At 37.2% G+C, this 72,089-nt stretch overlaps 1 protein-coding gene across 2 annotated transcripts; it reads right to left on the minus strand.

Moving 5' to 3' along the window:
* Window positions 1-28,101: 28,101 nt before the first annotated feature.
* Window positions 28,102-29,773, minus strand: LOC130960689 (AT-hook motif nuclear-localized protein 24-like). 2 transcript variants are annotated; one of them, XM_057886144.1, is made up of 2 exons: window positions 29,567-29,773; window positions 28,102-29,435 (listed from the first exon to the last, which is right to left on the minus strand). In XM_057886144.1, the coding sequence occupies exon 2, from the start codon at window positions 29,267-29,269 to the stop codon at window positions 28,415-28,417; it is 855 nt and encodes a 284-aa protein (XP_057742127.1). In that variant the 5' UTR covers window positions 29,270-29,435; window positions 29,567-29,773; the 3' UTR covers window positions 28,102-28,414. The 2 variants fall into 2 exon arrangements, with proteins under 2 accessions (XP_057742127.1, XP_057742120.1); XM_057886137.1 differs by having other exon boundaries at window positions 28,102-29,438.
* Between the last annotated feature and the right edge of the window lie 42,316 nt (window positions 29,774-72,089).

A 72,089-nucleotide genomic window follows, 5' to 3' on the forward strand; every position in this document is an offset into this window, starting at 1 on the left:
TGAAAACTTGAAAAAAAATTTGAGTTAAAAACAAAATCTTCCTTCTTGTGCCATCCTGGCGTTAAACGCCCAGAATGGTATCCATTCTGGCATTTAACGCCCAAAACACTACCCTTTTGGGCGTTAAACGCCCAGCCAGGCACCCTGGCTGGCGTTTAAATGCCAGTTTTCCTTCTTCACTGGGCGTTTTGAACGCCCAACCTTTTCTGTGTAATTCCTCTGCTGTATGTTCTGAATCTTCAATTCTCTGTATTATTGACTTGAAAAGACACAAATTAAAAATTTTTTTGGATTTTTAATAATGAGGAATAATCAAAATGCAACTAAGATCAAATAAACAATGCATGCAAGACACCAAACTTAGAAGTTTGTATACTATTGACACTAACAAATGAGAATGCATATGAGAAACAACAAAACACACAAGACAAGAGAATTTAAAGATCAGAACAAGGAAATCATCAAGAACAACTTGAAGATCAATGAAGACACATGAATGAATTCGAAAAATGCAAGAAGAATAGAAACATGCAATTGACACCAAACTTAAAATGAGACACTAGACTCAACAAGAAACATACAATATATTTGGTTTTTATGATTTTGTAATTTTTTTTGGTTTTTTTGAAAATTAAGTGGAAAAGAAAATAAAGATATCAAAATTCTTAATGAGAATTCCAGGAATCATGCAATGTTAGTCTAAAGCTTTAGTCTAAAGGAATTAGACATGGCTAGCCAAGCTTCAGCAGGACATTGCATTCAAGAGCTAAATTGATGAGAATCAATCAGCTTTGGTGATGATAAGAACATCACCTTGAAACACTAGAATTCATTCTTAAGAACTCTGAAGAAAAATACCTAATCTAAGCAACAAGATGAACCGTCAGTTGTCCAAACTCATAACAATCCCCAGCAACGGCGCCAAAAACTTGGTGCACAAAATTGTGATCTCTACTTTTCACAACTCAAACAGTCCTCGGTAATGGCTCCAAAAACTTGGTGCTCAATACCATGGTCTAATCATAATTTCACAACTTCGCACAACTAACCAACAAGTGCACTGGGTCGTCCAAGTAATAAACCTTACGCGAGTAAGGGTCGATCCCACGGAGATTGTTGGTATGAAGTAAGCTATGGTCATCTTGTAAATCTCAGTCAGGCATATTCAAATGGTTATGGATGATATATGAATAAAACATAAAGATAAAGATAGAGATACTTATGTAATTCATTGGTGGGAATTTCAGATAAGCGTATGGAGATGCTTTGTCCCTTCCGTCTCTCTGCTTTCCTAATGTCTTCATCCAATCCTTCTTACTCCTTTCCATGGCAAGCTGTATGTTGGGCATCACCGTTGTCAATGGCTACAGTCCCGTCCTCTCAGTGAAAATGTTCAACGCGCTCTGTCACAGCACGGCTAATCATCTGTCAGTTCTCAATCAAGTTGGAATAGAATCCAGTGATTCTTTTGCGTCTGTCACTAACGCCCAGCCTTCAGGAGTTTGAAGCTCGTCACAGTTATTCAATCATTGAATCCTACTCAGAATACCACAGACAAGGTTTAGACCTTCCGGATTCTCTTGAATGCCGCCATCAATTCTAGCTTATACCACGAAGATTCTGATTAAGGAATCAAAGAGATAAACATTCAAGCCTTGTTTGCTTGTAGAACGGGAGTGGTTGTCAGGCACGCGTTCATAAGTGAGAATGATGATGAGCGTCACATATTCATCACATTCATCATGTTCTTGGGTGCGAATGAATATCTTAGAACAAGAATAAGCTGAATTGAATAGAAGAACAATAGTAATTGCATTAATACTCGAGGTACAGCAGAGCTCCACACCTTAATCTATGGTGTGTAGAAACTCCACCGTTGAAAATACATAAGAACAAGGTCTAGGCATGGCCGTGAGGCCAGCCTCCCAATGATCTAAGATAGCATAAGACTACTCAAAGATAGCTACCCAGATCAAAATACAATAGTAAAAGGTCCTATTTGTAGAGAACTAGTAGCCTAGGGTTTACAAAGATGAGTAAATGACATAAAAATCCACTTCCGAGCCCACTTGGTGTGTGCTTGGGCTGAGCATTGAAGCTTTCATGTGTAGAGACTTTTCTTGGAGTTAAACGCCAGCTTTTGTACCAGTTTGGGCGTTTAACTCCCATTCTTGTGCTAGTTCCGGCGTTTAACACCGGGCAGTTTTGAGCTGAGTTGGAACGCCGGTTTGGGCCATCAAATCTCAGGCAAAGTATAAACTATTATACATTTCTAGAAAGCCCAGGATGTCTACTTTCCAACGCAGTTGAGAGCGTGCCAATTGGGCTTCTGTAGCTCCAGAAAATCCACTTCGAGTGCAGGGAGGTCAGAATCCAATAGCATCTGTAGTCCTTTTCAGCCTCTGAATCAGATTTTTTGCTCAGGTCCCTCAATTTCAGCCAGAAAATACCTGAAATCACAGAAAAACACACAAACTCATAGTAAAGTCCAGAAAAGTGAATTTTATCTAAAAACTAATAAAAATATAATAAAAACTAACTAAAACATACTAAAAACATACTAAAAACAATGCCAAAAAGCGTATAAATTATCCGCTCATCACTTTTACAAGAATTTGATTTAGAAATAAAGGATAGTAGTGGTAATCAGAATCTAGTGGCAGACCACTTGATTCGCCTTGAGCACATTGAGGATGATTCTACCCCTATAGATGATAATTTTCCATTTGATAACCTGCAAGCAGTATCTGAGGTAGCACCTTGGTACGCACCTGTAGCTAATTATCTAGTTAGCCGCACATTTCCTCCACATTTTTCTAAGCATCAAAGGGACAAGCTGAAAAGCGAGTCTAAATATTATATATGAGATGACCCATATTTGTGGAGATGTGGTGCTGATCAGGTAATTAGACGTTGTGTACCTCAATCAGAATTCCAGTCCATTTTTGAGGCCTGCCACTCATCTGAGAGTGGAGGACATTTTGGCCCTTAAAGAACAGCTAGAAAGATCTTAGACTGTGGGTTCTAGTGGCCTACTCTTTTTAGAGACGCTGCTGAGTTTTGTAGATCTTGTCTTCCATGCCAAAAATTTGGTAATATATCCAGGAGGGATGAGATGCCTCAACAATTTATGCTTTTTTGTGAAATTTTTTATGTTTGGGGCATTGACTTCATGGGTCCGTTCCCAAATTCTAATGGTCCATTTTATATATTGTTAGCTGTGGATTATGTTTCCAAGTGGGTAAAAGCAATTCCCACCCACACTGATGATGCTAACACTGTTGTTTCCTTTGTGAGAAACCATATTATTTGTCGCTTTGGATCACCACGAGCAATCGTGAGCGATCAAGGCACCCATTTCTGTAACAGGAGACTAACAGGATTGATGAAGAAGCATGGGATAATTCATAAGGTTACAACAGCATACCATCCTCAGACCAATGGGCAAGCTGAGGTGTCAAACAGAGAGATAAAGCGTATCTTGCAGAAGATAGTCAAACCTCATAGAAAAGACTGGAGCACTAGGCTGCAAGATGCACTATGGGCATACAGGACAGCATACAAAACACCCATTGGAATGAGCCCTTTCTGCTTAGTTTATGGAAAAGCTTGTCATCTCCCAGTTGAAGTAGAGCACAGAGCCTTTTGGGCAGTCAAGGAGTGAAACATGGGAATTGAGCAAGCTGGAGTTGAAAGGAAGTTGCAACTGCAAGAATTGGAGAGCCTTCGCCTAGAAGCTTATGAGAACTCAAGAATATACAAGGAAAAGATGAAGGTTGTACATGATCAGCACATTAGGAGGAAAGAGTTCCAACCTGGGGATTTAGTCCTCCTTTACAAATCCCGATTAAGACTCATGCCAGGCAAGTTGAGATCGAGATGGGAAGGTCCATACAGAGTAGAAAAGGCCGAACCATACGGAGTTTATCACCTAAGCCACCCTTCACACTCTGAACTTATTAAAGTTAATGGACAACGTCTGAAGCTGTACCATGGAAAGAAGCTGCAGAAAAATAGGGAGCTTGAGATCTTCCTCTTGGAAGATCCCCACAGGCCAGAAGATTGAGCTACTGGAGCGTCCAACTTACGGACGTTAAAGCAAAGTCCTAGGTGGGAGACAACCCACCATGGTATGATCGTACTTTTCTTTCTATCTTTAGTTTTTCCTAGTCAATAACTCTTTTCTTTCTTAGCACCTTCATGCATCTGCATTAGCATTTTATATATATAAAAAAAACAAGAGCTGCGCGATGCGACTGCATCAGCGACGCGTCCGCGTCGCAAGAAGAAGAGAGAAAATAAAAAGCGTACAGAGAGTCACGTCGAAGCGTGGCTGGAGGCGTGCCAATAGCACAAATCATCCCACGCGACCGCGTCACTGACGCGTCCGCGTCACATGGGATTCCTGGCCTTCCACGCGATCGCATGCCCCACGCGGCCGCGTGCCCTGGATTTCGACGTAAAAGGGTGCACAACCAATTATTGTGCTGGAGTGGTGCTGGATTGGTGCTGAACGCACAATTCTATCCACACGGTCGCGTGACCCACGCGACCGCGTCACATTCCTCTACAAGCCCACTCACGCGATCGCATGCCCCACGCGATCGCGTCACCCCAATTTTGGCAAATTTATCAATTTGAACAGAGAGTTGAGCGGCCGCGAGGCTGTACTCGCGCCAGAAGCACAATATGGGTCACGCGATCGTGTGACTGACGCGACCGCGTCAACTACCTTACAGCGCAATCATGCAAACGCGTGCTCCACGTGGTCGCGTCGCTTGCGCCGCACAGCTCCACCAAAACTGCCAACTTATCTTATCTTTCTCTCCTCCAAATCCTAATTTTTCTTTTCCCTCCTTGTTTCTCCCTTCTCCCTTCTCCCTTCTATCCCACCCTTCACTCTCTCTTTCTCTCACCTCCATTAACAAGGTTTTCTTTTCTTCTTCCCTTCTTCCCTTTTTATCATTCTTCTTATTTTAGATGTTATTTTCTTTTCTTTATCATTATTTTCTTTCTTCTTCTTTCCTTTTTACATGGTGCTAGCATATTTATTTTAGCCATCATTCCTCATTATTTGCTTGTGGATTATTGTAAATTGTTTGGCACTTATATCTTATTCTCACAAAAGGATTGCTTGCTTGTTTACTTTAATACTTTCTATGCCTTATTTACCATGCATGCTATGTGTTTGTGAAAAGTCCCATATGGCATCATGCACTTTTCTACATTATCCTATTCTACTACTCCATGCATGTTTTTCACAAAAATTCCTTTACTATTTTATTAATCCAATTTAATTTCCAATACAAATTGTTAATTTGTTACAAAGTGATGCTTGATCTATGCTACTCATGCCCTTGCCGGCATGCCAATAATCATCTTGCATCTACTTCCCTTTTTATGCACCTATCCTATTTCCTTTCTTGATCTTTTCACATGTTGTCTAGACCATGTGTTTATTTCATTCATCTTCACCGTGCACTATTTATTACCCACTCCATCTCCTTCCTTGCTTTGTTTCTTTGGATCTAACTTACTTTCTCTTCCCTTTTTCAGAATGGCCACCAAGAAAGGCAAAGAGAAGGCTACCCCTAAACCCACAGCAAGGAAAGGAACGAAGAGAGCATTAGTGGCAAAACCTTCTTCAATTGCATTCAAGCCCTCAACAAAGAGAATTAAAAGGATTATCAAGGTTGATGAAAAGGAACGAGCCTTCCCAGCCAAAGACACTGCACGATTCCCAAATCGCTACTGTGAGCAGATGTTTCCCATTCTGGCAGCTCGAAATTACAACAATGAACACCTTATCCTTCCGCCTCATATCGCTGAATTTGTTGAGCCACAAATTGCACATAGACATTGGGGATTTTTACTGAGACAGCCACGACAGGTCAATCTTTCTTGGGTTGTTGAGTTCTACTCCAACTTCTACCTGCCGACTCTGCAGTCCATCTATTTACGCCAGAAGCAAGTCCCCATTACAGAAGAAGCCATACAGCAAGCCTTAGATCTCCCACCTGCTCCAGAAGGATTGGACGCTTTTCAGAAAGCCGCAACCAAGCGCCAGGCATACACTTTTGACTGGGACGCTGTTCTCAGAGTTATTGCTCACCCTGGCAGCAAATGCATCTTCGGATACCATCGTTCCCGTCCTAAGGGAATCTCGGCTTCCGCCCTTACCTTAGAGGCTCACGTATGGGCACAGATCATGTCCCATTACGTCTTCCCGAGTACTCATGAGTCCTCCTTCACCGCAGACATGGCCGTTCTACTATGGTGCATCCTCACAGACCAGCTTCTCAATTTACCACAACATATCCGGAATGCTATGGAACATGTGCAGATTGTGGGCAACCTACCTTTTCTCGCATTGGTCTCTGATCTCATCTCAGCAGCCGGAGTATCCTACAAAGCTGGGGACACCAAAGCCATTCTTCCACGGGATGATCAATATGTTTCTAACGGGAAATATCTCAGGCCACAACTTGCCACTACCAGCCAGTCCACAGAGGATGCTGCAGCTCCTCCACCATCTACCAGTCAACTGCTACATCAGATACTGAAGCGGTTGGACCAACATGAAAAGAAAGCAAAGCTTTGTGAGCGCCGCAACCAACGCCGATTCAAACACCTCAGGGAGCTGCTTCGAGGAGATTGCAGAGACACAGACACCCCGGACTCCACATCCTTCACCAGCACAGGAAGCCGTGACGGCCCCGACTGTGGAGACACTGCCACCAGCCCACCATTGTTCCTGACAGATGGCACCGAGGACGGTCCAAAGCCTTAAGTGTGGGGAGGTCGGTCAGTACCTGACTTCCGGAGGTAAATTCTCTTCCCTAGCACCAATAAATTAGGATATTTTAGTTAGATTTTCTTTTTCTTAGAATAGGTTAGTTGCATGCATGTTCTACTTGATTGAAAAGACAATAAGTTTCTTCTAAAAAAATCTTTAGAACAAAATTTCACTAATTCTGATCCTAATTTTTAGGATAAATCTGCTTGAAGTTGTATTTGGAACATGATTTTTGAGCTAAAGAACACACAACCTGTGAAAATTTGAGCCTTTATGCATGGTTACATTATTTAACCATAATTATTTTATTCTTGTGTGTTTACTTCTCTATGATTATAATCTATATTTTGTCTCATCCTATATGTCCAATAGTTATTATGTTTATATGCTTGCATGTGATTGAGGCCATTATTTGTTTAAACTCACTTATCCAAATTAAGCCTACCCTTTTTAATTACCTTTGTTAACCACTTTGAGCCTTAAAATCTCATTTGTTCTGTATTTTACCATATTACTAGCCTTAAGCGGAAAAACAATTGTATATCCCAAATTGAATCTTTGGTTAGCTTAAGATAGAATTGTGTATGCTAGTTAAGTATGGGAATTTGTGGGAACAAAAATTATTAAGGGAATGTGTCATGATAATATAATGGGAATTTGGGTACATACTCATGTGAAGCTATAAGAATTACAAATCTATGTGCATTGATAAGCTATGTTTATTTTTATATTAAAAAAATTGATATATGAGTATGGAAGGTAAAAGGGAATTCTGGGTAGCTAGGTATGAATTCTAAAGTTATATAAAATATATAGGTTGGGTTAAAGCTGGGTTAATTAAAGATTCAATTTATAAGCTCACTTAACCATATATATATATCCCTATCCTTACCTTGGCCCCATTACAACCTTAAAAAGACCTCATGATGTTTGCATTGGCATATTAACTGTTGTTGATTGGTTAGGAGAAAAACAAAAGTTAGAGAACATAATTAGAGAAGGATAGAGTAATTACCCTATACACTAGAGGGATTAGAGCGTATATACATCATCAGTGAGGGTTCTATGCTTAAATTTTCATGTTCCCTGCTTTCATGAGTTATCTTCGTGCACTTTTATCTGTTTTACTGTATAGTGATAGATTAATGGAATTTGATTTGTAATTATTTTGAAGAGCTTATTTACTTTTGATCAAGTGGGCAAGAATCATATAGTTGCATTTGTATATATATAGGTTGTATTGCATTGCAAGAATTTCTACATGTTCATACTCATTTATCTTATCTCCTTCAATTAAGCATGAGGACATGCTAATGTTTAAGTGTGGGGAGGTTGATAAACCACTATTTTATGGTTTATATTGTATATAATTATGTGGTTTTATCATGATCCTTACCCACTTATTCATTAATTTAGCATGCATTTATATTTCCTTCCTGGAATTATTACATGGTTGAAAACTGCTTCCTAGAGACTTTTTATTATGCATTTTAGTTCTCCTTTATCCCATTCGATGCCGTGATCTATGTGTTAAGTGTTTCAGGCTTTATAGGGCATGGATGAGTTGGAGATTGGAAGGGAAGCTAGCAAAACTAGAAGGAACACAAGAAATTGAGGAGACAACCAGCGAGAAGTGACGCGGCCGCATGGCTCACGCGTTCGCGCGGAAGAGGAGAAATCGCGGTGACGCGGCCGCATGGCTCACGCGACCGCGTGGAAAGGAAAAGCACAAGTGACGCGGAGGCGTGGACGATGCGAACGTGTGGCACGGAAAAACGCGAATGACGCGTCCGCGTGGACGTCGCGATCGCGTGACATGCGCGATCTGCGTAATCTGCAAATTTTGCTGGGGGCGATTTTGGGCCTTGTTTTGACCCAGTTCTCGGCCCAGAACAGCAGACTAGAGCCAGAGAACATGCAGAAACAAAGGACAACATTTATTCTACACAGTTTTGAGTTTTTAGATCTAGTTTTACTCCTCCTCTAGGTTTTCTCTCTACACAATTGATACTCTTGGGATATTATTTTTCTACTACTTATGCATCGGGATATTGAGAAGAGTCATTACCTCATCAAGACTTCGTCATTCTAGTTCGTTTTCTTTACTTGGCTTTACTCTTCCATGTCCTTTGCTTTGTTAATTTTACCATTGGAATATTATTAGGATTTATTCAATATAATGATTATTCTTATTTTAATTGGATTATTTTTTATTTCTATTTACAATGTTTTTGTTTGATTTCTTCTCATATGTTATGAATTTTGCATTCACAATGAGCGAGTAGTTCCCTAACTTGATGGGGAGTTGATTGAAAGGAACCAATTGAGTTGGAAGGCTTGAAAGAAAGATTGTAATTGGGTTTACTATTGGATTTCCTTCTAGTCACTAACACCAATCCCTTTTGATTAAGTGGGTTGTAATTTGTGAACAGACGTAGTATTCCAACCTGTTTGATTTTCCTTTGCCTAGCAAAGGATAACAAAACAGAATAACTTTTAATTATCAATTAATCTTGAGAGCATTCAGGGATTCCAACTAATCAACTCCCAGTCAAGGCTTTTATTTACATTATTCAAATTCATCAATTTAATTTCCTGTTATTCAACTCAAACCTTTTTGAAAATATCTGATAAATAAAATAGCACACCTTTCTGCAACTCGTTGGGAGACGACCTGGGATTCATACTCCCAGTATTTAAAATTTGAATTTCTGTGACATATTTCTAAATTGGTAAGTGGATTTTCGGTGAGTTAAGAACTATACTTGCAACGTACACATTTTAATAATTTTTAATTCACCAATTTTCGCTGCATCATGGCCTTAGATAAATCAGAGACTATGTTTGCTAAGCTAGAGGGCCTCTGCTTAGAATTCTCTGTCGGTTGCTGAGAGGATGATGGAAAAGGCTTGCTATTGCTAAACCTGTTTCTTCCACCATTATTAAAGCCTTGTTGAGGCTTTTGTTGATCCTTCCATGAGAAATTTTGATGATTTCTCCATGAGGGATTATAGGTGTTTCCATAAGCTTCACCCATGTAATTCACCTCTGCCATTGCAGGGTTCTCAGGATCATAAGCTTCTTCTTTAGAAGATGCTTCTTTAGTACTGTTGGATGCATTTTGTAAACCATTCAGACTCTGAGAAATCATATTGACTTGCTGAGTCAACATTTTATTCTGAGCCAACATGGTATTCAGAGTATCAATTTCAAGAACTCCCTTCCTCTGAGGCGTCCCATTACTCACAAGATTCCTTTCAGAGGTGTACATGAATTGGTTATTTGCAACCATTTCAATGAGTTCCTGAGCTTCTGCAGGCGTTTTCTTCCGGTGAATAGATCCACCTGCAGAATGGTCCAATGACATCTTAGACAATTCAGACAGATCATCATAGAATATATCCAGGATGGTCCATTCTGAAAGCATGTCAGAAGGACACTTTTTGGTCAGTTGCTTGTATCTTTCCCAAGCTTCATAGAGGGATTCACCTTCTTTCTACCTGAAGGTTTGAACATCCACTCTAAGCTTGCTCAGCTTTTGAGGAGAAAAGAACTTGGCTAAGAAAGCAGTGACCAGCTTATCCCAAGAGTTCAGGCTATCTTTAGGTTGAGAGTCCAACCATATTCTAGCTCTGTCTCTTACAGCAAAATGGAAAAGCATAAGCTTGTAGACCTCGGGATCAACTCCATTGGTCTTAACAGTATCACAGATCTACAAGAATTCAGTTAAGAACTGAAAATAATCTTCTGATGGAAGTCCATAAAACTTGCAATTCTGTTGCATCAGAGAAACTAATTGAGGCTTTAGCTCAAAATTGTTTGCTCCAATGGCAGGGATTGAGATGCTTCTTCCATGGAAGTTGGAATTTGGTGCAGTGAAGTCACCAAGCATCTTCCTTGCATTATTGTTGGGTTCGGCCATATCTCCTTCTTTTTCGAGATTCTCTGTAAAGTTTTCTCTGGATTATTGTGCTTTAGCTTCTCTAAGCTTCTTCTTTAGAGTCCTTTCAGGTTCAGGATCTGCTTCAACAAGAATGTCCTTGTCCTTGCTCCTGCTCATATAAAAAAGAAGAGAACAGAAAAGAAGAGGAATCCTCTATGTCACAGTATAAAGATTCCCTTATGTGAGTAGAAGAGAAGAAGAATAGAAGGATGAGAAGAGAGATGAAGAAAAATCCAAACACAGAGAGAAGAGAAGGTTCGAATTATGAGTAGAAGAGAAGTGTTAGTAGATAAAATAAAATAAATAGAAAGAGATGAGAGGGAGAGAATTTCAAAAATTATTAAAAGGAAAAGGAAAATATTTTTGTTTTTATTTTAAAATTTAGTTAGAATTTGAAAATTAAGAGAAGAAATAAAATTAAAATTAAAATTTGAAACAATTAGTTAATTAAAAGAATTTTGAAAAAGGGTGAGGAGTTTTTCAAAAAAGATAAGAGAAAAGTGGTTAGGTGGTTTTGAAAAAGACAAGAAATAGTAAAACAAACAAAAAGTCAATTAGTTAATTGAAAAAGATTTGAAAGTCAATTTTGAAAAGATAAAAAGTTATAAAAGATTTTGAAATTAAAGTTTGAAAAAGATATGATTTGAAAAAGATATGTTTGAAAAGATATGATTGAAATTGATTTTGAAAAATACTTGAAAAAGAAATTTAGAAAGATTTATTTTTAAAATTAAAATTGATTACTTGACTAACAAGAAACTAAAAGATATGATTCTAGAATTTAAAGATTGAACCTTTCTTAACAAGAAAGTAACAAACTTCAAATTTTTGAATCAATCACATTAGTTGTTAGTAAAGTTTTCAAAAATTATGAAATAAAATTAAGAAAAAGATTTTGAAAATCAATTTTTAAAATTTTCGAAAATAATAAAAAAATGAAAAAGATTTGATTTTTGAAAAAGATTTTGAAAAGATAGGATTTTTGAAATTGAAATCTTGGCTTGACTAACAAGAAACAACTTATTTTAAAAATTTTTGACTAAGTCAACCCAAAGATTTCAAAATTTATGAGTAAATAAGGAAAAGATATTTTTTATTTTTTTGAATTTAATGAAGAAAGAGAAAAACCACAAAATGACTCAAAACATAAAAATTATGGATCAAAACACATTATGCATGCAAGAACACTTTGAATGTCAAGATGAACACCAAGAACACTTTGAAGATCATGATGAACATCAAGACTTAATTTTGAAATTTTTAATGTTTAGACTCTAAGAATTCAAAAATGCATATGAAAAACAAGAAAAGACACAAAACAAGAAAATATGAAGATCAAATAAGGAGACTTACCAAGAACAACTTGAAGATTATGAAGAATGCAATGCATGAATTTTCGAAAAATGCACAAATTTTAAAACATGCAATTGACACCAAACTTAAAAATTGACACTAGACTCAAACAAGAAACACAAAATATTTTTTATTTTTATGATTTTATAAAATTTCTTTTGGATTTTTCGAAAATTATTTTGGAAAAACAAAAAAGAAGAAAAATTTTTTGAAAGATTTTTGAAAACTTTTTGAAAATAAAATAAGAAGAAAATTACCTAATCTGAGCAACAAGATGAACCGTCAGTTGTCCAAACTCGAACAATCCCCGGCAATGGCGCCAAAAACTTGGTGCACAAAATTGTGATCTCAATGGTGCCAAAAACTTGGTACGCACAATTGTAATCTCAACTCTTTTTCACAACTTTCCACAACTAACCAGCAAGTGCACTGGGTCGTCCAAGTAATAAACCTTACGTGAGTAAAGGTCGATCCCACAGAGATTGTTGGCTTGAAACAAGCTATGTTCATCTTGTAAATCTCAGTCAGGCGGATTCAAATGGTTATGGAGTTTAGATAATTAAAAAGATAAATAAGCATAAAATAAAGATAGAGATACTTATGTAATTTATTAGTGGGAATTTCAGATAAGCGTATGGAGATGCATTGTTTCTTCTGAATCTCTTCTTTCCTACAAGGACTTGATCAACCCTCATGGCAACAACCACCTCCAATGGACTATCAACAACCATTCTGTGATGCATATCAAGGCAATGTCTATGGTGAGCAACCTTTTGATTATCAACAACCACCACCATATGCCTATGAACCCCCTCCTCAACATGACTTTGGACCACCATACTCACAAGCCCCCTACAACCATTCACCTCCATATGACCCTAACCCATATCCACCATACCAACCACCCTATGAACCGTATGAACCATATATAGAACCACCCTAATTACTCCCAAGAACCACCACCTCAATATACACCATCTCCATATCCATCAATCCAAGAGCACTATGATCCTACTTATGATAGCCGAGCGCAACAAGAATCAAGGGATCGTCTCAAGGAAACAGTGGAAAAATTTTATGCAACCCTTCGCCAACTGGATCAAGTGATAAATCGATTACCTTCCCGACATTAGGACATTCAAGGAATCCCCATGGCTTCATGTGGAGAATCTACTGAAGAACGTGGCATGAAGGAGAAGTTAGAAACTCCGGTGGACAGTGAACAGCACGATTTTGTATTGGAACAATTGGAAGAAGCTACGCCTACCATTAAAGAGGAAGAAGTGGTTGAAGACTTAGAAGATACAGAACCTCCATGGGAAACTCAAGTCATAGAGCCTCCTTCAAAGACGTTTGAAAATGATGTTGAGGGGGTGTACAACCTCCAAAGCATATCATGGTTGAAAACTTTGAAGGGAACGATCAAGAGATGGATTCAATCATTCAAGAATTCTTATCTACATTTGAATCCTCTCCCATTGGACTTGACATGGAGATTAAAGAAGAAGAAGCACAACCTCCCATGCCCTTGGTGAGCAATGACAAAGAGATTGAATTGGAAGAAAGCTACCAAGAGGAAGAGGTTGATATTGAAGAAGCTTTCAAAGAGGTGGTAGTTGTCAAAGAAGAACACAAAGGAGTGGAGCTTGCATGTTCATTAGAAACCCTTCCCTCTAAGTTGCCATCATCCTTCACAACATTCAAGTGGGTAAAATTCATATCCCTTAGCTTTCTAATTCCACTTGAATATGGACTATTGGAGATGGATGGTCAACTTAGAGCTCTTTGTGGCATTAAGAGTAAGAGGAAGACGGTTAGTGGTAAGAATTGTCCTGCAAGGTTCATTATGGTTGGAAGTTTTAAGTTTAAACACAAAGGTTGGTATAGAGCTCAATTGAATGGGTCTTGGAAGTTGTTTGGAAGCTGTAGTGAGAATTTCAATTGCGTGCCACCCGGATGGAATCATGATGATCTACATAACGACGGGTGCAAAAGCAAGGTTTGGGACCCCGGAATTCATTCCAACAATCAACACTCGTGGAGCCTTGTCACTTGCTTTAACTTGCTTGAAGGCTTTCTGCGCCTAGTTTGGGATCCCAGAGGCTATTGGAAGTACAAACATTGGTGGGAATTCCTGGATCAGTACAAGCATAAGCCACCATAACAGGGAGCTCACCAAATGTCCAACTTAAGGACTTCAACTAAAAGTGCTAGGTAGGAGACAACCCACCATGGTATGATCGTTCCTTTTCTATTTTAGTCTATTTTTGAATTTTGATTGAACCTGGAATCATGCCTAACATTCATATTAGCATCTACATACTGCATTCTGCAAAAAAAGGAGTGATCGACGCGCACGCGTCGTATGTAACTACGCAACTAAACAGTGAGTTGCGCGAGAGACGCGCGGGAGGGGTGTGTGGCGCACAAGCCACCCCACGCGGATGCGTGCCTCACGCGTGCATGTCCCCTGCGATATTTACCACCCACGTGTAAGTGTCAACGACGCATACGCGTGGATACCCAAATCGGCGTAAAGAGCACCTAGACAGAGGGTTGTGTTGCCCTTGCGAGGGACTTGTGCGAAAGGTGCAAATTCATTCACGCGTACGCGTCCCAGATGTGTGCGTGTCATGTTCCCTTTATAGGCACCCACGCGTAAGCGTGGACGACGCTTACGCGTCGCATGGCTTGTTCAGTTTTTACACGTTTGCATCTTTCTTCTCCGCTTTCTACTTCTTTCTTCCTTCTGTCTTACTTTCTTCTTCTTCATCCCTTTAACCTCTCACCCCTCTTCACTTCCATTCTATTTCATTTAATTTATTTGTATATTTTCATTCATTGCATTATTTTCATTGGTGTTAGAAATTTATTTGTGTCATTATTTTCTATATTTTGCTTGTGGATTATTAGGAATTGTTTGACAATTATATACTACTTTTTATAGGGTTGCCTACATGTTCAATTTAATACTTTCCACCACTTATTTTCCATGCATGCTATGTGTTTGTAAAAATGTCCGTATGGCACTGTGCACTATTTTTAGATTTCTTTTATTCTACTACTCTAAATGCTTACCTTTCACAAAACCCTTTTTATATTTTATTAATTAAATATAATTGTCAGTACAAACATTATTGTTAGTTTCTTACGACTGATAATACATTTTTGCTTTTAATGCTTGATCTATGCTACTCATGCCTTTACCAGCATGCCAATAAACATCTTGCATTTAATTGCCTCAATTTATCATGCTATATTTTCATTGATGTCCTAATTTCATGGAGTCGCGACCATGCGTTAACGACATTCTTCTATATTTTGGCATGATTATCACTCGTACTTCCCTCTTCTTTGCTCTATCCCTTTGACTTCATGTCCCTTTCTCCTCTCCCTTTTCAGGATGGACACCAGGAAGGGTAAAGAGAAAGCCTCTACAATGAGCACCAGCTGAGGAACCACAACCCCCGCCCACCTGCACATCTTTGCATGCACCGAGGACGATGCAATCTTTAAGTGTGGGGAGCTTGATACCGATCTCCACGGGTTAGTTAGTCCCTTCTCAACACTAATTTTTAATTTTCTATGTTAGTTCATTGCTGCATTTGCATGTGTATTTGCATGTTTGATTGCATACTGTACCACCACTTGGTTGAAGTAACATTTTCTTTTTCAAGAAACCTTTTATAGCATTTCACTAATTTGAATTAAATTTTTTGTTAAACTTGTCTGAATAAATATTATATTGGAACATGGTTTAGAGCTCGAACACACAAAATCAGTGAGATTTTGAGCCTATTTGATTGGTTGCATTTTATCAACCAATATATTTTATTTTTGCGTGTGTTTTTCTCTCTAAAATTGTGATCTTTGTCTTGCTTGATTCTATATTTTCATTGTTTAATGTATGCATATACTTATGTGATTGAGGCCTTGTTTCACTTAGCTTACATACCCATATGGCCTTACCCTTTCATTATCCTTTGCAAACCAATGTTGACCCTATTTTACCCCTTTGTTCTTTATTTTAGCACATCATTAACTCTAAGAGAAAAACAATAATGTCCTTAATTTGAATCCTTGATTAGCTTAGACTAGTGAAAGTGCTCATGAATTAAGTGTGGAGAAAGTGGGTTTGGAAACATTTGGTTTGAGAATTGAGTATGTTAGACTTTCTGTGAAAATGTGAAAAATGTCGAGAACATATTTATGCATTCAATACCTTAATCGTATGTATTGAAAAAAACAAAAGAAAAGAAAAATAAAAAAGAAAAATAAAAATAAAAAAAAAGGGAGAGAAAAAGAGAAGAAAAAGAGCAGAAAAATAAAAAGGGGACAAAATGCCCCAGAGTAAATGGTGAAATCAATGCATATGAGTTGTACTTAAAATTGGGATGTATGAATATGTGGTAAACATAGTTAATGGGCAGTTAGATCTTGTATTGTGATTATATGGATTGTCTTAAGTTAGGTGGGAAAAGTTTAGGTTAATTAAGGATTCAGATTTTAGTCCACTTGGCCAAATATAATCCTACCTTGACCCTAACCCCATTACAACCCTTAAAAGACCTCTTGATTTGTGTATTGGTGCATTAAATTTTTGTTGATTTTTAGATGAAGAGCAAGCCTTAGAAAGCAAGATTAGTAGATAATTGAGAGAATTTACCCTATACACTTGAGAAACTAGAGTGATATACACTACCAGTAAGGGTTCAGTGCTTAATTCTATGTTTCCTGCTTTCATGAGCTATTTTCTTCTTACAAGTTATTTGTATTTTATTTTGTGATTTGAATTAGTAAAATCCAGTTCATATTTATTTTTAAAAGATTTATTTATTTTTTCACCAAGTAGGTAGAATCATTTTTGCATATAAGTTGCATTCACATTCATAGGTTGCATTGCATGAGTCTTACTTTTCCCTACTCATTTGTTTTATCTCCTTAAGCTAAGCATGAGGACATGCTAATGTTTAAGTGTGGGGAGGTTGATAAACCACTATTTTATGGTTTATATTGTGTTTAATTGAGTGGTTTTTATCAAATTCTTGCCCACTTAATCATATGATTTACATGAATTTACAATTCCTTCCCAAAACTGTTTCATGATTGAAAACTTGCTTCCTAGAGATCTTATTATTGTGTATTTTAATTCTCCTTTACACCATTCGATGTCGTGATCCGTGTGTTAAGTGTTTCAGGTTTCATAGGGCATGAATGGCTTAGAGAATAGAGAGGAAGCTTGCAAAAAGGGAAGGAGCACAAGAAATAAAGGAGACAACCAGAGAACAGCAACGCGCACGCATGGCTGACGCATGCACGCGAATTGGACAAAACCACAGCGACGCGTACGCGTGGATTGGAGTTCACGCAAAACGACGCGAGTGCGCGCCTGACGCGGTGCGTGGAGAGGAAAATCGCTGAATGACGCGTACGCGTGACCGACGCGTACGCGTGACCTGTGCGATCTGTAGAAATTATAGAATACGCTAGAGACAGTTTTGGGCCGCGTTTTAACCCAGTTTTCGGCCCAGAAACACAGATTAAAGTCAGGGAACATGCAGAGACTCAAGATATCAGATAATAATTCACTTTTCATAATTTAGATGTAGTTTTTGTAGAGAGAGGTTCTCTCCTCTCTCTTAGGATTTAGGATTAGGATTCCTCTTAAAGGAATTAGAATTTATTTCTTCTTCATCCCAGGTTCAATATTCTTTTTATTTATTTTCTTGATTTAACTTATGAACTTTTCCATGTTGGATGTGATTTCTTTCATTAATATTTGAGGTATTTCAGACATATGGATTTTATTTAGCTTCTTATATTCTTGGCTTTAGTTGATTAATTGGTGACTCTTAAGTTATCAAACTCATCGTGATTACTAATTGCATCTTTGCTGATTGATTTAGATTTCTATAACTCTAGTCTTTCCTCAGGAGTTGACTAGGACTTTAGATGTTAGATTGATTAGTCCACTTGACTTACCTTTATAGTTAGAGGTTGACTTAGTGGGAGCAAAAATATAATTCTCATCATCATTGATAAGGATAACTAGGATAGGACATCCGGTTTTCATACATTGCCAAGAGTTTTATTAGTTATTAATTTATTAATTCCTGCAATTTATTTCTCTTGTTCAAACCTTTTTAAAACCCAAAAATATTGTTTTCCATAACCAATAATAAATCATACTTTCAATAATAAATACTTACCTTTTTAAAAATATTATTCTCTCTTGAGAAGATGACCTGAGGTTTGAATACTTCGGTTTATAAATTTTATTGGGTTTGTTACTTGTGACAACCAAAATGTTTGTAAGAAAGGAATTCTTGTCAGTCTAGAAGCTATACTTGCAACGCGATTATATTTGTAAAAATTCTTGTCGGTCCGAATGGCCAGCCCCCAAAATGTGATCGAGAGATCAAAAGAAGATCAAAAGATCTGAGTACAATAGTAAAAAGTTCTATTTATACTAAACTAGTTACTCGAGTTTACAGAAGTAAGTAAATAATGCAGAAATCCACTTCTGGGGACCACATGGTGTGTGCTTGGGCTGAGTCTTGAAGCTTACACGTGTAGAGGCCTTTCTTGGAGTTAAACGCCAGTTTATAACTTGTTTCTGGCGTTTGACTCTAGCTTGCAACTTGTTTCTGGCGTTTAACGCCAGAATAGGGCAGAAAGCTGGCGTTGAACGCCAGTTTACATCATTTAAACGCGGGCAAAGTATGAACTATTATATATTGCTGGAAAGCCCTGGATGTCTACTTTCCAACGCAATTTAGAGCGCGCCATTTGGACTACTATAGCTCTAAAAATTCTATTTTGAGTACAGGGAGGTCAGAATCCAACAGCATCTGCAGTCCAGCCTCTGAATCAGATTTTTGCTTAGATCCCTCAATTTCAGCAAAAAAATACCTGAAATCACAGAAAAATACACAAACTCATAGTAAAGTCTAGAAATATGAATTTTGCTTAAAAACTAATAAAAATATATTAAAAAGTGAATAAAACATACTAAAAACTATGTAAAAACAATGCCAAAAAGCGTATAAATTATCCGCTCATCAAGGTCGCAACGCACCTCGGTGAGTTGTGCAATGGTGACAGACCGGAGGATATTTAGTTTCTTTTGGAGTCTTTTGGATCTTTTGTTTATTTCTCTCACATTTTGTATTTATACTTTGCCTTAGAGGCTATCCTTGGGAGAGATATGTTATATTTTGTTTTAACTTTCAAAATTCTGTATGTCAGTATATAACTTGTCAGCCTAAATTTTGCGGGCTGTGGCTAGTACTTTATGACTTTATACTTATATATCTACGTATACTTTGTTATTTTGTACCTATATCTTGTGCCTCATTACTTTTAGCTTCGTATGAACATTTTGCACTTTTGTGACTCTGTTTTTGAGCTAAATTTTTCATCGGGCTTCTAGAATTACTATTTCTTCTTTATGTATATTATGGTATAAGCCTTAGAATTGTCGTGACCTTTAGTTATCCTTTTTTTTACGGCATGAGGTAAGGCTTAGGGTAATTAGGGTGTTACAGTTTTTACCTACAGAAAAATGTTACACAATTATGTACCTCTTCTAGTTTAGCAACTCTTATCCCATTTTCTTTGGAGAAGTCTGAAATAATTTCTACCGTTCCAAACTGACATTTTTCATAATCATCATGCCCCTTATTCCTATCCCAATTCTTGTACATTGCTCAAATTTCACCTTTCTTGGGATAAATCATGTAGTGTTGTTGTAGCTTAGTTGAACCGTTCACATAATTGACCAAATGATTGAAATGTGACATATCTAGCATGGCCTTACTATTACAAGGTTTGAACATTCCACAAGCAATGAATCTTTCTCCTATCAATCTTTTCTCAAAGTTCACCCATCTTTCGGTAAATCTCGATCTGATGCTGATTCTGATCATTCGTCAAATCAATATTCCAACAACATTTGTAGGAAAAGATCTTAGTCCTCACATGATCATCACATGCATTTACGTCTAGGCAAAAGACTCCACAAGCAAGAGAAAAATCAGCATTACACAACCTTCTTTCATCATCATTAAATGGAACTGGTTTCAACCATGTAACACTAAGAAAATAACCACTTTTGACATTATATTAAGACTGCTTATATCCACATTCTATTAGAACAAGTAATTCAATAAGTGAATTGTGACTTTAATTTGAACAAACATATTTATAGTTATTATATGAAGTTAAAGGTAATACAACTCCATCGATCAATTGTATGAAGTTAAATGCAATGAAAAAAAATAAAATTTGAATATATCTTCTCATTATAGTATTCCAATGACCCTGACATATAATATTTGTTAAATTTTGACATGAAAACTAAGAAATTCTAATGTTTATTATGAAGAGAGATTAATTTACCAGACCAGCTACTCCCTTTGCATCCACAAGAAGTGATACAGATAACCATACTTACAAGCATATCTGATGTGCTGCCGTGGGTAAGGGTCATGTGCAATAAATTGGAATTTGTATATTATAAGCTAAAAACATGAAAACTTCACCTCAAGACACTCCTTTAATTTCTCAAGTATATTTAACATTCAAAGCAGAAGATGCATAAAGATGCAAAAGCTACAAAATTAAATTAGAAACCTCATATTTAACTCTTCTATATGGATTAGATAATTTCTATGTTAATTAAAGACACATTTTCATCCTGAGGAAGTTAACTTGAAACAAGAAAATAAGTTCTTTTAACCAGACATAGGGATATGTTATTCCTTAAATGGCACCTACCAAAGCAATAAAACCATAACCTTTATCAATGGCTTGAATCAAACTTACAAGTGTAACCACTAAATTAATGTCAAATTGGTACTAACTAGATCTCAAGTATCCACCAAATGGAAGGATTCTAATATTTGGGATTGACAGTTTATTACTTTTACTGAGACTTTATATCTTTAAAGTGGCCACAATGTACTTGAAAAAATGTTAGTACAAAGTTTCACAACTTATAATTCTCTATGTTTATATGCTTAGCATCCTAAACAAGTTTCACAAAATCAATTCATAACTGTAGCTATAATACGATTCCAATCTTCTTATTGACACAAGAATTAGTCTGCAAAATGTGCTATTTTATGAGCAAAAATAATTATGTCAAAACTAGTCTCAATCAAAGAAAAATTAGAAAAAATAAATGAAAGAAAAACAAATATAAACAAAGCAGAGGAAGGAAGTGATAGGAGCAGAAAAAAAGAGGCATGAGCAGAACTCAAAATGGATGCACAGAATATGATAAACCTAAAATTGGCATAGAAAAATTGAGCCCAAAAATAAATCCCTAATTAAAATTAGCTTAAAAATTTGAGGAGTTGAGATTAGAGATAATTACGAGAAGAACTAAGAGAGCACGTTGAGATTAGATGGAAGAGACGCCAAAGGAAGCAGATGCGATGAGAGTGGCGGCAGAGGGAGCTCGCGCAACGATGGCGACAAAAGGAGCCGACGTGACGAGAGCAACGGTGGAGAGAGCTTATGCAACGATGGCGAGGAAGGGAGCCGATGTGATGAGAGCGGCGGCGGAGAGAGCTCTACGACGATGGCGATGGAGGGAGCAGATGCGATGAGAGCGACAGTGACGGTGTCAATGGCGGAGGAAGCTCGTGCGACAAAGACAGGAGTGTGTTTTTGCTACGAGTGTGTAAATTGAGCTCGAAAGATGATGTTTTAAGTTAGGGTTACTCAAATTTGCGATGGATTTACTAATTGATTACAGACGGATTTTTTATCGATCATAAATAACTCTAACATCAAATTATTAATTTGATCGATAGAATTACCGACATATCTTAAAATCTGTTGGTAATTTTTTGAAAAAATTTTCAATTTTTTACAAATAAAAAATCCGTCAAAAATCCATTAATATTTTTTACGGCGAAATTCTGTCTTAAAAATCTATTAATAATTTGTTATTTTTTAGTAATGGCCAATTTTTCCTTTGCTGGTATTTTTTTAAGGAGCTACTCAAATGAAGATGCAAAAAATATCTTTTTATGAAGATACTTTGTATAAAAGTGTGATTTATTGATTTGGCCACATTTCAAATAAAAATAACACTTTCATAACATATCAAAATCTAACCCTACAATCCATCATCCAAGGGTCAAAAAGAAAAATCATCATATGAAGATAATTATAATATCTTCTTGGGAGTACCCACCATTTTTTTATTCCTCAATGATTTTAAAGTCTCCCACAAGTTCTAATTTCTTTAAAGTATTGGACTTAATTTCACTAAACATTGCCAGTAAATTGGGTTTACTCTTTTGCACTTTTGATTTTCCCTTACCTTTCCTCTTCGTCGCCTTAGTGTCCATTGGAAGAACCGAAGAATCTATGGGAACTTTATCAGTTTCTTCTTTGTTTTAGATTTGATGATGAAAAATATGCTCCAGAAGCATTTGTTTTAGAACTTCCGCTAATAGGAAGTTGAGATCTCCATTTATGTTCCATTCATAACTCTTGCGCCTTACAAAACTGTATTTCTTCTTTTCAGTGACTTCGAATAGTTGATGGGCTAACTCCATTACATTATTATTATTTGAACCACTCTCTATTCTTTGTGATGCTTGATCATGACAACCACCAAATCTTTTGCCCCAGCATTAATCGTATGCCATCGTGGCTTTATTTCAGTTGCTCCACTCTTGATCAAGTCAGGGTTACTTTTAGCACAATACTCATAAATTCTGTTCCAAAAAGCATCACTTTTTTTTTGTCAATACTAATAATATTATCCATTGAGATATTTAACCATGTACTTATGAGTAGTTTATCCTCTTTTCATTGTCAATGGCTATTGTCTTGGCATCCATGTTTAACACCGTTGTGGTTGAAATCAATAGCCTCTAAACATTCATTGTCAGACAATTCTAAATGTTGTGTACTCTATGTTAATTCAACTAGAGTTTGAATTGATGGATCAGATGAACCCAGAACATTTTGAGTTTGAAATGGATTAGATTATGTACTCATATTTTTTACTATTGGATTAAATGGGGTAAAAAATGGAAGTAATCCTGAAGTTTTATTATTTGAGAAAAATAAAACTTGCAATTAAATGGAAAGGTAGACTTGGGTAGGGCCGTGACAGTAGCGACAGACGAGGATGCGACGATGAGAGACGCACCGGAGTAAGGAGATGCGACGACGCAGAGCAGGGGAGACACAGACGCGACGGTGCAGTGTTGGAGACGCACCAGAGCTGGCGAGACGAATCAAAGGAGCCAACGATCATGACTTCAGGACTCTGGAGTTCGAGAGAAACTGGCCGGTGAAGAAGAGTTGCTGAGTGACATTGAGAAAGAACGAGGAAGAAGAATTTAGGATTAGAACCACCGTTAACGTGATTTGAAAAATTTTAAAAATCAGTTTCTAATCTTTTAATAATTTATACATTTATCTCTTTTAAAAATTTAATTACAATATAATCTAATTTTAGTTAAGATAATAACTCAAATTAAAAGCAAATATTCAATTAAAATGTCATACATCATAGAGTAATTTACATGTTATTTTACGAAGAATTTAGAGTAGAATTCACCAATATTTTAATCAATAATTAACACAAAAAAAAACATCTAAAACTCTTAAAATAAGAATATTCAAAACTCAATTATTAGACAAAACATTTAAAATTCAAATTCAACAAAGTTCATTTTTAATGAATTTCATATAATAGATTTATTTTAACAATTTTGTTATAGTATTAACAGAAATTAACTGTTTTAGTGTTGGCATAAATTAACTGTTGTAGTATTTGTTCCTAACATTACTCATTTGTCTTAAGATATTGTTAGAGTAAGATAACTCTTTAACTGTTTTATTTTTTAAAAGATTCAAACTTTATTTCTTAATCATTGTAAAAAAGAAGAAAAAAAATCTCCGTTTTCATCAATTTAAGATGATTATGTTGAATAACGGATTCTTTCATCCATCAAGTTATAGTTATTATACTTCCTATAAAAGTATTGGATAGATTCCTATGAACGGTATTTGACATTCAAACTTACTATATATACGTGACAAATGATACCAGTACATTATATTGTTGTTTCACTTCTTATTATCATTAATTAAGATATGATTTCCGTACATTTTTTCCTATTTTCTTTAATTACCCTTAAATTCAACAGGTGATATTTCAATTATTATATACTTTAATAAGTTGGTTTCTTTATAGTACTTTTATCCAACTACATGTATATCTTTGCAATGAACATGTGATTAAAATTGAACTACTCTTTAATTTGTTCCATAATAAATAATAATAATAAAAAGAAACAAATTAAAGAGCGGAGAACATGGATAAAGAGATGCATGTGGTTGGATACTACCTGAAGGTAGAGACTATAGCCGCAAAAACGACAAATGTTTTAAGCTTTCCAACGAAGGAATAAGGTTCTTAATTACCAACCTACTAAACTATAACACAAATAAAATTAAATTAAAAAAAATAATTTAATTTGGAGATTCTTGCTTTGAGGGAACAATACAGTTGTCCATCCCCTGATGGAACCCTATGATTTAAAAATCCGTTGACCAAAGGAAGAGAGCATCTAGCCGAGAAAACCGTACAAGCATGCATTATTTTTAATAATAAAGATGCAAAAAAGAAAGGTTTCAGCAACAAACACGGTTAGTTTATAAGTTTATTGGATAAGCTGTCGTTGGAATTCATTTAGACTAATCTAATTTAGGTTAAAAAATTTAAGGAGTTTTGGTGCATGGAATCAGAACCAGCTGGTTTATTTGCTCAAATAAAATTCAGTGTGGGTTTAATATGCAGAAGAGGACGACAGCCACAAATGCACAGAAAATTTTCTTGTCCTTGTTACATTTTGCAAGTTAACTAAATAAATTGACACACTTGCTTCAAATATGAGAATAATGGAATCGAATGATTGATATAATTTCGCATTCAATTCTATAATAAAAAAGTGAAGCACACATTGATATATATATATATATATATATATATATATATATATATATATATATATATATATATATATATATATATATATATATATATATATATATATATATACATTGTGAAACGCACATTTTAATCTTAGCATTTATCAAGATAGAAACTGTATACAACTAACTTTTAATTAGTTAATATTAATTAATTTTTTATTTAAAAATTAAAGTTATAATTTATAATTTAAGACTTAAAATTAAAAATTTATGATTTAGAAATCTATAATTTAAGATGAAAAAATATAGAAAAATAACTTTTAATTAATTAACATTAGATAATTTTTTTCAAATTCAAAAAATTTTCATTTTTTTTTTGAAAAATTTAGGATTTGATATTTATAATGTAGGGTTTAAGTTTAAAAATTTATGATTTAAGATTTAAATTTAAGATAATAAATTTTATATATTGGCGGAAAAAAATTGACTTCCCAACATTATTCATTTAAAATAAATAAAATAATTAAAAAAAACTAATTGATGCTAGTTCCCCAAAAAAATTGATTCTCTATCATTACTTTTATAAAAATTTTAGTTTTACATATAAACTAATGCACGTATACAAAAGCTTTTAATTCTTCCTATAATGTCAAAAATTAAAAATAAAATTAAGAGTAATTATCTAATTTATTCTTTAAAGTTTTTAAAACATGAATAGTTTGGTCCCAAGAAAATTTAATATGCAACATTATTTCTAATGTTTATTTCTGTCAGATAATACAGTTACTAACAAGACATGTTAATTCACACGCCTGATTATTAACTCTACGTGTGGCAAGATGGACAAATTAATCTCTAATTCAAAAATGAGATGGATAAATCAATTCTTGTAACTACTATAAACACGAGATAAATAGATCAATTCCTATAGTTGTTTCAAAAGCAATTCGTCTTTTGTAACTCTTTGAAAATATTTTCTTGAAGAGGCATTTGACACAATATTTTTCTGAAGAGTCTGTTAGTAGTTGTGATTAGTGAAGTGACCCATAGTTTCAAGATGGAGGAGCCACAAAAGCCTCCACCTTAATCAAATTCTTTACAAACTTAATAGTCTCTTTAGCGCTTTCTCATTTTTCTAATCTTGTGGTACAAAATTATTTTCAGAATTTCAATATTCTTCAAGTTATTCTCCAGAATCATTTAGGTGTGAGTATTATCATGGAGGCATTATTAAAAGGAGTCGAAGAAAATGAAGAAGCCGATGAAGAGAGAAGTTATGTTTTGTTTCACAAAACTTGATAAGACCCTTGGCACAGAGGAAGCAAATGTTTGGAAAAGTGTGGAGTTGAAATGAAATCTTAGAAAGAAAATTGGGAAATGCATAGTATGATGATATGGAAGTGAAGAATTCTAATTGGGACTTAGAATAAATGGAGAAATTGGAGAATGAAGTAGAAGAAGCCATGTTAGTTTTGTTGCTAAAGTTAGACGTCACTCTTTGTCGGCAAAGATATTCCTCTAATCGCCATTCTCCATCATATCAAATTGAAACAGCGTCACAAAGTTGAGTGGAGTTGGCTTCGCTTCAATAGAGTTATAGATCGAGGAGGGGAATATATATATGACATCGTTTTTTAAATAACAATAAGAATTTATCTCTCTATCTTATTTTTGAAATTGCTATGTGGACTGATATGTGAATTTCATTTTTGAGTCTGCTATCAATTTGATATGTCTATATATCTCGCTACATGTAAATACTTAACGGTTTAAATGTATGAGTTAACATGTCATGTCAATAATTAATGTTAGTGTAACAAAAATTTTTTGGCTAAAATTGTATTTTCTGATAAGAATAAATGTTAAAGATTATATTTTGATTAAAATTTTTCAAAAATTAAATATTCTCTTTTAAAAATTTAAGGACTAATCTGAATAATTATTTTAAAATTAAAACACAAAGGGATAAAAATGTTGAGTTTAGGGTAGATTATATAATGGTAAGGAAAGTTGTGCGTGGTTATTAATGAAAGTGAGGGGTGAGTGCCTCGAAAACGAGCTTTGATCAGACAGTGCATGTGTGAAGCAGTTGTAAACATGTTTTATAATTTATTTAGCTTCTATATATATATACATATATATATATACTCTAATTAATATGAGAAAGACAAAGATTACTACTTATCACTAGTGTTGTTTTTCGAGTCCCTCATGATCTGTAATTAAATATAAAAGGAGTGGTAGGGTTAACAATTTTTGTAATTTGTAGTCATTAAATAGTTATTAATGATATTTTTAATAATGTAAAATTTTATTTAATAATATAAGATTAATCATTTTTTTTTTGTTACATGCTCACCAAAATTCAATAAATTTTTTACTAGCCATGAACACACTACCGTCACCGCTCATAGAAATCCTCAGGTATGTTTACTTAACTAGTTAAGACAGCAAAATCCGGATTGCATTTTCGCATTAATTACCTCCATCAGAAACTGCAATACCCCATTTTTTTTAATTTCTTGCTAATAACTTATGGCTGAAGCGCTTATTATGGTTACGAGGCTCTATATCAGATGAATAACACAAAGCATGACGAGAAATTGGAGAGATAGGTGTTCTCCCATTGATGATTGTGTATGTGTTATGTGTATATTCTTATATAAGTTGTTCATCCTTATTGGCTTCTGCTTTGTGTTCAACTGTTCATCTACTAATAAACCTGCTCCATCTCAATTACGTGGAAGCAAAATGTTATGTCAATGTTAACTGCAAACTCTTCGTTAGTTTTAACTTAAACAGGATCACCATTTACCATCAAGAGAATTGATAGATAAATGTGTTTAACATCCCGCTTTACGACGTCTGTAATCCATATTAGTAACTATAATTCTGATATAATGGCAAACATTTGATTCATCATCACACTCAACAACAATTTAATTACATATATAGTGTCAAATATTCAATTATGCTAGTTGTAAACAAAAAATAAGCTATTAAATTAATTACTTGTATAATGTTGGTTGAAATATAAAATATAAATTAAAAATAAATAAGTAATACAGGTATTTATTAATAAATAGATAATAACTAATTTAATAGCTAATTCTTAGCGTGAATTTAATATTTTTGACATACACACTTATCCACATGAATTAAATCTCTAAATAAGCATATGATACGTAATATCAATATTATCATCAAACAACTACTAATGACTTTCTGCTAAACTCGATCGAACAGCAATTGATGGGTAAATTCCATGCATGAGTAGTAACCAGTGCTAATTAATAAACTTACACGGACACTCATCAACAAGAGTAGCAGCACCACTACCACCATGATCAAGATCAGAATGGAGGGCGCCCAGAAGCCCAAAAATCTTGATCAGAAGGCATCTGATGATGAACGGAAGAACCCACAATATTAGGAGCGTTGACCAAACCAGCATGATGGAAAAGTTGATGAGTTGCAGTTACATCCCTCAAAAGCTGTGTTTGTGAAGAATAATGTTGCTGCTGATGCTGAACACTACTACTAGCCCCAGGGGAATCCATGGAAGAAGAAACCCCTTCTTGCAGTGCCAACCTGGCAGCATCACCATTGTTGTCATCTTCCTCCAACGGAAGCTTCTCATAAGCAGCGTTACCAAAAGAAGCAGCCATGATCACTACAATCCCCGAAGCCACCAGAGTCCCAACAACACTCCCTCCCACCACCTGCCCTTGCCCCCCGGCCAAGTATATCGTCAACCGTGACGCTTCCGGTGGAGCCGGCGCCGGCAGGAACGACCCCGCCAGTGACAAGATCTCGAACCTCCCTTGGAGCATCACGACCGCGTTGCTTGAAGCCGGTTGGCGGAGAGTGACGTTGGCCACCGTGCCGGTGCCACTCATGATGCACACGCCCCTTTGGCGCCTCCGCGTGAAGGCGGAGACGCTCTCGACGATGTCGCAGCCGTCTGCCACTTCCATGACGTGCGTGCGGAGCGCGTTGGCGCTGTCGCGCGTGATGATGATGGGTGGTTTTGGCTTGTTCTTGGATCCCGCGGGTCTACCGCGTGGCCTTCTTGTTATTTCAGATTCTTCGCCTGTTTCTGTGTCTGTCTCCTTCTTGGAAAAGTGATGAAGTTGGAGATCTCTTGGTGTGTTGAAAGGAGGGGGAAGAGAACGCCCTTGTGAAGATGATGTTGTAATTGGATCCATTTATTTCACTCACTAGATTCTATATCTGTGTGATATGGTTAATTACAAGTTGAGGAGCATTATGACTACTACTGTTCCTCTTGGTAGTTCCTTTGCATCCGATCTTGCGAAGTTTGATGAAATTCTCCAAAGTGGTAGCTAGAAATTAAGTGCTTCCCAGTTAAAACTGCTGATGGGATCATATGAAAGTAAAAAAGAAGACATGATGAGACGATTCACTATGATACATACTTAGTATGAGTGAATTAGAATATTAATTATAAAGAGAAATTAGAAGCTGAAGATAGGTTTCATTACCAACTTGTAGAGATGGATTGAGAAGGGAAATCTATGAGCTATTGGAGGAAACAGTTTCGGAATTGGTTTAGGGTTAGATTGAGAAGGAAACCGATGGCAAGTAGATTTCGTTGCAGAAAGACTACATAGTACATACCCTCATGGGCGGCGGATGGGATGGGTCCCCACCACACTACTCTCTCTCCTTTAAAAACTTTTCCGCATCTATTCCTATTCAACAAAACTAATTTTTTCAATGAAAGTTAACGGATTAATATTAAGAGTAAAGCTAGGAACCAAAAGCATATCGGCCAAAATTCAGCCAAATATATTTGGATAAATTTAAAATCTCTACGAGTTAATATATATGGATGTTTCTTCTACTAAGTATCAGAATGTTTCTTTTTCGTATTAAATGGATGTTTTTTTATATATTTTTTGAATTTGTGATTGTTAGAAGTGGATAAATTAATGTGAGAAAAAAGAAAAAAGTTTTTATAGGTTTTAATTAGGTTTACTTAATCAATTTAAAAAATTTTTAAATTTTGAATTTAAAAAATTAAAATTAATTAATTATTAATATAAATTAATGTAATTTTATTTAGTTTTTGGCTGATAAGCTTTTGGTTCCTTATACTTTTCCTAATATTAATTAACGTTTTTTTGTTGTTATAAAATGATTTTTTAAATTATATTTTTTTAAAAAAATTAAAATTGAAGATTATGATTTAAGATCTTGAATTATAAATAATATTATCTCTTCAAGTATTTTTATAACCAAGTTTAATTAAATTGATGTAAAGTTCAAAAAAAAAGTGTGCATATGTTATTATTTTTTTTGTGTTTTTTGTAGCACACAATTTTTTGTTAAAAAATATAAGAATTTATTGATATAGCACACAATTTTTAAGCATAACAAAATTTTGACCATAACACATTTATCAATATAGTATACAAATTTTTGTATATAACACACATTTTTGTACATAACATATAAATTTTTGCTGCGAATATATTTTGTTAATTGGGTCAATTAATATTCTAGGTTTGCAGTCCTCCAAAAATTGTTATGCTATACATCAAAATTTTTATGCTATTTACCAAAATTTATGTACATATTATACACCAAAATTTATGTGTTATGCATATTTCATTAGTATATCACACAAATTTTGTACATAGTATACAAATTTTGTCACATATTACACAATTTTTTTTAAGTTTTCGTATTTATGTTCTTTGTTCTTCCTTGATCTTCAAGTTGTTCTTGTTTATTTTTCTTGTTTGATTTTGAGTTTTTCTTATTCTGTGTCTTTTCTTGTTTTTCTTGTGCTTTTTCAAAACATTAATTTTCAAAAATTTTACTTTTATCTATAAAAATAATACATCTTTAAAAAAGTATTACCTTTACTGCCCAATTGGCTAGAGCGTTGGTTTACGTTCTTGATAATTGGGCACCGGTTCTTTTAAAAATCTTTTTTTAAAAATAATTTTTCTTGATTTAATCTTGTGACAAACTTTAAGTTTGGTGTTTTTTTGTTAATCTCTTTATAATTTTCGAAAATTTTAGTGAAGTTTTCTAAAAATTTTAAGTTTGGTGTTCTTTCTTTGGTTCTTGTGTTCTTGTGAATCTTCAAGGTGTTCTTGAGTTTTTCTTATGTTTTGATCTTAAAATTTTTAAGTTTGGTGTTCCTTGGTGTTTTCCCTCCAAAATTTTCGAAAATAAGGAGCATTAGATCTAAAAATTTTAAATCTTGTGTCTTTTGTGTGTTTTTCTCTTTCATCATAAAATTCAAAATCCAAAAAAAAATATCTTTTCTAACTAATTTTAAACTAATTTTTCGAATTTTTTTTAATAAAAATTCAAATTTCAATTTCAAAATTTTTCAAATCTTAGCCTTTAAAAAAAATATAAATATAAAAATAAAAATATTATATCTTTTTCAAAAATATCCTAACCACCTTTTCTCTCCTTACTTTCTCGAAAATCTTCATAAATTATTTTCAAATTTTAATTTTTTTTATTTTTATTTTATTTTACTTTTATTTCTCTTTTCGGTCTTTGTTTTATTTTTATTTTTACTTCATTATTTCGAAAATAAATTCTTATATATATTAAAATAAATAATATCAACATCCATACCATCTCCCTTGCTCCATCATGGAACCAAGTGGAAATGAACAGTCCAGGAAGACTCTGGGGTCATATGCTAACCCCACTACTGCTTCATATGGGAGTGGTATTTGTATACCCTCCATTGGAGTTAGTAGCTTTGAGTTGAATCCTCAGCTCATTATCATGGTGCAGCAAAGCTGCCAGTATTTCGGTCTTCCACATGAAGAACCTACAGAGTTTCTGGCACAATTTTTACAAATTGCTGACACAGTACATGATAAAGAAGTAGATCAGGATGTCTACAGATTATTACTGTTTCCATTCGCTGTAAAAGATCAAGCTAAGAGGTGGTTAAATAACCAACCTAAGAACAGCATAAGGACATGAAAACAGCTGTCAGAAAAATTCCTGAATCACTATTTTCCTCCAAAACGGATGACACAGCTAAGGCTAAGCATCCAAGGCTTCAAACAATGAGATAATGAATCTCTTTATGATGCTTGGGAGAGATACAGAGAGATGTTGAGAAAATGCCCCTCTGAAATATTTTCAGAGTGGGTGCAATTAGACATCTTCTACTATGGGCTTACAGAAAAAGCTCAGATTTCTCTAGATCACTCAGCTGGTGGATCTATACATATGAGAAAAACAATTGAAGAAGCTCAAGAGCTCATTGATACAGTTGCCAGAAATCAGCATCTGTACCTAAGCAGTGAATCTTCCATGAAAGAAGAAGCTAAAATAGTTACTGCTAAACTCCGTCCTGTAGATCAGGCTAATGAATTCAATCAGCAATTAGATTTTCTAACACAACAGCTAGCCGAATTCAAGGAAATACTACAAGAAACAAGAATGGCTAATAGGAATATGGAAGTACAGTTGAAGCAAACAGAAAAGCAACTGTCAAAACAAATAACAGAAGAATGCCAAGCAGTTCAACTAAGAAGTGGGAAAACATTAAATACCTCACATCAGGGCAGCAGGAAGCCAAGGAATGGGCAAACTACCCAAAATCCATCTGAGGATAGTAAGAGCCCAGAGGAGAATAGTTCTGGCGCTCAAACGCCAGACAATGGGTGGAAAGCTGGCGTTGAACGCCCAACCCATGCTCAGTACTGGCGTTCAACGCCAGAAACAAGCATGGATTCGGCGTTGAACGCCCAAAGGGAGCACAGTTCTGGCGTTCAGACGCCAGCAACAGATAAGGAGTTGGCGTCTAACGCCACTCCAGCCTCCACCCCTGGCATTCAAACGCCAGTGGGGGATCAGTCACATACAAGTGCTGATAACAACCCTTCTAAAAAGGCTTCCCAACCCACTTCTGTAGGTAATAAACCTGCAGCAACTAAGGTTGAGGAATATAAAGCCAAAATGCCTTATCCTCAAAAACTCCGCCAAGCAGAACAGGATAAGCAATTTGCCCGCTTTACAGACTATCTCAGGACTCTTGAAATAAAGATTCCGTTTGCAGAAGCACTTGAGCAAATACCCTCTTATGCTAAGTTCATGAAAGAGATCTTAAGTCATAAGAAGGATTGGAAGGAGACTGAAAAAGTTTACCTCACTGAAGAATGCAGTGCATTCATTCTAAAAAGCTTACCTGAGAAGCTTAAAGATCCCGGGAGCTTCATGATACCATGCACATTAGAGGGTAATTACACCAAGCAAGCTCTATGTGATCTTGGGGCAAGTATCAACTTAATACCTGCATCTATTATCACAAAGCTTGGTTTGACTGAAGAAGTCAAACCAACCCGGATGTGTCTTCAACTTGCTGATGGCTCCATTAAATACCCATCAGGCGTGATTGAAGACATGATTGTCAAGGTTGGGCCATTTGCCTTTCCTACTGACTTTGTGGTGCTGGAAATGGAGGAGCACAAGAGTGCAACTCTCATTCTAGGAAGACCTTTCCTAGCAACTGGCCGAACCCTCATTGACGTCCAAAAAGGGGAAGTAACCCTGAGAGTCAATGAGGAGGAGTTCAAGTTGAATGTTGTCAAAGCTATGCAACATCCAGATACCCCAAATGACTGCATGAGTGTCGATATTATTGACTCTCTGGTAAGAGAGGTCAATATGGCTGAGAGTCTCGAATCAGAGCTAGAGAACATCTTTAAAGATGTTCAGCCTGATCTGGAGGAATCAGAGAGAATAATATAACCTCTGAAAATCCCTCAGGAAGAGGAGAAACCTCCTAAACCCAAGCTTAAACCATTACCACCATCCCTGAAATATGCATTTCTGGGAGAAAGTGATACCTTTCCTGTAATCATAAGCTCTACCTTAGAGCCACAGGAAGAGGAAGCACTAATTCAAGTGCTAAGGACACACAAGACAGCTCTTGGGTGGTCTATCAGTGATCTTAAGGGCATTAGCCCAGCCAGATGCATGCACAAGATCCTATTGGAAGGTGACGCTAAGCCAGTGGTCCAACCACAAAGGCGGCTGAATCCAGCCATGAAGGAAGTGGTGCAGAAAGAGGTCACTAAATTACTAGAGGCTGGAATTATTTATCCTATTTCTGATAGCCCCTGGGTAAGTCCTGTCCAAGTCGTCCCTAAGAAGGGAGGCATGACAGTGGTTCATAATGAAAAAAATGAATTGGTTCCTACAAGAACAGTTACAGGGTGGCGTATGTGTATTGACAACAGAAGGCTCAATACGGCCACCAGAAAGGATCATTTTCCTTTACCATTCATAGACCAGATGCTAGAAAGACTGGCAGGTCATGAATACTACTGTTTCCTGGATGGATATTCAGGTTATAATCAAATTGCAGTAGATCCCCAGGATCAAGAGAAAATGGAATTCACATGCCCATCTGGAGTATTTGCATACAGAAGGATGCCATTTGGCCTGTGCAATGCACCTGCAACCTTTCAAAGGTGCATGCTCTCAATTTTCTCTGATATGGTGGAAAAATTTCTGGAAGTCTTCATGGATGACTTTTCAGTATTTGGAGACTCATTCAGCTCCTGTCTTAACCATCTAGCACTTGTTCTAAAGAGATGCTAAGAGACTAACCTGGTTTTAAACTGGGAGAAATGTCACTTTATGGTGACTGAAAGAATTGTCCTTGGGCACAAAATTTCGAACAAGGGAATAGAGGTGGATCAAGCTAAGGTAGAGGTAATTGAAAAATTACCACCACCTGCCAATGTTAAGGCAATCAGAAGCTTTCTGGGGCATGCAGGATTCTATAGGAGGTTTATAAAGGATTTTTCAAAAATCGCCAAACCTCTGAGCAACCTGCTAGCTGCTGACACGCCATTTCTCTTTGATAAGGAGTGTCTGTAGGCATTTGAGACTCTGAAAGCTAAATTGGTCACAGCACCAATCATTTATGCACCAGACTGGACATTACCATTTGAACTAATGTGTGATGCCAGTGACCATGCCATTGGTGCAGTGTTGGGACAAAGGCATGACAAGCTTCTGCACGTCATTTACTATGCCAGTCGTGTTCTAAATGATGCACAGAAGAACTACACAACCACAGAAAAAGAGTTACTTGCAGTGGTTTACGCCATTAACAAGTTTAGATTCTATTTAGTAGGATCAAAAGTGATTGTGTACACTGCCATGCTGCTCTTAGGTATCTACTCACAAAGCAGGATTCAAAACCCAGACTCATAAGATGGGTGTTGCTTCTGCAAGAGTTTGATATAGAAATAAGAGACAGAAAAGGGACAGAGAATCAGGTAGCAGACCACCTATCCCGAATAGAACCAGTAGAAGGGGCGTCCCTCCCTCTTACTGAAATCTCTGAAAACTTTCCAGATGAGCAACTCTTTGCCATCCAGGAAGTGCCATGGTTTGCAGACATTGCAGACATTGTTAATGGATAGAGAGTTAAATATTATCTTGAAAATAATTTTGAGCAAGAATGCTCAAAACTGAGACTTGATTAGAGCTCAGTAATAGTCCAGCTAAAGACAATAAAGAAACGCTTGCTGGGAGGCAACCCAGCCATTTACAAAATTTAATTTCAGTTGTTTTTGTTAATTTTTACAGGTAGGTGTCAAAGTGTCTTCAAAAGGTAAAATAGCAATTGCTTGAATTCACAGAGTTACAGGGGAATTTGGAAGCTCACTGGCGTGAAAAAGCCAGTAAGAAACATTTTGGGCGTTGAACGCCCAAAAGAAGCATCCACTGGGCATTCAACGCCAGTAAGGATAGCCATCTGGGCGTTGAACGCCAGAAAGGAGCATCTTCTGGGCGTTGAACGCCAGAAAGAAGCTCCTTCTGGGCGTTTAACGCCAGAACTACAGCGTCCTAGGCGTTCAGAAAAATGCCCAGTGACAAAGGACTTCCTGGCGTTCAACGCCAGAAAGAAGCAATAGCTGGGCGTTGAACGCCCAGGAGAAGCAGCAATTGGGGGTTAAACGCCTAAAACATGCAGCATTTGGGCGTTTAACGCCAGGATGGTGGGGAGAAGGTAAATTCGTTTTTACTTCACAATTTTTTTAATTTTTCATATTTTAATTCATAATTTCTTGCATAAAAATGTTTCAAAATCTCATCCTTCAATTCCAAAAATTTTAATCCTAAACATATTTCTTGATTTTTCTTTAATTTCTTTTCAAATCTTTTTCAAAACTCATCTATCTTTTTGAATTCTTTTTCAAATCTTTTTAATTTCTTCTCATATCTTTTTCAACTCATCTTATCTTTTTTCGAAACTGCCTCTCCTTCTATTCCTCTCCTTTCCTTTCTTTTGCTTGAGGACAAGCAAACCTCTAAGTTTGGTGTGATTTGCCATGATCACTGAGCTAAAACTCATTAAGATCATGACACCTAAGGGAACAGGAAGAGCAAGGATGTGAAATTAAGGAGCGTCAGAAATTAATTCTTGAAGGCACCCCACAGACTAGAGGAACATCCACTTCCCAAAATACAGGTTGTTAAGTTCTAATTCTAGCTTTAACTCTGTGATAGTATTATTATAGGATTTTACCTTAGAAGTTATATAGGAGTAGTTGTAATTAGCATATCTATTTTGATTTTATTTTCAATTAAGTTATAATTTATTTTTCTCATCATCATCAAACATGAATAAAATAGTAGATTTTTTAGAATAAAGAGGCAATTTAATTTTCTCGAGTTCTTAATAAAGAAAATTCTAATTATTTATATGTGGTGGCAATACTTTTTGTCTTCTGAATGAATGCTTGAACAGTGCATATTTTTTATATTGAATTTTATGAATGTTAAAATTGTTGGCTCCTGAAAGAATGATGAACAAGAAAAATGTTATTGATGATCTGAAAAATCATGAAATTGATTCTTGAAGCAAGAAAAAGCAGTGAACAAAAAAAATTTGCGAAAAAAAAGGGGGGAGAGAAAGAAAATGCAAGCAGAAAAAGCCAATAGCCCTTAAAACCAAAAGGCAAGGGTAAAAAGGATCCAAGGCTTTGAGCATTAATGGATAGGAGGGCCCAAGGAAATAAATCCAGGCCTAAGTGGCTAAATCAAGCTGTCCCTAACCATGTGCTTGTGGCATGCAGGTCCAAGTGAAAAGCTTGAGACTGAGTGGTTAAAGTCATGATCCAAAGCAAAAAGAGTGTGCTTAAGAACTCTGGACACCTCTAATTGGGGACTTTAGCAAAGCTAAGTCACAATCTGAAAAGGTTCACCCAGTTATGTGTCTGTGGCATTTATGTATCCAGTGGTAATACTGGAAAACAAAGTGCTTAGGGCCACGGCCAAGACTCATAAAGTAGTTGTGTTCAAGAATCAACATACTAAACTAGGAGAATCAATAATACTATCTGAATTCTGAGTTCCTATGGATGCCAACCATTCTGAATTTCAAAGGATAAAGTGAGATGCCAAAACTGTTCAGAAGCAAAAAGCTACTAGTCCCGCTCATCTAATTAGAATCTGAGCTTCACTTGAAACTCTGAGATATTATTGTTTCTTAATTTCTTTTCATCCTATTTTATTTATCTAGTTGCTTGAGGACAAGCAACAGTTTAAGTTTGGTGTTGTGATGAACGGATATTTTATACGCTTTTTGGGGATAATTTCATGTAGATTTTAGTATGTTTTAATTAGTTTTTAATAGAATTTTATTAGTTTTTAAGCAAAAATCATATTTCTGGACTTTACTATGAGTTTGTGTGATTTTTCTGTGATTTCAGGTAATTTCTGGCTGAAATTGAGGGAACTGAGCAAAAATCTGATTTAGGCTGAAAAAGGACTGCTGATGCTGTTGGATTCTGACCTCCCTGCACTCGAAATGGATTTTCTAGAGCTACAGGAGTCCAATTGGCGCGCTCTCAACGGCGTTGGAAAGTAGACATTCAGGGCTTTCCAGCAATATATAATAGTTTATACTTTGCGCGAAGATAGACGACGTAAACTGGCGTTCAACGCCAGTATCATGCTGCTGTCTGGCGTCCAGCGCCAGAAACAGGTTACAAGTTGGAGTTCAACGCCCAAAACACGTCACAACCTGGCGTTCAACTCCAGAAACAGCCCAAGCACGTGAGAAGCTTTAGTCTCAGTCCCAGTACACACCAAGTGGGCTCCAGAAGTGGATTTCTGCACCAATTATCTTAGTTTACTTATTTTCTGTAAACCTAGGCTACTAGTTTACTATTTAAACAACTTTTAGAAGATTACTTTGTACCTCATCAGATCTGAATTTTATACACTTTGATGGCATGAGTCTCTAAACTCCATTATTGGGGGTGAGGAGCTTTGCAGCGTCCTGATGAATTAATGCAATTACTTCTGTTTTCCATTCAAACACGCTTGTTCTTATCTAAAGATGTTCATTCGCGCTTAATTATGGAGAAGGTGATGATCCATGACACTCATCACCTTCCTCAACCCATGAACGTGTGCCTGACAACCACCTCTGTTCTACATCAGATTGATTGAGTATCTCTTAGATTCCTTAATCAGAATCTTCGTGGTATAAGCTGGATTGATGGCGGCATTCATGAGAATCCGGAAAGTCTAAACCTTGTCTGTGGTATTCCGAGTAGGATTCTGGGATTGGATGGCTGTGATGAGCTTCAAACTCCTGAAGGCTGGGCGTTAGTGACAAACGCAAAAGAATCATTGGATTCTATTCCAACCTGATTGAGAACCGACAGATGATTAGCCGTGCTGTGATAGAGCATTTGGACCGTTTTCACTGAGAGGGTGGGAAGTAGCCATTGACAACGGTGACACCCTACATAGAGCTTGCCATGGAAGGAACCTTGCGTGTGGAAAGAGGATTACAAGAGAAAAGCTGAAATAAAGCAGACAAAGCATCTCCAAAACTCCAACATATTCTCCATTATTAAAGTAACAACTATTTATTTTATGCCCTTTTTACTTTATACGAGGCTAAAGAACCCTATTGGTATCCTGACTAAGATTAATAAAATAAACATAGCTTGCTTCAATCCAACAATCTCAGTGGGATTCGACCCTTACTCACGTAAGGTATTACTTGGACGACCCAGTGTACTTGCTGGTTAGTTGTGCGGATTGCAAAAAGTGTGATTGCAATTTCGTGCACCACCACTGTCATTACAATACCATCCCTTACTCACTACTACACATCCACCTGCATTACAAAGAGCATCCCACTCACCACTACTCTTTGATACTAAGTCATCAGTATTGCCCACCCCATCCATCATCATCATTATCAACAACAACAACAACAATAATTTTTTCCATCCAAATCTCTACCACTTATCACCCTTCACCCATAGCGACAAACAACTAATTTGTTTATTAAAAAAATAATTAAGACTAACAATGAGTGATAAAAAGAAGAAGAAGGAGAGAGAGAAGGAGAGAGAAATAGATAGAGAGAGAATCAAATGTTACAATGAAAGCAAAGCAAGAAGGGGTATAGAGAGAGGGGAGAAAGAGCCAAAGAGAAACGAGAGCACATAACAGGAGGGGTGAGGGTGATGCGAAGCATAGGCAATGAATATAGAGGTAAATGCAAAGGGAAAAGGATAGAGAGCGAAAGATAAAGATATAGGAGAACTTGGAGGGCGACGTAGAGGAGAACACAAAAGGGAAGATGAGACAGATAAGGAGTGAGAAGTGAGGAGAGTAAAGAGAAGAGAGAATGATAAAGGGGCAGAGTGGTATGGCGAGAGAAGAGACTGAAGTAGAAGCAGGTTGTAGGGGCATTAAAAGGAAAGTGGGGGCGTGGCACAACAAGAAGTGGTATAGTTTAGAGGGTGAATGCTGGGTTGAAGTTCAGATCAGGTTAAGAATATGAGTGTTAGAATTAAAGATGATAGTGATATAATAAATGGTAAAATTGGATAAATGATTGACTATAAAAAATTTAACTTTAAGAGTAAAAAAGTGAAGGTTCTTGATGGCCAAGAAAAGGAGGTTGAATCTATGAACTTTTTTTAAACTTGATTAATTAATCCTCAAATAAAAAAATAAAACCTTGTTTCTGTTCAGACTGCAAGATTGATTATGAAAGAGATAATTTAATTTTGTCCCATAACACGTAAAAATAGAATCAGAGCAGGGAAGAAGAAGATAACTCAGCCATATAGCTTGGTTCAGCTACCTTGTGCAATACAGCTTACATTCAGTCTTTACCACAACAGTGGTGGAAATTTCACTATCTTTTCAAGTATTATATATACCATTTCTCAAGAATTTAACCTAATCCTATTAGAGACAAACCAAGCTTCTACCTAAGCTTGACTTGTCTAGGTTTACTCCCTAGACTCTCAACACACTAAGTGCTCGCCCAACTTAGCAAGAGAAACCTATCAAGTACATGATACAAAATAGAAATACAATAAAAAGAGATAAGACATAAATCTTGGCTTTTCTCTCCAAGTACCTCTCTTTACCTTTTCTCTCAATGGTTTTTTCTTAATTCCTCATTTATATGCCTTTTACCACTGAATAGAAATAAAGAAAGATACAACATACAAACAAAATATTCAATAATAAACCATGAAGGAGATGATGTATGATATAGGGATTAATGTCGGTTTAGAATTTTTCAATAGAATTTCAATGCAGGCATAGTCCAGACCAACGATTAACTCTCGATCAAAGTTTAAAAGGTTGTCACAATATAAATCAAAATAATCGGGAGTAGAGTCGTCCTGGGTCATTCTCCCTACGAATTGCAATTGAGTGCTCAATTATTGGCTATGAGAAAAATCAGGGGTGAGATAACAATTGACACAGAATTAAATAGCAAGAAAGTAAATGACAATTAACTAACAAAGGAAAGAAAACTCAAATGGTAAAAAGGTCTTGGTAAGGATTGATAGTTAAGGATCACTATTCTTGTTACCAATAACAACATGATAATTGCAAGGAGCAATCCCACTTTATCATCCCCAACATTGGAAGAAAGTAAAATGGACTTAACCAATCTTAATACATAAATCCTTGCCAACTCACTAATTAACTTAGTGAAAGACTAGCGTCAATGGAAACAAGATAAATTAAGATCTCCAAATTATCAATCAAGTTGGACATTAGTTACTCAAGGTCACCCAAGTTACCAACTAACCCAAGCCCAAAATACAGAAATCTACTACAAAATTAAAAGAGGCATTTTAACAAATACTTAGAATACATAAAAGGAAAAGCATGATTGCATGAATTATAAAAGCTACAACTACCAAAACAAGAAATCAATAATAGCAACTAAAGAAAATATTAAATGACATGAAAACATAAAATTGCATTAAAAGAAAATTGAAATTAACAAGAGAGTTTATGAACTAAAATTGACAAAATAAAGGAATCAACAAGAGAAACTAAATAAACTAGGATACTAAAACAAGAAAAAATAAAGAAAACTAGATTAAAATAAGATTCAATCATAAAACTAAGAAGAAATTAAACTAAGAACCCTAAATTATAGAGAGAAGAGAGAGCTTCTCTCTCTAGAATTTTATCCTAAAACATGATGTAAAATTATTCTATGACTACTTCTTACTTGCCCCATGATCTTCCTTGAGAGTTGCATCAAATACTTTAGAAATGAGTTGGATTCGGCCCAAAATTGGCCTGAAATCGCAATCCACGTGTTCACATAAGCAAAATCATGTGCTGACAGTCATGCGTACGTATGAGACATGCGTACGCGCAAATTGGTAAAATTTCAGGTCATGCGTATGAATGAGGCATGCATATGTGCAAATGCACAGATCTCCAAATTTTATTTCTTCATGAATTCGCCACTTTTACATGCTTTTTCTTTACTTCTTCAAGTCATCCTTGCCTTTTAAGTTTGAAATCACTCAACAAACACATCAAGGAATAGAATGGAATAGAAGTGAATTAAATTTAGCGATTCAAGAGCCTAAAAAGCATATTTTTAATCATTAAACATAATTAGAAGAAATTTACAAAACCATGCTATTTCAGTGAATAAGTACAAGATAAGTTGATAAAATCCACTCATTTCAATCCAAAATTTATCATGAAATTGTGGTTTATCAACCTCTCCACACTTAAATAATAACATGAGCTTGAAATTTGAATCTTCGATTATCTTAAACTCCCACCTGACACCTATAACAACCTATACAATTCAAATGCAAACCTAACTACTCATTCTTTAGTTTTTCACATACTCATGCATTCTTTTCAATTTACATCACATATGCATTAGTCTTATTACTTTTTCTTTAGGGTTAACATTTGTCCCCTTTTTATTATAGCTTTCTTTTTCTTTTTTTTCTCTTTCTTTTCTTTCTTTATTCTTTCTTTATAAAATATAATATATTCACAAGGATTAATACATATGATTTAACATTCAATGCATGAGTATGTACCCAATTCCCAAAATTTTAACAAAACTACAAAATACCTTTTTTTTCTTTCTACCAAAGCTTCTCAAATTTTCCTATATTTAAATGATACACATTCTCACTAGTCTAAGCTAATCAAAGATTCAAATGAAGGATATTTATTATTTTTTACTTAGGGATAGTGATGTGCTAAAATTAAGAACAAAAAGAGATTAAAATATGCTCAAAATTGGCTAACAATGGTAGATACAAGGTAGGATATTTGGGTAAGTAAACTAATCAAAATGAAGAACTCAATCATATAAATGAATTCATACACAGAATAATGGACATAAAGAATAAAATAAATCAAAGATTACAATCATAGAAAGAGAACAAGACACACAAGAATGAAATAGTGGTTAATATGATGTAACAACACATTAAGGCTCAAAAACTCACATGGTAGTGTGTTCTAGCTCCAAAACTATGTTCCATAATTATTGTTCAAGCAAGTTTAATGAAAAGTTTTCACTCAAATCAATTTGAATGTCCTATATATAAATTCTTTGAAAATTTTTTATTATTTTGACTAAGCTTATTATATATATGTATATACAAAAAAAATGCAATAAACTAAAAAAAATACAAATAGAGTTCTAAAATATATACAAACTAAGAAAGAAAATGCAACTAAGAATTTTAAAAGACATAGTAATAGCAGAAAAAATAAAATATGAAAGTGTTTGGATTATAATTTTTTACCCAAGATTGGTCGATTGGTCGGACAACCTCCCTACACTTAAAAATTTGCACGGTCCTCTGTGCATTCAAAGATGAGCAAGGGGGTACGGAGACTTAACCAATTGTCACCTTTAGTTGGTGGGTCATTCGGCTACTGCATATTCTTTTCTTTTGCTTTCCTTTTTGCTTATGGTGACTCATCCTGAAGAATATGAAATAGACTATAGTAAGATCAGTAAATTGGAAGACAAGGAAGCATATATCGTTGGAATAGGGTAATAATCATTAAAATGAAGTGAATTAATAAGTTTGTGACATTAAGAAAAATAGTGCATGAATTTTAAGTTGTGCGTGATTTAGAACTCACACACTAGCATTGAAAGCTATGTCACAATTTTATAAAAGAAGTATGCACTTCACACATTTTAGTGCGCTTGAGATACTTTAAAGGCATCTTGTAGGTTAAGACAAACAAACAAGTGATAAAGAAGTATGATAGAACTCAAGCAAGAATCGAGCGATTATGAAATGGATAATGGATGAAAATTGGTTGATGTGCAAGAGAATTTAATGAACAAAAGAAAATATGGAACTCACACACCAATCAATGACACACTTTGAGTTGTTTTTTTGCATCACCTAATTGACATAGTGTGGGGAGCATGGGTGCTATACAACTAGTAAAAAAGAGATATAATTTGAAATCTATCACATAGCAAATATGGTCCACATAGCTTAAAAAGCGCAAAAAGATGTCACTAGGTAAGCTTACAATCCAATTTCACAATTCCACCATTTTAATGCATTGACTTGGTAATGTAAATAATAAACCAAAACAAACAAGTATCACCTAGAAATAGATGCATCAATTAAACACAATTGCCTAATAAAAGATAGTGAATTCAAATTACATGGTGGCTAGCTACAACGTGCAGTTCAAAAGATTTAGAATGCTTTGAAGGCAACTCACAAGCACTTGGTATGCACAATTATTAAGCATAAAAAATTCAATACCAAGTAACAAATATACTCTCAATAAAAAAAATTAACAATGAATATTAACAAGAACGATGCTAAAATAGCATCATGTCAGTAATCAACAGCAATATCTCAGTAGAATCAGCAAATCAAATCAATAATCCAACACTTTTCACCTAATCTAGCCTATCCTAACCACTTGATCTACTAAAATATAAAATTAAACTAACTAACTAATAAATGGCGATGGTGGTAGATGGCGAATGATGATGAAGTGGGAGGGAAGAAAAAGAGAGACATGGGAAAAAGAAGAAAAAAAGTGGAAAGAAGAAAAGAAAAGTACGTGAGAAACAGGGAGTCATGCGTACGCATTAGGCATGCGTATGCATGACAGGGGATAAATAGAGTTGTGCTTACGCATGTACCATGCGTACGCATGAGGTGATAAGTGTACGTGCGCATGCTACACATACAACACTCGCACAAAACCCCTTGCCCTCTGTAAAGACATCATGTGTATGCATCTCTCATGTGTACGCATACATTGGATTCTCTATTTTTTATATATATATACGGTCATGCATGGTACACGCACAAACCAAGTTTAGTGCTATTTTGGTGTCATGCGTGTGCATCAGACATGCATACGCATGATTTTGCTAAAACTTGTGGATTATGTGTACGCATGAGACACGCGTACGCACGATTGGTGCTCCATTTTTTTCAAAAATCTTCAACATTTTGCACCAAATCAAGCATTCCAAATATTCAACAAGATACCAAAGTATTACCAAACCTTATTAAGCATACTAAACTACCAAGAAAATCTAACAAATCTATCTAACAACAGAAATTTAAATTATTCACCACTATATACAAAAAAAGAGAATAAAAAGATGTTATCATAGTGGAGTGTCTCCCACCTAGCACTTTTATTTATTGTCCTTAAGTTGGACAATTGAGGATGCCATTGCTATGGTGGCTTATGCTTGAACTCGTCCTTGAATCTCTACCAATGCTTGCACATCCAATGTCCATTAGGATCCCAAATTATGCGCACCAAGCTTTTAAGCAAATTCAAACAAGTGACAAGATCCCAAGATTGTTGATTCTTGAAGTGAATTCCGGGGTCCCAAACCTTGATTTTGCACCCGTCTTCTTGTTGATTATCATAATTCCATCCGGGTGTCATCACTTTCAAATTCTCATTTAGGCACCAAACTCTCCTAGATCATTGCATTGAGCATTGCACCTTCCTTTGAACTCAACCCTTGAGCTTGTAACCTTAACGAGCCTCAAGTTACATTGCCAACCACTACTTAACTCTGTCTTCCTTTCCAACCCATAAAAAGCTCTAAGTTGACCATCCATTTTGGTGCGCGTGTACGCAAACCCCACACTTTTCATACAGCAGCAGTACCAGCAAGTGCACTGGGTCGTCCAAGTAATACCTGAGCGAGTCAGGGTCGATCCCACGAGGATTGTGGCTTGAAGCAAGCTATGGTTGTCTTGCAGTTCTTAGTCAGGTGGAATCAGAAGGTTTTTGGATTATGTAAACCTTCAATGATTATATGTCATATATGGAATTTGTAGTAGAATTAAAAGCAATAATAGGAATAGAGTTGAGAGTTGGAGTTGCTTCGTCTTTCTGAGTTAACTCTGGTACTACTATCTTCTTTGCTTGTGAATGATCTTCTTCTATGGCAGGCTGTAAGTGATCAAAGCCATTGCCCGTGGTCATTGATCTCCTCTGCTATAGAATGAATGCCATCGCCCATGGTTATTCAATCTGACGAAGGGTGAAGCTCTAGCAAGTCATTCTCTTGGCGATCCTACTCAAAATGTCACAGACAAGGTTGAATCTTTTGGTTCAGAGAATGCTGCTTCTTTAGATTTTAGCCTATTACCACGGAGACCCTAATCTCTTAGGAAATTGGCTGAACTGGTGTCTCGAGAAGTCCCCAACGAAGTCGTGGATTAACCATCTGAGAGATGTATAAACATAGCTGTTGGCTCGTGCTTTCCTTCCAAGTATTCATATGAACCCAAGTAGGCGCGGGTGTTTGTCAGGCACGTTCATCTTAATGTGATGAATAGAGCTAATTTATCAGATCATCCTATTCACCACAATGAAGATTGGATATACATCTTAGAGATAGATCAAACACGGATCGAAGAAGAAATAATAGTACTTTTATTAATTCATAGGACTCAAAAGGGCTCCTCCCCTCAACCTAGAAGGTTTAGAAACTCATACCAAAGTAAAAAAAACAATGTAAAACTCAAAAATAGCATAAAATTCTCTGATGTCTATGAAAAATACACTTTAAATGCTAAACAGATGACTAGTAAGGGTAAAATAGTCTATTTAGTGATAAAATCCACTTCTAGGGCCCACTTCGTGAGTGTTTGGGCTGAGCTTTGATGAGATCCACGTGCTATGAGGTCTCTTGGGCATGGAATGCTAACTAGGGGCTCCTCTTTGGGCGTTTGTACATTGGTCTCTGCTCTTTGGGCATCGGACGCTTGGAAGGGGGCAGGAAGCTGGCGTTGGACGCCAGTTTTGAGCCTTCTAATTCGAAGCAAAGTATAAACTATTATATATTTCTGGAAATCTCTGAAAGTCAGCTTTCCATAGCCATTGAGAGCACTCCATTTGGACTTCTGTAGCTCCAGAAAAGCTCTTCCAAATGCAGGCAGGTCAGATCTGGACAGCATCTACAGTGCTTTCTCTGTTTCGGAATCAGACTTCTGCTCCAACTCCTCAATTTTAGCCAGAAATTACCTAAAATTACCCAAAAACTCATATTAAAATCCAAAAATGTGAATTTAACACTAAATCCTATAAAAATTAAATACAAACTACTAAAAACTATATGAAAATGATGTGAAAAAACGTATAAAATATCCGCTCCTCACATTTCAAGCAAACTATATTCGAGTGGGCTTAAGGATATAAGTTTTACCCACTGAAATGATGTGATGGATAGTGGTGACTTAGGAAGGGAGATATTCAATGGCTTTGGCAATGTAAGCTTCACTCTCTCGACTCCTCCTTGATTACTTCCACCTCTTGACAAGCTTCCTCACTTTCTACTTGTTTGTAAACTTCTTTCAACTCTTTCTCATTGCTTAAGCCATGTCTTGGAGGTTGTGCATGGTCCTCCTCGGCATCAATATCAAACCCAATAGAAGAAGGCTCAACAAGATCACTAACGTCACTTGTTGGTGCGAAATCATCCTAAATGATGGGGCTTGCTGTAACAACCCAGCTTTCGAGTACGTAAGATCTTTCTTGAAGACACAGAGTTCTCTGGAAGATTAGTGAAGGGAACACCTCATCCATATAATCAAGCATCTCAATCCTCATTGTCATTATGTCATCTTTAAGCCAAAACCTCTTTTGAGGCAAGCTCGACAACATGGTCACAGAGAACCCAGTTTTTGAACTGCATCGGTTAGAAGCTTTTGATTTTGGTTTCCGTAGTTAGTCTCAGTTTGACGAACCGGACTCAATTCATGAGAGAAGAAGGATAATAGTATAATATTATCATTATATTAGTACTATAAGCTATTTGAATTATATTATAAGGTTACCTGGTCTATTTTAGTTGAAAATAGGAAATCGGTTTAACCGGGTTCACATTTTACTGGTGCAGCTTAGCACCAACACTCTCTGATGACTTTAGCAATGCTAAAGCCTCATCATACATGTTATACTCTCATATTAAATATGTTACTAGTGTCATTCATGCTAGTAGCTCAGAAAAGAATTTTTACAGATGTTTTTACGAGTGTTCCGATATATCTAGTTTTATTAGTTATACACCTGAGATATTTTAATATTATTTTAATCCACCTCCAAGCCAACCAATCACAACTCACCTTACACCCCCAAGACACCCCAAGGCTGCTCATTTGCTCCCTTTGGCCGAAATTGAAAAAAGAGAAAACTTCATGAACACTTGATCTTCAAAGCTTGATTTCTTCTTAACTAAAACTCAAATCAAAATTTCAATCTGACCAAAATGATCCTCTCTTCTTTCTCTTCATAACCATGTAACTTATCAAGGTTGGAAATTAGGTGAGATGGCTGTCTCCCTCCCTCTTCAATTCATTTTTCAAGGAAAACCATGCTAAATATGTGTTTTCTTGATGTTCTTCCTTAGATCTCTTGCTTAGCTTGACTTGTGGGTTAAAGATCTTCAATTTATAGAAATTTTAAGGTGAGGATATCCTTCCTAAGCTGCTGTTGAAGTTTTGGTTAGTTGATGGTCTTGAGTTTTAAAGTTGTTCTTGATTGGATTTAGGAGAAAAAAGTGCTTTAAGAACACTTCAAAGAGTAACTGGATTTGGAGAAGCAATTCAAGGTAGGGTTTGGTAAAATTAATCTTGATTAATTGTGTTTGAGTTGTGTGATTATGATATGGTTTGGTTATGCTTGAAATTGATTATTCATATGAGTGATTCTTGTTGAAATTTTGGTGAAAATTTGATGAAATTTGATGATATTCAAGCTATGAATGCATATTCTTGTGGCTGATAGAAAACGAAACCCTAACCATTAAATTGGGGTTTAATTTGTGTTAAAATAAAGTAGAAAAGATCAGGTTTTAGTGGCTGCTAATTTATTATGAATTATGGTAAAAATCGGTGACTGAAAAGATTAAAAACGGGTGAAAACAAAGAAAGGATCTGAAGAATTTACGAAGAACATGAAAAACACTTTGAGTGTGGTGAAGAAAACTGAAGAACACATTTTTTATCCATAAAAGGGCAAGGAAGTAAATATTTTGTGATTTCTAAAAGTTAGGGTGGTTAAAGTAGAAATATTAAAAGTTACGGGTTGTTAAAAGTGAATTTATATGACTTTTAGGGTAAGAAAGGGTAAGTCTCAGAAATTTAATTTTAAAATAATAAATAATAATAAAATATTAAATAATAATATTTAATTAAAAATAATATTTTAATAAAAATAATAAAATAATGCGAAAAGGCAATTTTTCGTAAATGTTTTAGAAAGACAACTTTGAGCCGAGAATCTTATAATTACCTTCATAAAACACTTAGGGAGTGGTAATAACATATTAGTGAGGCAAAGACAAAGGAAAGATAAAAAGTTGAAGAAAAGATAAAAATCGAAGAAAAAGCCTGTAAAGTTTTAATGACAGAAAACAATAGAGATTAGTAAACGAACTAGGAGCAACATAGTTAGTTCCTAAGTTGCGCCTAAGGTTAGGTATAATATGAAAAGTTAAATTGTTTCAGTATAGATTTAATGAACCTATACTTGGGACAGGCTAACTATTCATACCGAAATTTATAGAAGCCATAAATACATACGTTAAACCGAGAAACCAGAGTAGAGTAAAGAGACTAAGATAAAAGAGTAACCAGAGCAGAGAAAAGAGTAATCAGAGCAGAGTATAGAGACAAAGAGAGAAGAGCAGTAAAACCCACAAACGGATAATTGGTTAAATACGGAAGTACCCACGAACTGAATGATCATTGGTCTCAGGGAAACCTATGAACTGTTAACTATTTTATATTCAGAAAGAACCCACGAATTGATAATCATGGATTACGGGAATAACCCATGAACTGAGGATCTCTGTTTTGTTGTGTATTGATCTTGGGGATAACCCACAAATTGAGGATCATATTTGTTGTGTATTAATCTCGGGGAAAACCTACAAAGTGAGGATCGTTGTTTTATTTGTGTGTTGATCTCGGGGACGCCCATGAATTGAGGATCACTATTTTCCCTTGTGCGTATATTATGGGGTCGAACTTTGCGCCGACTTTAGGTAGTCACGAAGGAGTGGTATTTTTTACCACCGCTACATATGCATGACGGACACAATGGAAAGCCATATCTAGGACTAGTTCCTAGGTAATATCGGGATGCAAGGTGTAAACTGACACGTGAGCTCATGGCCTTCATACGACAGACATGCATCATACTTGGTTGTGCATTTTCTCTGTTATGATTGTTGAATGAATGTATGCTTTGTTTGTTTGTATTCTATTCTCTGTATTTGTGTTTTATTTTCTTGTATTCTTTTGTTCGTGTTTTGCTTTCTATTTTCTCTATTTTCTCTATTTATCTGTTTCTTCTATTTACTGCTTCTTTGTATTTTGCTATTCATCTGCTAAACAACATAGAATTAATGAACTTAACTAATAACCCCTGCCCTACTAAGAATTCCCCAGTTCTTACCCCTTTCTCTCTCCCTTCTCCCTTTAGATGGAAGCATGAGTACCCTTCCGTAGTTTATTAACGATCGTTCGCAAAAAGAATTCTGCTCTAGGTAGTCTTCTGAGTCTAGGGTGAATCTCGTTTTATATTTATATGTATATACTGTGAGACCAGCCAATGTCTGCACCCCCGTTTGTATGTGAACTTTAACCTATATCCTGTGTACGAGACTCCTGTTATGTGACACTTGATGAGGTACCAGAGAGACATCATATGGCAATATCTGATTGTACAGAGGAGTAGTAGATGATGTTCCACCTTTTGATGACGTTTCACCTGACTTAAGTTTTGAAGACTTAGAAAGTACTTTTCCTCGCTTTAGTAGTTTAGAGGGACTAGGTGAGTATAGAGTCTAGGCTAGCCTGGGTGCCAGCTTAGGGACTTCTTGAATAGATCAGGGCCTGGGATGTTGTATTATATATATTATTTAGCTATATCTAGGGGTATTCTAACTAAAAGGCTATACTCTAATAAAGGCTAGATCACTAAATATTGTCAACTGCTTGATATGTATTTATGTGTGGTTGTTTATAACTATTTTATCTTTTATTATTTGTGAATTGATTATGAATGATTCTATTTATTAATCCAAATGTTTTCAAAAAAAAGTACCTCACAAAATAACTACGCTTTAACAATGAATCAGGATCATATAATAAATGATAGATAATAATTAGGAAGACAAGTTGGTAGCGCTCAATTTCTAGTATAATCATGATGTACTAGAAATTGGGTCGTTACACTTGCTTCTTGCTCAACTTTTCCTAAATCTTCAACCATTTCTTCATCTTCAAGGATCTCCAGTTCCTCCACTTGTTGCAATACATATGTCCCTTTCTCATTCTCCAATTGAGATTCTAACATCTCTTTTATACTCCGCTCTTCAGTTGATTCTCCACATTCGGCAATGAAAGTGCATTGATTGTATGAACACGATGAGGTTAAACAAGCTAAGGTTTCTGGTAAGGAACCCATGAAAGCATTGTACCTCTCTTGGGATTCTTGGAGGAAACTTGCTGAAGATTGGAAAGGTTCTTCCATGGAACGTTGTAGTGAAAACGATGGTTGATAGTGTTGTGGTTAGCCATCATATATAGGAGGTAATGGTTCAGGAAGGTTGTGGGAGTAATGCTGTTGGAGTAGTGGTGGTTCAATAGGTGCTCATTCATAATGGTCACAAGGGTGTGCATACAGAGGATGTGGATTAGGATCATATTAAGGTGTTTGGAAGAAATGGGATATGGATTGAGAGTATGGTAGTTGAGGGCTATGTCGAGAGTATGGTGCATGGAAGGATGGTGGTCGAAAAGCATAATCATAACAAGAACCACCATATCCATTAGATTGATATGCACTATAAGAGGGGTTACGATAATAGTAGCATGGTGGAAAAGGTTTCCATGAGGATTGTTGATGCGTAAGCATCTTTCCTATCTTTTCCTAGTGAGTTTGCATTTAATTTGTTGAGTTTAATCGAGAATTAATTATCTTTTAGGCACTATGGATGCTACTTTGAGTCGTGTGTAATTCTGTTTATTTTAGGTAGCATTCAGATGGATTTGATGAAGTTTCTGCAGAAAAAGAGATGAAGGCGAATGATGCTGTCAACCCTGACCTCTCTGCACTTAAACCTGAATAACTCGAGTTACGGAGGTTCAATGGACGTGATTTTAGTGGCGTTGGAAAGCTAACTTCCAGAGCTTTCCAATGATATATAATAGCCCACACTTCTTTTCAACCAATTCTGCCAAGGCTGCGCCTAACTTGAGAAATCTCAAGTTAGGCGCAAGACACAACAACAACATGCAAGTTATGGCGACTCATGACAAGTAAGGCGCAGCAAAGAAGGCCCCTTGTACCAAGTAAGGCGCAGCCTCCATCCCTACAATCAAGTAAGGCGCCAATGCCCTCCTCTCAGCTAAGCAAGGCACAAGGCCTTGTTACTTAATCCAAGTAAGGCGCAGCAGTGAAGGGCAAGATCAAGTTAGGCGCGGCCCCCCATGAACCATTCCAGTAAGGCATGGTCCACCCATGAATCAAGCAAGTAAGGCGTGCTCTTCAGTTCAAGTTAGGTGCCTTGTGTGGTGAACAACATGAAGTTAGGCGTGGATCCTAGTGAAGCCAAGTGGTCCCCACGTTACAAGAGGCGGATTATTTAATTAATTCTGATTTAAACTTTATTTTTATTTTAAAATAGAAAAAGATATTATTTTAGTTTTAGAAAATAGATTTTAATTTAATTAGGATTAGATATAAAAGGAAAAAAACTTCTATTCCATTATTCCATCTCATTCTGTAAATTACAGTTTACCTGAATCCTAGTTTTTCTCTGAACCATGAGCAACTAAACCTCCACTGTTAAGGTTAGGAGCTCTGTCTATTGTATGGATTGATTCCATTGTTTTTGTCTATTTTCATTCATGTACTGATTTATAATTCAAGAATTATTTTCGTTCTTTATTTTATGAATTTGGGTGGAACGGAAGTATGACCCTCTTTCTAATTGAGTTCTTGTATAACTTGGAAAAACTCTTTACTTGAACAACAGCTTGAAAACATATTCTCCTAAATTTATAATTTATCTGGATTTAACGGGATACGTGACATATAATCCCCTTATGTTTGGGTAATTAGGATTTCTGTGGCATATAACTAGAATTGAACTTCACCCTCTAATTGGAATTAATTGACCAAGGAATTGGCGATTGATGAATTTTAGAGGAGACTAAAAAGGTCTAAGGAATTAGGGTTTAGTCATATATAGTTTGCCAGGAATTAAATCTTGCATGATTAAAATAAATTAATAAGAAAAGTCAATCCGGAAAAAAGATAACTCTGAAGCCTTAACTGCCTTCTCCATATTGTATTCCAACTTATTTATTCCCTGTCTTCTGATATTCTGAGTTTCCTGTTTAATACCTTTTAGAACTCTCAAACACTATTTTCTGTTTGTCTAACTAAGTAAATTAATCAACCATTGTTGCTTAGTCTATCAATCCTCGTGGGATCGACCCTTATTCACCTGAGGTACTACTTGGTACGACCCGGTGCACTTGCCGGTCAGTTTGTGGTTGTAAATTCCGCACCAAATTTTTGGCGCCGTTACCGAGAATTGTTTGTGATTGACAACTACCAGTTATTTAATTATTTAGATTAGATAATTTTTTCTTTTAATTAGCTTTTTTTAGTATTATTCATTTTTATTTTTCCTTTTTTTGTCTCTTTCTTTTCGTTCACTCCCCCTGTCTTCTTTTTATTTTTCCTTTTAATTTTCGTTTTCTTTTTGCTTTCCTTTTAATTTTCAGTTTCTTAAAATTATTTAGTCCATCTTGTTTATTTTATTTTTCGTATATCTTCATTGTTTTTTTATTTTGTTTTATTTTACTTCATTTTATCCTTTGCATTATTTTTTTATTTTATTAGTTTCAATTTTTTTTGCTTTAATTTTTGAATTTTGCATCAATTCTTTTTTTCTTAATTTCTGAAATTAAGTTTGGTGTTCCCTAATTAGTTTTATTTTAATTTTTCTTATTTAATTTTCCTAATAATTTCAAAAAAAATTTAGTCTTAATTTTAATAGTAATTTTCGAATTTTAGTGTTTGTTTGTTTTATTCAATACTTTTATCTCTTTACACAGATTACCTCACTGGGAATTCTCTGCACTCTGACGTAGAGAGTTCCATCTTTTCTTGTCTTTTGTCTGTGTATGCACAGGAACAGAGACAAGGAACCTCTCTTAAACTTTGATCTGAACCTGAAAGGGCTTTCAGACGATGTTTGCAATAAGCAAGACTTTACAAGGTTGTAGAATCCACTATGGATCCTAACAATGCTACTAATGCCAATGTGGCAAATCTGAATGGGAATGAGTAACAAAAGGAGAGTGCTTGGCTCTTACTCTACTCCTACTGCAGATCATTATGAAAAAAGCATTGTGGTGCCTCCTATAGCTGCGAACAACTTTGAGTTGAAGCCACAATTGGTCACCCTGGTGCAACAAAACTGCCAGTATCATGGTCTTTTCCATGAAGACCCAAATCAATTTATTTCTAATTTTCTGCAGATTTGTGATACTGTGAAGATAAATGGAGTAAACCATGAGGTGTACAAACTTATGCTCTTCTCGTTTGCTTTGAGGGATGGAGTAAAGCTATAGCTAGATTCCCAACCCAAGGAGAGTTTGGATACCTAGGACAAGGTTGTTACTGAGTTTCTTACTAAATTTTTCTCACCAAAAAAGCTAACAAAGCTTAGGGTGGAGGTTCAGACCTTCAGGCAGAAGGATGGTGAAACTCTTTATGAAGCTTGGGAGAGATACAAGCTACTGACTAAGCAATATCCTCCGGACATATTCTCCAAATGGACCCAACTAGATATCTTTATGAAGGTTTGGGTGAAATGTCCAAGATGTGCTTAGATAATTCTGCAGGTGGTTCATTGCACAAGAAGAAGACACCGGAGGAGACTATTGAGCTTATTGAATTGGTTGCTAGCAACCAATATTTATACTCATCTAACAGGAATCCTGTGAACTCTGAGGCTCCTCAGAAGAAGGGTGTTTTGGAACTAGAAGCTCTTAATGCTATTCTTGCTCAGAACAAGCTTATGTCTCAGCAAATAAGTCTACTTACTCAACAGATGGGTGGCATGCAAGTCTCAACTATTAACACCCAAAGTCCACCTCAAGAGGTCTCTTATGACATGACAGGTCATTTTGTGCAAAATGATAATTATGATTATGCTCAATCCTCTTCTGAACAGGTCAATTACATGGGGAGTGGTCCTAGAAATCCCAATAATGATCCATATTCTAAGACATACAATCAGGCATGGAGAAATCACCTAAATTTTGGGTGGAGGGACCAACCTCAGAGACCTCAGAATTTCAGCAATAATTCTTAAGGCGGCTTCCAATAGAACAATCACAATAATCACCAATTTCAATCTCATCAACAACAACCACCTCCGCAAGCAAATTCTAAATCCCAAGAAGATTCTAATTGGGAGATGATGAAGAGTTTTATGCAGGAAACCTGAGTCTCCATTAGAAACTTGGAGGTGCAAATGGACTAACTGAGCAAGCAAATACCTGAGAGGTCTGCAAGTACTTTCCTAGGTGATATAGTGGTAAACCCAAGAGAAGATTGCAAGGTTATTCAATTGAGAAGTGGTAAAGTAGTTGGCTCTGAGACCAAGGTCAATGAAGAATTAGTTGAAAAAGAATTTCCAAAGGAGAAGAAGGAAGAAGTGGAGCACGCCCCTCCTAAGCGTGAAGACAACCCATTCCCTGATTCTCTTGACACTTATCCTACCTTCCCAAAGGCTCCTGAATACAAGCAAAAAATGCCATATCCTTAGAGGCTTCAGAAGGCTTCCAAGGAAAAGTAATTTTCTAAATTTTTAGATGTCTTCAAGAAGCTACAGATCAATATTCCTTTTGCAGAGGCTCTTGAACAAATGCCTCTCTATGCTAAATTTATGAAAGAGTTGTTGACCCACAAGAGGAATTGGAAGGAACAAGAAACAGTAGTGTTAACCAAGGAATGCAGTGCCATAATTCAACACAACCTTCCAGAGAAAATGCCAGATCCAGGGAGTTTTGTAATTCCTTGCACCATTGGAGATGTCACCATTCAGAGAGCTTTATGTGATCTTGGAGCTAGCATCAATCTAATGCCACTTTCAGTGATGAAAAATCTTCAAATTGAGAAAGTAAAACCCGCTCGTATTTCTCTTCAACTTGCTGATCTTTCTATTAAATTACTTGTGGGTGTTGTTGAGGATTTACTTGTTAAAGTAGAACCATTTATTTTTTCTGTTGATTTTGTTATATTAGACATAGAATAGGAGGTAAAATCCTCTATTATACTTGGTAGACCCTTTTTAGCTACAAGTAGAGCTTTGATTGATGTGCAAAAGGGTGAATTAACCCTGAGGGTCAATGAAGAACAGGTGGTCCTTAATGTGTTGAAGCCCTCAAGCACCCTAATGATTCTGAAGGGTGTATGAAAATAGATGTTATTGAACCACTTGTTCAAGAGGTACTGAAAGCTGAAGTACTTGATAACATTCTGGATCCTATTTCTGAGTATAAATTAATGGAAGTTGATGATTGACCACCCAGAAGGCTATGGTTCACACGCCTAAAGTAGAGGAGGAAGCCCCCAAGCTTGAGCTCAAACCTTTACCTCCTTCTCTGAAATATGTGTTCTTGGGTAAAAATGATTCATATCCGGTGATTATTAGCTCTTCCCTGAAGCCTGAAGAGGAAGAGGCGCTTATTTCAGTGCTCAGGAGCCATAAAATAGCTCTTGGATGGACCATTGGTGATTTGAAGGGGATTAGTCCAACCAAGTGTATGCACAAGATTCGTCTTGAAGATGATGCTAAATCAGTTGTGCAACCACAAAGGAGACTCAATCCAACTATGAAAGAGGTGGTCCAAAAAGAGGTAATGAAATTATGGGAAGCATGTATTATTTACCCTATTTCTGACAGTCCTTGGGTAAGTCCTGTGCAGGTAGTTCCCAAGAAAAGAGGGATGACAGTGATCAAGAATGAAAAGAATGAGCTTATTCCTACAAGGACAGTCACAGGTTGGAGAATGTGTATAGACTACAGGAGGCTCAACACTGCTACAAGGAAGGATCACTTCCCCCTACCTTTCATTGATCAGATGCTTGAGAGGTTAGCTAGTCATGCTTTTTATTATTTTCTAGATGGATATTCTGGATATAACCAAATTGCAGTGGACCCTCAAGATCAAGAGAAGAGAGCATTCACATGCCCCTTTGGAGTATTTGCCTACAAGAGAATGCCTTTTGGACTTTGTAATGCTCCAACATGTAACACCCTACCATACAGAGTCTTATGCTTAAGTCATAATTCAGAGATGGCAAGGTATTACGACCTCTAAAATAAAAATTTAGTACGTATAGTAGTATGAATGATTGATTATAACTAGGAGCCTTTGTAGAAAAAGGGGTAAACAAAAATCGCAACTCAAAAGTGCAACACTCCGATCGATAACGTAACGAACAAGGGTAAATCAACGCGAGATTATATATACAGAGGAGTGTCAAAAACAGGAATATCAAGACTCAGAATCCGACTGCGAAGATAACCGGTCCGAGCATAGTAATATATATATATATGATAAAATAATGAAAACCCCAAAGGAAACCCAAAGGGACACAAATACATAAACCTATTCTCCAAAATCTCTCATAAGAGGAGTCATCACAGTTTGTATTATTTAATGGAGATAAAAGTATCTAAGCAAAACGTATAAACCAAAACATAGTCCCCAAGAACAAGGAATCTTCGCAAATCTAGAAGTCTCCAGCATGCCTCAGCGGGAAACCGCACGTCCTGCATCTGAAAACCACAAAATCCGCATGGGTGAGAACCAGAGGTCCCCATCATGGTAACAGCTTCCACATATATAATACATAATAATAGAGGAAAGCCAAAGGCAATCCTAGAACTTCCTCCAGATAATATCAAAGCTTATAAACAAGCTAAACCATATAAGGGCATCTGACTAAAGATTCTTCAGTCTAACTAATACTTCCCTTTCCAATTCCTTCAAACCTCCCAACCACCAGCAGGAGTATAATATATCAAACACAGTTATATCAGACAAAGAACATACAAATAGGAGCAGTTAAGACATTTAGACAATTAGCAAGTAATATGCAGTCAAATAGGCAATCTCAAACAATTCACATAGTATGCATATGATGAATGCCTGTCCCTAGTGGCCGATGATATCATCTTGTCGGTTATAGAGCCAACCCGACAAGTCCTGGTCGCTAACCATTGGACTGTCCCTCTGTCGCGCATCCCCAACTCGAGTTATACTCGTTATAAACTTGATCATAAACATGATCCATATCCATCACCCTCACTGGTGAATATTTCGGGGGCGAGCTCATCCGGGTCTTTCACAGTGCCCGGCCACACTTACGACATAGGGTCACCAGAGTATCAAGTCTCAACCTGGAGCACGTGGTGGCTAGCCACTGCTACTACCCAGGGAAACTCGTATCTCAGATAGTGGAAGTGCAAATCACAATTTTCAATAATTCAGCATAAACATGCATGAATCCTCATCCATGGATCAACATCCATATCAGCCATCCGGCTCACGGTTCAGTCCAGAACCAACCAATATTCATAGCATACACAGCTATTCCGGCTCACGGTTAAATCCATAACCAGCCATTTCATTAACAATTATAGCCTTTCGGCCCATGGCATAACAAGCACTTCCACCACCATCCTCCGCATCTCACATAATCATCTTGATCCTCATTGATCATTCATTTTCCCCTTGCTTCACTCGCAAGTTACCTCATTCATTAGCCCCTTTTTAATAGCTAGGCATGTCATAATGATTTAAGACATAAATGGTGAGATCGGAGGCTTAGAAGTATGAGATTTGGCTTTTAAAACTCAAAAATCAACTTTGGGATGAAAACAGGGCCACGCGTACGCGCACTCCACGCGCACGCGTGGATGGCCTCAAAAACTCATCGACGCGCAAGCGTCATACACGCTAACGCGTGGATTACAAATTTGCCAATCGACGCGCACGCGTCAACCACGCGTACGCGCGAGTGTTCTCGTGCCCCAGGCACAACACTGGCACAGTTCTGGCATAACTCTCTGGAAAATGGCTGGGCATTGGGTGCAGCAAAATCAGCGCACCCTCGCACATCACGCGTACGCGTGGATGGCACCTTTCGGAAGATCGGCGCGTACGCGCCAGGTGCGCTCACGCGCAAGGGGTCATTCTGCTAAAAATTTTCTAAGTTAAAAGCTGCAGAATTTCACAGATTTAAACCCCAATCTTCCAACGGACATAACTTCATCATTTTAAATCTTTTTTCACCCGTTCTTCAAACGGCACGGACATCCCGGATCCAATTTCATTTCTAAAAAGATTTGGTACAAAACGGAGATCCGTAGTCCAAGTTATGTCCCATCAAAGTATGCCCAAAAACCATATTTTCATACAAAACCACAATATGCCATTTTCAAAACAAGTCATTTTCAACTCTTTTCAAAATCAACCAAAACATGCCATTTTCATCCCTTTTCTTTGAAATCAATCAAAATGTATCAAATTCAACATCAAGCCTCCTCAACTCACACATTGACACATTACCACAATTTACCAAAATCACTATCTCATCATTTTACCCCACTTCACCCAAGTGGCTCAAACTCAAACACATTGACATATCATATACTATCCCTCATGCCAATTTTCAACAACACCAATTCCAATAAATCATTATTGTACACAATCAACATCATACTCACCATCAACATGGTTCAACCCACAATTCAACCATAACCAATCATCAAGCATATATCACAACATGCATATTTCTCATACATCATACCACCAAGGCATCAATAATCATCATCACATATATGACCACATCATATATCTCAATCATTCAACAACATCAACAATTCAATGCCTATCTTAGGGCCTCTAGCCTAAGTATTTCCTACCACATTACATATTAGATACGGGAAACCGAAACCATACCTTAGCCGAATTTCCCAAGCTCCACCGGAGCACTTTCAAACCACTTATCCACAAGCTCTCAAGGCCTCAACGCCTCCAAGAACAGATTTTTCACCACCAACCCTTTCCAAGCTTTTCAAAGTCACCAATCAAGCTCCAATATCCACACATACACAACCTAAGCCACAACCATCATACCCATACACAACATCTCAAAACCCAAACATCATAGAACAACAAAATTACACTAGGGTTGAGAATCTTACCACACCCAAGGTCCAAGGAGACAAGATTAACCTTCTCCTTCAAGAGAGTTGGGTCCTATAACATCAAAGAACCCAAAATCTCAACATTTCACCCATGAAACTCGAAAATAAGGGCTGGAATTTCGAACAGCAACACGTGGCTTACCTCAAGATTAATTGTATGGGTTTTGTAGAGCTCTCCGCGGTGAACGCGTGGCCGCAAACGGAGCGGCAATCGGAGCTCTAGATCAAAAGTTATGGTGGTTTGAAGATCAAGTGAGAGAAAGAACTTGAGAGAGTGTTCTTCTCCCCCCTTCCCTCTAATTCAGCGTGTTTGTGTGTGTAATGAGGAGAGAGAGTGCTGAAAACTAGGGTTTTGGTTAAGTTATGTTGGGCCAAGGGCCCACTTTGGGTCCGGTTGGCCCGGTTTGGCCCGTTCGGTCCAATCTTGGTCCGAATTCTATAAAATTGGTACCAAAATTCTCGTCTCAGTCTCCTCTATCACATTTAGCCATAAAAATCACATTTTAGGCTTTCTAGAATAAATTCTCATTTATGGGTTAATTAGCCGTTAATTAACCGGGTTTTACATTCTACCCACCTAATTGGGAATTTTGCCCACAAAATTCAAATGCAATTACCTGAGAATAAATGCGGATAATCCGTTCGTATCTCCGACTCAAGTTCCCAAGTGTGTTCCTCAACACCGCCTCGACTCCATGTCACTTTGACTAGTGAAACATCTTTTCCACGCAACCATTTAATGCTAGTATCATCAATTCTGACTGGAGCCACTGGAAGCGTCAAATCTTCCCTTAACTGAACCGATTCAGGTTCTAACACATGGCTAGCATCAAGAGTGTACTTTCGAAGCTGCGACACGTGAAACACGTCGTGCAGATTCGAAAGATGAGGTGGTAGAGCCATCCGATACGCCACCGGTCCAATCCTCTCCAGGATTTGAAATGGACCAATGTATCGAGGATTCAACTTCTTTGCTTTAATCGCCCTACCTACTCCCGTGGTCGGAGTAACCTTAAGGAAAACATGGTCTCCTTCCTCAAATTTTAAGGGCTTTCGCCTCTGATCGGCGTAACTCTTCTGACGACTCTGCGCCGTAAGCATCCTATCTCGGATTTTCTTGACTTGTTCGGTGGTCTCAGCTATCATTTCCGGCCCCAACAAGCTTTTCTCTCCAGCCTCATACCAACATAGCGGAGATTGACATTTCCTCCCATACAAGGCCTCATACGGAGCCATTCCGATGCTCGCATGATAACTATTATTGTATGCAAACTCCACTAATGGCATATACCGATCCCAACTCGCCGGTTGGTCCAAAACACAAGCTCTCAACATATCCTCTAGTGTTTGGATCGTCCTCTCAAATTGACCATCTGTTTGAGGATGTTAAGCCGTGCTCAAGCTTAATCGGGTTCCAAAAGCCTTCTGAAATGCACCCCAAAACCTTGAAGTGAAACGAGGATCTCTATCAGAGATTATAGTAGCAGGTACACCATGAAGTCTCACAATCTCCTTTATGTATAACCGTGCTAGCTCCTCAAGGGTGTAAGTCATACGAATGGGCAAAAAGTGAGCTGACTTCGTCAGTCGGTCCACAATCACCCAAACAGCATCAAAACCAGCCCTAGTCCTTGGCAATCCTGACACAAAGTCCATTGCAATACTTTCCCACTTCCATTGTGGAATCTCTAAAGGTTGCAACATACCGGCAGGCTTTTGATGTTCAATCTTTACCTTTTGACAAGTTAAGCACTTTGAAACATATTCCGCCACATCATTCTTCATACCCGGCCACCAAAACATCGCCTTTAAATCATGGTACATCTTAGTACTTCCCGGGTGAATGGAGAATCCGCTTTTGTGTGCCTCCTTTAAGATATCTTGCCTCAAAGTGCCAACATCCGGCACAATGATTCTACCCTTGAATCTCCATAACCCATCTTTTTCTTCCGACACTCTCCACTGTTTTCCTTGCTCAATAGCCGGTAACACCTTCCATAACGCTTCATCATTTTGATGAGCCTTTAGGAGTTCGGACTTAAAGTCACTTGAGATTTCTAATCGGCTCAAACACAAGGTTCCGGATACTTCTTGAGTACCAATTTTCAGACTCTCGAATCCCTTGAGCAACTTCTCCTCTTGAAGCATCATCCAAGCCGCATATAATGACTTCCGACTCAACGCATCCACCACTACGTTTGCCTTTCCCGGATGGTAATGCAACTCGAAGTCGTAGTCCTTCAACAATTCCATCCACCTTCTCTGCCTCATATTAAGCTCTTTCTGATCAAAGAGATACTTCAAGCTCTTATGATCAGAGAAAACTTGGAACTTAACCCCATAGAGATAATGCCTCCACACCTTCAAGGCAAACACAACCGCAGCGAGTTCCAAATCGTGCGTAGGGTAACTAACTTCATGAGGTCTCAACTGTCGTGAGGCATACGCCACCACATTATGGTGCTGCATCAGCACGCACCCTATACCCTTCAATGAGGCATCACAATACACCTCAAATGGCTCGTTCGGCTCGGGTAACACTAACACAGGTGCAGTAGTCAACTTTTTCTTCAACGTCTGAAAGCTCTCCTCGCATTCAGGAGTCCAAACAAACGGAGTGTCTTTGCGGGTTAACTTTGTCATTGGCAAAGCTATCTGTGAAAAGCCCTTGATAAACCTTCGGTAATAGCCAGCTAAACCCAGAAAACTCCTTATCTCTGTTACGGTGGTTGGTTGTTTCCAATCCATCACCGCCTCCACCTTAGTTGGGTCTACGGCTATTCCCTTCTTACTCACCACGTGACCCAAAAACTTCACCTCACTCTTCCAAAACTCACACTTAGACAGTTTTGCATAGAGTTTCTTCTCCTTTAGAATCTGCAACACGGTCCTCAAGTGTTCCGCATGCTCTTCTTCAGTCTTGGAATAAATTAGTATGTCATCAATGAAGACAACAACGAATTTATCCAGAAACGGACGGAAGACTCTATTCATGTAATCCAAGAATACTGCTGGAGCGTTCGTCAACCCAAAAGACATTACGGTGTACTCGTAATGACCATAACGAGTCCTAAAAGCGGTCTTAGGGATATCCTCACCCCTCACCCTTATCTGGTGATAACCGGATCGCATATCAATCTTGGAGAAAACTCCAGCTCCTTGTAACTGATCCATGAGATCATCAATTCTTGGTAGTGGGTACTTATTCTTTATTGTAACCTTGTTCAGCTGCCTGTAATCCACACAGAGCCGCATACTCCCATCCTTCTTCTTCACCAGTAACACTGGAGCACCCCACGGAGAAACACTTGGTCGTATAAAATTCTTTCCCAACAAATCCTCTAACTGAGACTTTAGCTCATTCATCTCTAACGGTGACATCCTATAAGGAGCACTTGAGATTGGTCCCGCCCCGGGCACCAACTCAATAGCAAACTCAACCTCTCGGTTAGGTGGAAACTCATCAATATCATCGGGAAACACTTCCGGAAACTCACACACAACCGGAATCTGTTCCAACCTTTGATCATCTCCCGAAACGCCTGCGGTTAACAACATGATACCCTGACATGCGATTCCAGAACAGTTCACCATCATCGAGTTCAAGTAATAATTATTCACCACGACCGGCCCTTCTGTATCTTCCGGCATAAAGTACACCGACTTTGTAGAACAATCAAGCAGAACATGGTTCTTAGATAACCAATCCAATCCCAAGATAAGATCAAGACCGATCATCGGTAAGCAGATTAAATTATGAACAAAATCACGCTGCTTGAACCTAAAGGAAACTTCCGGGCATCCTAGCCTAGTTACCGTGGCTTCGTGGGTAGCATTGTACACTCTTAGATCATAACCTAAGGTTACAATCTTCAATCCTAACTCATGGGCTTTCTCAAATGCAATGAATGAATGTGATGCTCCCGAATCAAATAAAGCATTTAAAGTTTGACCAGCTATTTCACAGTTACCTCTAATGAGTGTCTCGGATCCCTCAGCTCCTACAGCTGAAGTGGTGAACACCCGACCAGTCTGTTGTGCCATCCCAGCACCTTGTTTCTGCCTCTCCGGACAACTTGCGGCTTTATGCCCCGCCTTTCCACAATTGTAGCACAAACCCCATCCGGCCTTGCATGGTGCTCCCGGATGGTGACTTCCACACCTAGCACAAGCTTGATCATTCTGAGGCTGCTTCCCAAACTTCTTTCCTTGGGAGTTGTTGTTGTTGGGCTTCTTGAAAGAGCTTCCCCTCTTGAAAGACGGACCTCTAGGTGCAAAGCTCTTCCTTCGGTTCTGTGGGAATGAACTTTTGTTGCTCCCTTTCTCAGCGGTTGCCCTTTTCACACTCTCTTCAGCAACCCTACACTTGTTCACCAATTCGGAAAAAGTTCTGATCTCCATTGGTCCCACTGAACTGAAGATATCACTCCGGAGTCCTCCTTCATACTTAACACACTTCCATTCCTCATATTCCACCGGAGTCCCTTGGCACATACGAGAGAACCTGAACAGCTCCTCAAACTTGTCAGTATACTCTGATATGGACATAGTACCCTGCTTCAGCTGTAACAATTCAAGTTCCTTAGCCGTCATAGCAGAGGTTGGAAAGTACTTCTTATAGAACTCTTCTTGGAAGACATTCCAAGTGATATAGTCATCACCCTGCTGCAGAAGACGTCGGATGCCTTGCCACCAATGCGACGCTTCACCTGTGAGCATATAGGTGGCAAACTCGACACGCTGTTCTTCAGGTACCACTTGTGCTTGCAGTGCTCGCTCTATAGCCTGAAACCATGTATCAGCCTCAGTCGGGCTAGTAGTCCCCTTGAATTTAGGCGGATTAACCTTCAAAAAGTTTGCCAAGGTCATCGGGCCCTGAACTCCACCTCCATCATTACCATGGTTGTTCATCTGTTGACCAAGAGCCTCAGCAGTGGCTTGCATAGCAGCAGCCATGTTCTCCAACGCAGCCATAAAGTTCACCGGGTCATTAGGGTTATTCTCCGGTGCACGAGCATTCGTACGACCTCTCGCACTACCACTACCGCGTTCACGAGGCGCCATCTGGTTCCTATACACACCAAACAATCGATATTAAGTTGATCAGTCTCAATATCGGAAGTCTAGTGCTTCAAAGTCCCAAATGCCTGCTCATGAACGTTTATGCCAATTATATCAAGCAGATATACTAATAGCACATAACACACACACAGAGAATGCACAGAAGCATAGTCAGTCCATCCCTCAGGCTCTACAGGAACGAACTGCTCTGATACCATAATGTAACACCCTACCATACAGAGTCTTATGCTTAAGTCATAATTCAGAGATGGCAAGGTATTACGACCTCTAAAATAAAAATTTAGTACGTATAGTAGTATGAATGATTGATTATAACTAGGAGCCTTTGTAGAAAAAGGGGTAAACAAAAATCGCAACTCAAAAGCGCAACACTCCGATCGATAACGTAACGAACAAGGGTAAATCAACGCGAGATTATATATACAGAGGAGTGTCAAAAACAGGAATATCAAGACTCAGAATCCGACTGCGAAGATAACCGGTCCGAGCATAGTAATATATACATATGATAAAATAATGAAAACCCCAAAGGAAACCCAAAGGGACACAAATACATAAACCTATTCTCCAAAATCTCCCATAAGAGGAGTCATCACAGTTTGTATTATTTAATGGAGATAAAAGTATCTAAGCAAAACGTATAAACCAAAACATAGTCCCCAAGAACAAGGAATCTTCGCAAATCTAGAAGTCTCCAGCATGCCTCAGCGGGAAACCGCACGTCCTGCATCTGAAAACCACAAAATCCGCATGGGTGAGAACCAGAGGTCCCCATCATGGTAACAGCTTCCACATATATAATACATAATAATAGAGGAAAGCCAAAGGCAATCCTAGAACTTCCTCCAGATAATATCAAAGCTTATAAACAAGCTAAACCATATAAGGGCATCTGACTAAAGATTCTTCAGTCTAACTAATACTTCCCTTTCCAATTCCTTCAAACCTCCCAACCACCAGCAGGAGTATAATATATCAAACACAGTTATATCAGACAAAGAACATACAAATAGGAGCAGTTAAGACATTTAGACAATTAGCAAGTAATATGCAGTCAAATAGGCAATCTCAAACAATTCACATAGTATGCATATGATGAATGCCTGTCCCTAGTGGCCGATGATATCATCTTGTCGGTTATAGAGCCAACCCGACAAGTCCTGGTCGCTAACCATTGGACTGTCCCTCTGTCGCGCATCCCCAACTCGAGTTATACTCGTTATAAACTTGATCATAAACATGATCCATATCCATCACCCTCACTGGTGAATATTTCGGGGGCGAGCTCATCCGGGTCTTTCACAGTGCCCGGCCACACTTACGACATAGGGTCACCAGAGTATCAAGTCTCAACCTGGAGCACGTGGTGGCTAGCCACTACTACTACCCAGGGAAACTCGTATCTCAGATAGTGGAAGTGCAAATCACAATTTTCAATAATTCAGCATAAACATGCATGAATCCTCATCCATGGATCAACATCCATATCAGCCATCCAGCTCACGGTTCAGTCCAGAACCAGCCAATATTAATAGCATATACAGCTATTCCGGCTCACGGTTAAATCCATAACCAGCCATTTCATTAACAATTATAGCCTTTCGGCCCATGGCATAACAAGCACTTCCACCCCCATCCTCCGCATCTCACATAATCATCTTGATCCTCATTGATCATTCATTTTCCCCTTGCTTCACTCGCAAGTTACCTCATTCATTAGCCCCTTTTTAATAGCTAGGCATGTCATAATGATTTAAGACATAAATGGTGAGATCGGAGGCTTAGAAGTATGAGATTTGGCTTTTAAAACTCAAAAATCAACTTTGGGATGAAAACAGGGCCACGCGTACGCGCACTCCACGCACACGCATGGATGGCCTCAAAAACTCATCGACGCGCAAGCGTCATACACGCTAACGCGTGGATTACAAATTTGCCAATCGACGCGCACGCGTCAACCACGCGTACGCGCGAGTGTTCTCGTGCCCCAGGCACAACACTGGCACAGTTCTGGCATAACTCTCTGGAAAATGGCTGGGCATTGGGTGCAGCAAAATCGGTGCGCCCGCGCACATCACGCGTACGCGTGGATGGCACCTTTTGGAAGATCGGCGCGTACGCGCCAGGTGCGCTCACGCGCAAGGGGTCATTCTGCTAAAAATTTTCTAAGTTAAAAGCTGCAGAATTTCACAGATTTAAATCCCAATCTTCCAACGGACATAACTTCATCATTTTAAATCTTTTTTCACCCGTTCTTCAAACGGCACGGACATCCCGGATCCAATTTCATTTCTAAAAAGATTTGGTACAAAACGGAGATCCGTAGTCCAAGTTATGTCCCATCAAAGTATGCCCAAAAACCATATTTTCATACAAAACCACAATATGCCATTTTCAAAACAAGTCATTTTCAACTCTTTTCAAAATCAACCAAAACATGCCATTTTCATCCCTTTTCTTTGAAATCAATCAAAATGTATCAAATTCAACATCAAGCCTCCTCAACTCACACATTGACACATTACCACAATTTACCAAAATCACTATCTCATCATTTTACCCCACTTCACCCAAGTGGCTCAAACTCAAACACATTGACATATCATATACTATCCCTCATGCCAATTTTCAACAACACCAATTCCAATAAATCATTATTGTACACAATCAACATCATACTCACCATCAACATGGTTCAACCCACAATTCAACCATAACCAATCATCAAGCATATATCACAACATGCATATTTCTCATACATCATACCACCAAGGCATCAATAATCATCATCACATATATGACCACATCATATATCTCAATCATTCAACAACATCAACAATTCAATGCCTATCTTAGGGCCTCTAGCCTAAGTATTTCCTACCACATTACATATTAGATACGGGAAACCGAAACCATACCTTAGCCGAATTTCCCAAGCTCCACCGGAGCACTTTCAAACCACTTATCCACAAGCTCTCAAGGCCTCAACGCCTCCAAGAACAGATTTTTCACCACCAAACCCTTTCCAAGCTTTTCAAAGTCACCAATCAAGCTCCAATATCCACACATACACAACCTAAGCCACAACCATCATACCCATACACAACATCTCAAAACCCAAACATCATAGAACAACAAAATTACACTAGGGTTGAGAATCTTACCACACCCAAGGTCCAAGGAGACAAGATTAACCTTCTCCTTCAAGAGAGTTGGGTCCTATAACATCAAAGAACCCAAAATCTCAACATTTCACCCATGAAACTCGAAAATAAGGGCTGGAATTTCGAACAGCAACACGTGGCTTACCTCAAGATTAATTGTATGGGTTTTGTAGAGCTCTCCGCGGTGAACGCGTGGCCGCAAACGGAGCGGCAATCGGAGCTCTAGATCAAAAGTTATGGTGGTTTGAAGATCAAGTGAGAGAAAGAACTTGAGAGAGTGTTCTTCTCCCCCCTTCCCTCTAATTCAGCGTGTTTGTGTGTGTAATGAGGAGAGAGAGTGCTGAAAACTAGGGTTTTGGTTAAGTTATGTTGGGCCTAGGGCCTACTTTGGGTCCGGTTGGCCCGGTTTGGCCCGTTCGTTCCAATCTTGGTCCGAATTCTATAAAATTGGTACCAAAATTCTCGTCTCAGTCTCCTCTATCACATTTAGCCATAAAAATCACATTTTAGGCTTTCTAGAATAAATTCTCATTTATGGGTTAATTAGCCGTTAATTAACCGGGTTTTACACAACAACTTTTCAAAGGTGTATGCCTTCAATTTTTTCTAATATGGTTGAAACGTTCATTGAGTTATTTATGGATGATTTTTCTATTTTTGGTAATTCTTTTGAATCCTGCCTTAAGCATTTATCTCTTGTCTTGAAACGGTGTCAAGAATCAAACCTTATTTTAAATTGGAAAAAATGTCATTTTATGGTTACAGAAGGTATTGTTCTTGGACACCGAATTTCAAGTAAGGGGATTGAGGTTGACAGAGCAAAGGTGGAGGTAATTGAAAAATTACCACCACCAGCTAATGTTAAGGTAGTCAGGAGTTTCTTGGGTCATGCAAGATTTTATAGAAGATTTATAAAGGATTTTTCTAAAATTGCTAAACCATCAAGCAACTTGTTGGTTTTTGATGTTCCTTTTATCTTTGATTCTGATTGCCTGTATGCTTTTGAAACTCTGAAAGAAAACCTTACATCTGCTCCCATTATAGCTCCTCCTGACTGGGATCTACCATTTGAATTAATGTGTGATGCTAGTGACTTTGCTATAGGAGCTATTTTAGGACAAAGGCATGGTAAGCTTATACATGTCATTTACTATGCTAGCCGTGTGATAAATGATGCCCAAAATAATTATACTATTACAGAAAAAGAATTATTAGCTATTGTGTATGATGTTCATAAGTTTAGGTCCTATTTAATTGGTTCTAAGGTTATTGTTTATATTGATCATGCTGCTTTGAAGTACCTTCTAACCAAATAGGATTCTAAACCAAGATTAATCAGATGGTGTTGCTCCTTCAGGAGTTTGATATTGAGATAAAAGACAGGAAAGGGTTAGAAAATTAAGTAGTTGACCATCTCTCCAGAATTGAGCCTGAAGCAGGAGTACAACCACCCACAGCTGTGACTGAGACTTTTTTGGATGAGCAATTTTTCCTCATTCAGCAGGCTCCATGGTTTGCAGACATTACAAATTACAAGGCTATAAATTTTATTCCAAAATAATACAGTAGGAAACAAGTGAAAAATCTATTGACTGATGCAAAGTACTACATTTGGGAGGAACCGTACCTTTTTAAAAGGTGTTCAGATGGTATAATTCGAAGATGTGTCCCAGATGAAAAAACACAGCAGATTCTTTGGCATTGTCACGGTTCTGATTATGGAGGCCACTTTGTTGGTGAAAGGACAGCTACAAAGGTCCTTCAGAGCGGGTTTTACTGGCCGACTCTCTTTAGAGATTCAAGAGAATTTGTGAAGCACTGTGACAGATGCAAAAAAGCCTCAAATCTCCCTACCAACCATGAAATGCCACAGTAGGGAATTCTTGAGGTTGAGTTATTTGATGTGTGGGGTATTGATTTCATGGGACTTTTCCCACATTCAAACAACTATATCCTAGTGGCAGTCGATTATGTGTCCAAGTGGGTGGAAGCTGTGGCTCTACCCACCAATGATGCCAAGGTGGTAATGAGCTTTCTTCAGAGATATATCTTCAGCCGATTTGGTGTCCCAAGGACACTCATTAGTGATGGAGGAAGCCACTTCTGTAATAGACGATTGGACTCACTTCTACAAAGATATGGAGTCCGTCATAAAGTGGCAACCCCCTATCACCCTCAGACAAGTGGACAGGTTAAAGTTTCCAACAGGGAACTCAAGCGGATTTTAGAGAAGACCGTCAGTGTTTCAAGAAATGACTGGTCTAGGAAGCTTGATGGTGCTCTCTGGGTATACCAGACAGCGTACAAGACTCCCATTGGCATGTCCCCTTATCAGTTGGTCTATGGCAAAGCCTGTCACTTGCTAGTTGAGCTGGATCATATAACTTACTGGGCAATCAGGTATCTGAATCTTGATTCAGAACCTGCAGGAATTAAGAGAACGCTTCAGTTGAATGAACTTGATGAATTAAGATATTCAGCCTATGAGAATGCCAAGCTCTATAAGGAGAGAACCAAGTTATTACATGACAAGAAGATTGCCATTAGAGCCTTTGAGCCAGGGCAGAGAGTGCTTCTGTATAATTCAAGGCTCAAACTCTTTCCCAGGAAGCTGAAATCCCAGTGGTCAGGACCGTTTGTGGTTACCAGAGCTTCCCCACACGGTCATGTGGAAATATAGGAAGAGAATTCTGACAGAAAATTTACAGTGAATGGCCAGAGGTTGAAGCACTATCTTGGAGGCGAGATTGATCGTCAGAGGTCCACTCATCTGCTGAATTAGCAGAACTGACCATCAAGCTAGTGACATTAAAGAAGCGCTTGTCGGGAGGAAACCCGATAATTTCGAATCCTTAGTTATTTTTCCGTTGCATTAGTTTTATTATCTATTTGATTTTTATTTAGTTTTTACTGTTTCTCCGTTGTTTTACTTGTGTTTTGATCATGCAGATATTTTAAAATAGGAACCGGACACTTAGAAAAATTTTTGAACACTCTGGAGGAGGTTGATTCTGCCAGTTCCACGCTGAACTTGGAAACTTCCAAGTTTAGCGTGGCATACGACGTACTCAGTGTAAAAAAAAAACCAACAACACAAAGAGATAATATATATATATATATATATATATATATATATATATATATTTTAATTATTTTATCATTTTATTCTTCTTTTCTCATACTATTTGTTTTTACTCCTCCGTATGTCTTTTTATGTCCATATCTGTTTTCAGTTCTTCTTTGCTTGAGGACAAGCAAATTTTTAAGTTTGGTGTTGTCGCTTCACTTTTTAGCTTTTCTGTTTATTTTAAATAGCACAACTAGAAGAATGAGATGGCCACTAGGATAACTGAGGTGGTTGAGTTCCTTTCATTCTATTTCTCTTCCATTCTTATTTTGTTGTCTTCTGTTTTTTGTTGCTTTGATTGCCTGCATGATCTTTAGTACTTTCAGTTCTTAGATTTAATTTCATTATGTCGTTTGCTTTTAGTAAAAAAAATGTTTCATGTACCACTCACTTAACTTGAATCTAAAAAGAAAAGAAAAGAAGTGATGTATTGTTTGAGAAATTGAAGTAGTCTCATTTATCCAAATGTGGTGGTATTTTCTGTGACTCTGAATGCATGACATAAACAGTGC

This window comes from Arachis stenosperma, chromosome 1 (assembly GCF_014773155.1).
Source record: "Arachis stenosperma cultivar V10309 chromosome 1, arast.V10309.gnm1.PFL2, whole genome shotgun sequence".
In the NCBI taxonomy this organism is placed as follows: Eukaryota; Viridiplantae; Streptophyta; class Magnoliopsida; order Fabales; family Fabaceae; genus Arachis; species Arachis stenosperma.

Bases quoted from the DNA above. Each gene is read 5' to 3' on its own strand.
- LOC130960689 (XM_057886144.1), bottom strand. From the start codon at position 29,269: ATGGATCCAATTACAACATCATCTTCACAAGGGCGTTCTCTTCCCCCT.